This window comes from Rhinolophus hipposideros, assembly GCF_964194185.1.
Source record: "Rhinolophus hipposideros genome assembly, chromosome: 18".
NCBI lineage: Eukaryota > Metazoa > Chordata > Mammalia > Chiroptera > Rhinolophidae > Rhinolophus > Rhinolophus hipposideros.
The window spans coordinates 17,466,245-17,529,856 of record NC_138064.1 but is presented as its reverse complement, the minus strand read 5'-3'; the positions used below and the strand labels follow the sequence as shown (position 1 = coordinate 17,529,856).

The 63,612-nt window shown below is 40.8% G+C and overlaps 1 pseudogene across 1 annotated transcript; it reads right to left on the bottom strand.

Moving 5' to 3' along the window:
• Nucleotides 1-9,488: 9,488 nt before the first annotated feature.
• Nucleotides 9,489-36,218, bottom strand: LOC308510411 (ferroportin-like; annotated as a pseudogene). The gene is made up of 11 exons: nt 36,099-36,218; nt 32,836-32,943; nt 27,609-27,780; nt 26,593-26,708; nt 26,036-26,161; nt 23,506-23,760; nt 23,304-23,368; nt 20,841-21,293; nt 16,684-16,890; nt 11,828-11,906; nt 9,489-9,608 (listed from the first exon to the last, which is right to left on the bottom strand). The product of its transcript is annotated as a ferroportin-like (transcript).
• Between the last annotated feature and the right edge of the window lie 27,394 nt (nt 36,219-63,612).

Below are 63,612 nucleotides of genomic sequence, written 5' to 3'. Positions count from 1 at the left end.
TGAATTTTGAATCTGAACATCATAGTCTTAATAACACACATTTATAAGTCCTAAAAGCCATCTATGCATTTATTTCTCCCGGAATATTGAGTACTGACAATGGGCAGCTCCCTGTGCTATGGGTCAGGCGTGGAGAAACATAAGAAAATGAGGTACAGTCTTCCACTTGAAGAGGGAGTAAGACAAGTATATTAATAGGTTACTTATCCATGTGACTGATCTTTGGAAAAACAATAACATTAAGTCAACATTGAGCACAAAAAGCCAGGGGCAAAGGTTTTGCATTTGAATCCTGGCTCTATCACTTAGTTGTAGGATGTCGGTCAAGTTGTTTTAACTTCTCTGAGTCTCTTTTCTCATCTGTAAAAGGGGATAACAATCGTGCTCATCTTCAATCAGTTTTTGTAAAGACAAAGAGATAATATGCCTGAACAGTGCCTTGCTAAATAAACACTTAATCAAAGGTAAGCTAATACTATTATCATTAGTATTTTGTTGTTTGCTTCTTCATTCTTACTGATTTCGGTTTCAAAGTCAATCTTTTTCAGAAGTTTTTTCTCTAGACCCTCCTCCAGGAACTGGCTGCACTTACTATAACACAGCCATAAAATGGGCAAGGGACATACTAACGCAACATGCAATTGAGTGTAAGCTCCTGGAGGAATACATTTCACGCTTAGTCTCCATTGAATCTTAATACATTGCTGTGCAATGGAGGGAACCTAGCAACACTCTGTTGCTGTGAAGAAAAGAATGCAGGCTTAGAAGGTCCCCGGAGCTCAGTGAGATCAAACGTGCCAAAATTCGAAGTCAACTCTGCCATTTACTCAAAATGAGAACCTCAATAACCAGTTGATAACATATCAGAAAAGCTAATTAATTCACCATGGTTACGCGGAAAATAGGGACTACTTTCCAAAATGCAGCCAAATATATGAGCCAAAATGAAAAAAAGAGAAAATGTTATCATGCATCTTGTTTTCAAGAAAACGTTATGTTTAAAAATATATTGCTATTCAAGCATCATTTCCTTTCTTGAATTTTAACTCTACTTTGTGTTTTTTTTTTCTGCTAGGGTGTTTTTGGGTGGATGCGCAATTTCTTATTGTTATGATGCAGTTTGGGATTCTTAAGCACATTAGACAAGCATATGTGAGGAATAAAATTTCCATGAAAAGGAGATTAGTCAAAAAGTGTCATCAACCAAGTGTAAAACTCTGCCAGGAAAAGGGGGTTTTAGAAAATTATCCTACTTGGCCATTGCCCACAAGGATTTGGTAATTTTATTTGGGGACAGAGTACACATATCCTTGGTAAGACAAGAGGGTATGGGACAAGGACCAAAATGTGTGACAATACGCGTATACTTTTAAATAATTTGGACGAGAGAAAAGTCACAGAGGGCTGAACTCTTCAGGAAAAACTTCCCTGATGTGAGCCTGAGCTGGTTTCTGATGGCTGGAGAAGAGAAAGCGAAGAATAAAGAAATGCCACGAAGTACACAATTATGAGAGAGTGAAATGCTTTAGGTAGAACAGAATGCGCCAAGCAGAAAATAATGAGACCAAGTTATAAAAAGAATGTAAATGTCAAGTTAAAAAATTTGGATTTTAGCCAAAGAGTAGCTGGAAAGTCACTGAATATTTTAGAGGAAAAAAAATTTACAAGGTGAAAGCTATTTTTAGGGTTTAATTTTTTCCATTTTCTTTATGTTTCTTGAAAAAGAAATAAATTCACATTGTCTAAATTTAAAAGGTACAAAGGGGTATATTATAAAAGGTTGCCCTCCCACTTCAGTTCCCTGCTGCCCATTTTTATCCCTGGAGGCAAACCAATGTTTCCTGTATGTTGCCAGTTTCCTATATATCTTTCAGAGATATCTATTCATATTGAAAGAAAGACACACATTCTTCCCCTCCCACACACCTTTTTATGGTAAATGAAATGCATACACACTTATTTACCTTGTGTTTGACACTGAAAAATATAATTTAGAAATTATTTTGTATGAGTACATAAAAAGATTCCTCGTTCCCTTTTTAAAAAATAGGTGGATTGGCCCAAAAGAAAGTAACAGTTCAAATTCTCTCTGCCTTTGGCAGCTTCGTACCCAGTTTCCTACCTGGAAGCAACTCAATGTGTTTAGTTTCTTATGTACCCTTCCAGAGATACCTAGGCATATGGAAGCAAATACATACACAAATACACATACACACACACACACACACACACACACAAACCCTTCCCCTCTCTTTTAAAATAAACAAATAGAATTCATACTATACACTCTCCATCACACCTTCATTTTTTATTTTAAAATATTCCTTAGAAACCTGAATAAAGTCTTTCTTTGAATTAACAGTATTGTACCATTGTCAATTTCCTGTTTTTGACGATGTATATAACTGTTATTTATAAAGTTATTACTGGGGAAGCTCAGTGAAGGGAGAGTTCCTGTAGGCCAGAAACTCTCTGTACAATTTTTGTAACTTCTTGTAAGTCTTAAAGTATGTCAAAATAAAAACTATTAAGGATATTTCTTAGTGATTATTCCAGATCAGTACATACACAGCTTCCCCTTTCATAGATTCAATGTAGTTCTTTAAATAAATTATTTAACTTGTCCCCTAGGAAGGCAAAGTATTTCAGATTTTCTTAACATCGCTACAAGGTAATAACAGTGTCCATCTGCGTGTACTCAGTCTTTGACTCCATGGTTAAGAGTGGTCTATGCACCAAACCGTGTAACCACGATACAGATTCTAGCAGGAAATCCGCAGCTGGGGAATCAGGGTGAGTTCTCATCCTAGGCTGCTGCTTACTGGTTGTTTGACAATGAGCAGATCACTTAGCTCTTCTGTTTTGGCTGTCTCATCTGCAACATGGGGCTTACCTGCTCTGGTTACCTGCCAGTTATCTTGAGGGTTAGATGACATAGAGGGAGCACGACTTACTTAAGTAGACTCCCCTGAGCAGATAAAAGATTGGCAAGTAAGACTATCACCTAGAGCCATTATCATCATCCTCTAGCTACAATCAGAAGTAAGAGGAGTTATCTCATGGCAGATTCAATCTCAGTTTAAGGAGTGTCAAAGGGAGCTGCATCCAAATCTAATTTTTATTTAAAACAATATGACTTTCTGGGCTCTTTTGTTTTCTAATCCGGTCACTAATGACTGTCAGAAGGTGTGCCACACAATCATAATGATAAACATAGCATTTGCATTTATCAGCCATTCTGCCTCACTTAAATAAACAGCTTAATAACCCATCCAAGAGGCTGACCTCTTGGTAATAGCTCATTTTATAAGCAAATCATCCTATTGGACACATAGAGAAGCAATTTTAGTTAAAAACCAGACATTCCAAAGGGTCTTATTCACGGGTGATATTCAGAATGTTGGCTTCCACCAATCGGAACGGCACCCAAAGTCACACCTATGCTGGTTCATCTGGGCTGGAAAGCAAAGTGCAGGCTTTATTTTTTCCCAAAAGGAGCTTCACATTGAATTTCGTTTCAAGCTAAACATTTTCTCTTCAGTATTCTATGCTACAAAACTTGGAAAGAGTCAAAGTCTTTTTCCTAAGGAAATAAGAGGCATGTCCTGAGGAGTTGCTCCCTGCACACAACAGGCTCAAGTGCCAGCTCATTTAAATCTCCACAGCCCACTGTGCACAGGGTCCGCCACTGGTGGCATTATCCAGGTCAGTGGTTATGCCCGTGGACCTAGGAGTTCTCCTTCTCAGAATGTGTCCTAAGGAAATGATGGCCCCTTTGAAGGAGGTGTCAGCTCACTCTGGTCATCAGCCCTCCTCACCCACAGGGAAAAATGCCCAGCATCTCTGTCCAGTGTGACCCACCATTGGCCACTGTTGATTGGACAATGCATAAATTCCCAACTCAAGAAGAGCCAATCAGTCTTTTACACACACACACACACACACACACACACACACACACACGCACAAACAAAACATGACTACTCTAAGTATCCCACCCCAAACCCCCTCGCAGAGAATGGTGTTAGTGTCAACATCAGGAAGTATCCAAAACTCCGAGGAAACGGTAGGAACTCCCAGGTATCAGAGTGTGAGACTTTCCCCAGGAGCAGGTCACAAGTTTGGAGGCCCTGGGACAGGGTAGTTTTGGACAGAAAATTTACATTACAGACTAAAATCTAGTTCTCACATCCCTAGAGGATAGGAGGACCCTACACAGCAGTAAACAATCTTGAGAGAGGCATAAACTGTTACTAGAGGGAAGGTGAAAGGGGGTAATATTTTTTGAAATATATTATGTTTTTCTCTTTTTTTTATTTTGCCTTATATTCATTTATTCAGTCAGCCAACATATAGTAAGTGCCTGCTATGTGTCAGACATTGCTTAAGGACCAGGAGATATAACAATAAAAAATATACGCAAGGTTTATGCCTTCATGGACTTTATTGTCGAGTAGGGAAGGCAGTCAAGAATAAAACTAGCAGCAAATACTTACACGGTGCCTTCATGTGTCAGATCCTCTTCATATAGTAACCCATTTTGTCTTTGTCACAACCTATATGTCGGTGCTCTTATCCTCATTGTACAAATAAGGAAATCCCAGCATGGGATTTGGATGTGGAGCTGATGGGAGGGACTTGCTGCTGATTGATGGATGTCAGACGTAAGAGCAGCAGAGGAGTCTGGGACGCCTCCAAGGTTTTTGCCATAGGCATTTGAAGGATGAAAATTGCTATCTGCTGAAGTGGGGTTAATGGTGGGAAGATCCATTCTGAGGGGTGAAACATCAAGAGTTCAGTTTGGGGTAAGTTAATTTCAAGATGCCTTTTAGAAACCCACATGCAAATGTTGAGTAAGCAGTTGAACATAAGACCGCTAGTCAGGGAACGGTGTAGGCCTGCAGCAGAAATTTAAGAGTCAAAGAGCAAAAACGGTGCTTAAAACTACACATCCAGATGAAGTTGTTGCCTCGATAGGAGAAGATCAAAGAGAGATGAGATCTGAGCCCTGGAGAAGCCCTCAGAGTAAAGGAGGGAAAATGAAAAGGATTCAGTAATCAAGTCTGAGAAGAAGCAACTGTCAGGTTGCAGAAAAACCAAGAAGGTGTCGTGACCGGGAAGCCAAATGGAAGGAGAGGATGATCATATCTGCAAATGACAGGACGACTAAGGTAAACACTAAAATCACCACAGACCTTGAAAAGAGCTGTTGCCATGGCGTGATGGATTAGTGTATTAGTTAGACTCTTCTCCAGGCTCATGGCAGCGTTCACTTCCATACTGCTCATGTAGCTCCTGGCAGGCCTCAGATCCTTGTTGGCTTTTGGCCTAAGACATCTATTCCTTGCCAAGGGGAGTCTTTTCATAGGTCAGCTCACAACATGGCAGCCTGCTTCCCCCAGAGCAAGGAATCTGAGAAAAGGCAAGAGAAAGCAGCCCCAGATGGTAGCTACAATCTTTAGTAATATAATCTTGGAAGTGACATCCATCACTTATCTAAAAGACTTTATTTTTTTTAGATTCACAGAAAAATTGAGCAGAAAGTAGGGAGACTTCCCACGTCTTCACTATACACACAGCCTCCCCCCACTACCAACATTCCCTTCATGTCATTATCAGCCAAAATCCAAAGTTTACATTAGGATTCACCCTGTGTTGTACATTCTATGGGTTTGGACAAACCCATATATATAATGGGTATAATGACATGTATCCACCATTATAGTACCATTTCCCTGAAAATAAAACCTAGCCAGACACTCAGCTTTAATGCATCTTTTGGAGCAAAAATTAATATTAGAACCAGTATTATTATATTATATTATGTTATGTTATGTTATGTTATGTTATGTTATGTTATGTTATGTTATATTACAAAGACCCAGTCTTATCTTAAAGTAAAATAAGACCAGGTCTTATATTAATTTTTGCTGCAAAAGACACATTAGAGCTGATGGTCTGGCTAGGTCTTATTTTCGGGGAAACACGGTATCATACAGAGTAGTTTCACTGCCCTAAAAATCCCCTGTGCTCCAGCTGTTCATCTTGCCTCCCACCCCAAACTCTGGCTACCATTGATCTTTTTACTGTTTCCATACTTTTGCCTTTTCCAAAATGTCACATAGTTGGAATTGTACAGTAGGGTAAACTTTTCAGATTGGCTTCCTTCGCATAGTAATACGCATTTAAGTTGCTCCAGATCTTTTCGTGGCTATATAGCTTATTTCTTTGTAGCACAGGAGATAATAATATTCCATTATCTGGGATGGACCAGTTTATTCAGCCATTCACCTATCAAAGGACATCTCGGTTGCTTCAAAGTGTTGGCAATTATAAAGCTATGATAAACATCTGTGTGTAGGTTTTTGTGTGGACGCAACTTTTCAACTCCTTGGGGTAAATTCCAGGGAGTGCATTTGCTGGATTATATGGTAAGAGTCGGTTTAGTTTTGTAAAAGACAGTCAAACTGTCTTCAAAGGTGGCTGTACCAGTTTGCATGATCACCAGCAAGGAAAGAAAACTTCCTGTTGCTCTACATCCTCACCGGCACTCGATGTTGTCAGTGTTTTGGAATTCAGCTCTTCCCATAGATGTATAACAGTATGTCATTGGTGTTTTATTTTGCTATTCCCTAATGACATATGATGTGGGGCATATTTTCACATGCCATCCCATCACTTTTGCGGATTCTATTCATTAAAAGAAATTCACTAGGTCCAGCCCACACTCCAGGGGAGGCAATCACACGATGACCCGAATAGCAGGAAATGGGGTCACTGGGGACCATCTTAGGGGCTGCCCAACATAATGCGATTCAGAAAAGAATGGCGGAGAGGAATTGGAGACAAACATAGACAATCATTTTGAGGCGTTTTGTTACAAAAAGAAACAGAGAAATGAGGGGCTAGTGGCAGAAAGATGTGGAGTTAAAGAATGGTTTTATTTTACTTATTTTACAACCAACCAGATCATTCTTATCAATAAAGGTGATCTATTGATTGTGTAACTAAATAGAATTCTATTTTATCTCTGTATTCATTATTTCCTAGAAGTACGGTGACCACCAGTGTTCAGGTTTGTAAATAACAAACCTGAGAGGAGATTTTTTTAATAGTCTGTTTGTACCCATGCAGGGGTCCATATGCCAGAGCTTCCAGGATATTTATCTGTGTGCCCTCTAATTGCTGAAATCAGTCACCCAGGTTTATTTAGGCAGATAAAACCAACAGGCCTCAGCCGGGGTAGACAGTCTCTCTTGGCTTGAAAACAAGCCTGCAGCTGCTTGGAACAGGCAGGCTCCTGGGCCAAGACCTGCACGTGGCAAATGGTCCAATGATGCCAGTTAAAGTGTTACCCGACTGGAGTGATCATTTAAATCATAAATCATGTCTGCAGTTGCTTTGTCTTCTGACTCTACACTACAACAACACACAGAAATATGCACTAAACACAGAGACAAAAGTAAATGAATGGGCCAATTAATTTGTGAAAGCAAATGTCCTAGTAGATCTGTGTCTGATGTTCCTCCACTGAGAACACTCAGTGAGTCTGAGGATCTCCTGGGAATAAGGATCAGGCAACTGCAGGGTTTGGGGAGGGTTTAAATCATGTGCTTTCTTCCCCTTCCACATTCAGAACTAACTCAGACATAAGATACAGGATGGAGATTAAAGTGGTAGCTTTACTACTGATGAGATCGTGTTTTTAGAGCTGAGTCTGTTGTACCCCTCTTCTTAGTTCAGACCTTGGGTCACCATCTCCTTATACTGGTCCTGGGCAGTGAGGGAAGAAAAAGAATGTGAGTCCTCATAGCTGACCACCTTCTAATGGATCAGTTCTTCTTTGGGAAAGATGAGCCATCAGATTCCCCCTGCCATCACATGTGGGGGCCAAAAATTTTCAGTGAGTAAAACGCAGGATCATGTTATTGCAGGGTTCACGAGAAATACTATCTTTCACTTGGTTTGGTCTATCAAAAAAACACATAGGTAAAGGTAGTGACACTTATAATTTCCCAATTGCCTGTACTCGGAACCAAGAAACCAAGAAACCCTCAGTGGCTTCCAGGTGGTCACTTCTTACCCCCTGTCTCCCCTGCCATCAGAGAAGATAAGAATCTTAATCTGCTCCACTGGGAACAGGGGACAGGCAGAGGATGGATGCCAACAAGCCTCGCCCAGTTTGCAAGCTCTCAAAATTCATGTTAGCACAGGATTTTATTGAAATTCCTTCCTCTTCTGAAAGGGAATGAGGAAAAGGTGGGCAGAATCTAGGGGTAATATTCTGCAGTTCTTCCACAATGAAATAGGAGGGGGGCGGGTCAGGGGGGCAAGCTCCCCTCTAGTAGCAGCAAAACTAGCCAGAGAGGTGATTACAATCCCGTCTTAACACTTCACACTCCCTGCACCCATCACAATGCCTGGCACAAAGCCAGCACTCAATAAATATTTGTTGCACTGAACAGTCCTTCCAACCAAAATGAATTCAAGTGTTCCAGTTTCTAGGAAGCCCCAAATCTCAAAATTCCAAGGACAGATTAAGGATAAAACCAAAAGTAAGAGCAAGGCCGGGGAGGACAGGTCATGTGTCGCAGGGCTTCTGTGACTTGCAGACCACCCGGGGGCCGGCAAGGAATACTTGGGGTGGGGCGAAATACCTAACCTTATCTGAGTGCCAGGAGCTTGATCGAACCTGCCGCGAAGGAAATGGACACGACCCCCACGGAGGTGTTTGGGGTGGATTTCACCGAGTCCGCAGACTCCGAGGACCGGCCTGGGGGACCCGGGCCGTCGTGTGCCCCGCTCTTCCCCAGGCCGGCGGCAGGGGGCAGGCGAGGGCTCCCGCAGGCGGGGCGGGGGCGAGGCAGGGGCGGCTGCAGGGCGGGGAGCGCGCTTGGGCAACTTTGTGGTTGGCTGCCTCCGGGTGCTGACGGCCCAGGCCCCTTTTAAACTTAGTCTCCCCGGTGCCTTTCCTTTTCGGCCTCGGCGCGCGGCTTGGTAAGTGGCCTCCAACTGCCTTGACGCCGGAGCCGGCCAGGTGGCCTGGGGTCTCTCCGGTGACACTTACTAGGCGCGCCCCTCCTTGTCCCTGGAGGGGACCCTTCCCATCTGGGCCACGAAGACTGGGGTTCGGCCTCAACTCGGCGACCCCTCGGGAGAGGCTTTTCCATCCCCAGGGAAGGAGCCCCCGGAGGAATCGCTGTGAAGGGCGGGGACACCCACGTGGTGCGGGAGGCCCTTCGTCCCCGAGAAGCACCTTCATGCGGCCTAAGGTCCCCTTTCCCCAATGGCCCGGGCGCTGAAGGGATCCGGGCCACAGGGAGCTTCATGCTCCTTTTCAGTGAAAAGTTAACATTTCGAGAACCAAACCGAGACCCGGGGCGGAGGCGCACACCCCGGGATGGTGTCGGGTTCTCGGCGCACTCGGGGGCTAATAACCCGGACGCCGCCAGTTTAGGAAGTGCATGAGATCGTGGATCCGAAATGCTTTAAGTTTCCGCGCCGAGCAGTGTAACAACAGGGTTAGCGACAAACCGAGGGGATTTCAACCACACAGCCATTCCCCCGCCACAAATGCCTTTCAGCTGCCACTTCGCGTGGTGGTGAGTCTTCCCGAGAGCGGGTCACGTTGTCAGGGTTGTGAGGCCAGTCTGGGTTTTCTGTCCTGGGAGAAAATCTGATCCACTGGGGTCAAGGCTGCCCTGGAGAAAGCTGGTCTCCAGGCATCACTTTTAAGTTTCCTGGAGGCTCTCTTCAGTATCAGTGGGCATTTTAAATGTTCGTACACATTGTTATAATAGAGTTGTCTGAATTTAGTTACATCTGTAAAGATCTAAATTTAGGGGTCAGTGAGTGAATGAAAGCATCATTGTAACTGTCATAGGTACCACTTAGTCATCTTCTGCAATGTAAGGCTTTACGCATTGGACCCAGTTGTGAGAGATTCTTTTGCTGACGAGGCAAGTAGATAGGACGACGGTGTATCATACTTTTAAAGAGGATAAAAGGGGTAGTGTTGCAGGCTGTGTTCTAAGTACTCCTTTTCAGCCACATGCACAGACCCGAAGTATATGAGCAAGTTTTCCTGCCCCGAGGACCTCAGTCTCTTGTAAATAGCAGGACAACACTGGAAAAAGCAGTGGCCGGGCTTTGTTTTACAATTGTCAGTAGGTGTTGAGCCAGACTGTTTAAACAATTCCTTGTGAAAAAGTGACAGAAGCTGAGAGCCAGGCAGCGTTTCACAGCGGCTGGAGGCAGTGTCTATTTAAAGCTCCTGGAAACGGAGCAAGTGCTAAAGACTGTTCTGAACTCCTGGGTAAACATTTCCCGGCTTCCTTTGGTTTTTAAATCTGTTAAAGATTTGTTTCAGTTTATCCTAAGCAAATACTGTTGCCAGTAATGTTTATGTTTTCTAAAATTGATATTCCACACTAATGTCACAAAGATAAAAGTTGGAAAGATGGTGACTGCTGACATTGCATTAAATGGATTTCCAAAGTATAGGAATGTAGTTCGCTATTTATTTTACTCCTATCTAGAAATTACAGGAGACTCCCAAGTGTCAGGAAATTTGGGGAATGTAACTTTTTAAAATAAGACTTCTATTCAAAAGGAGCTTTTCATCAAAGGTATCTAGTAGATCACCACAATAAGAGAAAGACATTCTTTACCAAAACAAAACATGAAAAAAGTTACCGTGTGGTATTCTGAACACTGTTCTCACTTTTCTACCAGGCTCAGTCCAGTTCAAGATGCTGACAAACTTCAGGTAAACGGAGAGAATTTGGATTGAGTTATTAAATAGTTGAATAGAATAGAATTCTTGGCCAAGGATGAGAACTCTAATCTGAGTGAATATGCTTCTGCTCTGATGGGTTAAAGGATTTACCTGAGGCCAACTTGATAGGAATTTATTAAATGCAGTCACATTTCTCCCCACTTCAAAAAGTATGCTTAAGTAATTGACACGTAATCTTTCAAAATGTTTATCTTTTCCATGGGTGGCCATTTTGAGGTTAAGTCCTCCAGAAAGAAGGCGGGGGTGAATTGTTAGGATTTTGAGGGGGGAAAATAATTGTATTTATGTCAAAACATTCCTGTGTCTGAGTTGACAATGTAATATGTTGGGGAATTCTATTACCTACAGTTTTATAAACTATTTGTTTTCTTAATGATGTGTCTTACATAGCAATTGCTGATCTAATTACCTACTGTTACACTTCTTTTACAGGGCTGGTGCTTGACAGAAGCTTTTCACGTAAATAAGGTGTACTTGAACATGTGACAACTGATAATATACAAAAAAGTTTTTGCTTTCTTTGTCCCTTTCATGGTAGCAGGAGGAAATTTTGAGAAGGTGCCAAATATCTGTAAGAACATATTATCTGCCCCATATGAAATTTTCATAGAATATAATTCCATTATTTAAAGGATTTTTTTCTACCAGCCTGCAGTTTGACACAGTAACTAGACTAGCTAGTCTATAACTATCGTAGACAACTTTATCAATTGCTTTAACTTACAAAGATTTTAAAATTCCACTCTTGACTGTTCTAAAGATTATGTGTTCCAAAGTACCCTTTTAAAAACTAGGTTTTATATCCTTCAGATTTTTCGATAATAGATCACTTTAATGATTAAATTTGACCCTTTTGACAAAACCTATCAATGGATTCCGAAGGGGAGGAATTGGTTGCACAAGGGCATGAGGGAGTTTTGAGGAACTGTTTTACATCTTGATTATGGTGGTAAATTGCATTGGTCAAATCTGGAGTGAGTTTTACTGAATGTAAATTATGCTTCAATAAACATGACTTTTAAAACTTACCTTTTCTGGCAGCATTGATATTTCCGATGAATTTGATGAGAAGGCAGTGGGGTCAGCACTTGAATGATTTCCTGAGACACTAAAAGTGACAAAAACGTCAAAAATCCCTTTGGGGTATAAGTCACATAATTGACTTATGCACCTAAATACCCGAGAAACAGGACCAAAAGATACACATTGGCTCACTTACCAAGAATATAAAATTTATCCTTATGGATCAGTCAGGCAACAACATTCCTCCTTAACAGCTGCATTTTAAATCTCACTTGTGGTATGGCACTTCTCCTTCAATCTCGACAATCCCTTCTGGTGGCCACATGGTCGACAAAGGAGTGCAAACGTTCTCTTACCCTGTATACGCCCTGTAACTTTGTTAGCACTACTTTGGGTTAACCCTGCTTTCCACATTGGCAATTTTCACTTCCAAGAAAATTTTGAATGGCCTCAGCCAATACTGGCTAGCCTGGGAATTAGGCAAATGATGTGAGGTGCTAAGCAATTGGGCTTGAGTCGATCTCATTGGCTGTGAGCCCTAGTTCTATAGGTAGTAGCTCTAACCCGCAGAGCCTGACTGCTGTGCTTCCAACAGATGCATTGGGCCATCTTGCCTGTAGGAGCAAACACTGCCCTTCAGATGCCCCCTGGTGGTTCCAGGTTTGCCACATTCCCTGCTCCATCTACCCCGATGTCGTCCCCTTCCCCATACTATGGTAATCCAGTTGTCCAACACATTAAGTAAAAAAAGCATCAACAAAGAAAAATGGGGTGACATGTTAAGCCAGTCCCACCGTTTTGCAGTCAAGTTGCTCTTGTTGGCACATGCCTGCGTGTTGAGCAGAGTTAAAGTGGGAGTTGGAGAATTGCCAACATGACTACTAAATGACCAGGCTGTGCAGTTGTGCTCGAGTGCAGAGAAGTGAAGCAAATGGACTCGAATGTTTTTAAAGAGGATTTATAATTCCAAGGGAGGAGCTTGGGCATGAGAAGAATAGAAAAGAATGATTGAAATAGTTTCATGCTAATAGTTATAATAGTTATGATTATGATTGAAAATGAAGTCTTATTTTAGGTGTCCAATCACTAACCTCCACAGATATGAATTGTCCAGTATCAGTTATGCTATTGCTATGTCACTTCAGGTAGATTGAGTCAATGTGATTTCAAAAATGGGCATATCCCGTTTTTGACATACTCGACAGCTCGTGAGTACAGGTAGTTTTTGTTTCTTAAAAGCAGTTTTTGTTTCTTACATTTTTGTAGTTCAACTGAATATTCCAAACTAAGATATGTATTTTTGAGATCCCTAAAATCTTAAATATTTATATAATTTGGCAAATACTGTGTTTTCCATGTGAATTAAGTTGTGTGGTAGACAATTTCTGACTTTATGAAGGTTACACGATGTGACTTACCCACATCGCTATGAAACCAGTTAGAATGTGCCTCAATCGATGTGTTACAAGGAATAATTTCACTTCGTATCTGAGTCAGGATCTGAAAGATTCAATTGTTAGGACAAACTGTGAGGAGACTATTACATCTATTTATACTCCCCACCACCACAACCACCACATTTCCAGAACGGTTGGGTGGCTCATACACAAAGAGCAAACAATAAGAATAATGAGAAGAGGGAATAAAAGCTCAGCAAGAAGAGCAGGATTATAAAACAAGCCATCAGACTTCTGCTTCAGGCTCCTGCCACTTTAACTTTGAGCTTCCTAGGGACCAGAGAGAAGAGCAAGTTGGCAAATATGCCACGTGGCACTTGAATATAAGTTTAAAATGGAGGAGGAGAAGGGGGCAAAGTCATTTGCATTCTAGGCTTCTTGGAACCAAGTAAGAAGATGCTTCCCTCATGATCTCAAGTACCTTGAAGGATGAAGTAGAACAAAGAAGGTTGTTAGGAATCTAGAGATAGTGGAGACATGCATTTGGCTCCAGAGTAGTAAGGTCAGTCGGCCGGTGAGCCCTGTGAGGCTGGACCTACTCATCTGATTGTCAAGCCAAAGTCAGGGATAACACCTCGTGAGAGAAAAGCCTTGTTGAGATTATGTGAACAGATAAAACAGCCAGAGATGTGTTTGAAAGGCTTAATTTTTAATTTGTACTCATAAAAGTTGCCTTAAAAAAAAGTTGCCTTTCCAAATTTTACCTTGTATTCATACACTGAAAAGTCCTGATTCCACTATTTTGTTATAAAGTTGTGATATATCACAATCTGGGACTATGCAACCATGACTGGAAGGACCCCTAGTGGAGTTTATCTGTACTGCAAGGGGCCAGTGTCTTGAGGTGCCCTCCACCGTTGCCACCTTCATCGCTAAGACAGCTCCACATCTGTTTCAGAGATAAAGAGATAAAATCCAGTCAAATTAGTGTGGTCTATGTCATCATGATTTGCTCCCAGGAACAGAGCAGAATGTTGTAGTTGATGAAATGGAGCCTAATAGCACTGATTCTCCATTAGACAAATGCCCTGGCAAGTTACCCCCACTCGCTAGGGCGGAACAGCCCACTGTATCATTTATAGACGTCCTATAGTGGAAAAATATGTGGAACTTTGGGAATCATCATAGAGTCCAAACTGCACCCCAATACAGTTGCCACTACCCACACGTGGCTATTGAGTATTGAAATGTGGCTAGTCTGAATTGACATGGTGCTGAGGTGTTAAAAAAAAATCAGCTTAGGAGGAACTAACGTTAAAGAACGTTAAAATCTCAATTTTATGTTGATCATAAGTTAAATGATAATATTTTGGGTGTATTGGGTTAAATGAAATGTATTAAAACTACATAAATGTCATCTGCATTGTATTTCTATTGGACAGTTTCCAAAACATTCATGGAAACATGCAGACAGTGGTTCCACAATCCAATAGAGAGAAAGGTGTTGCTTTTCTACTATACAGGACCTGGGGGAAAAGCAAGAGTAAAATTAGCACTTGAAATGCAGAATTTACAGGTAAGCATCTGTTTTTTTTTTTTTCAAGGACAGAAGGTGCAGGTGCAGGTGCAGGGAGCCAGTGCTACTTAGAAGACCTGACATAAATTCTACACACAAGCTGCTAGCACATCTGGGGATTTTCAATAAAAGACTTCAGAATGGATTTATTAAACCATCTTTTGTTCTAAGACTACTCTGTGCATGTATTTGTGGGTTCATTAGAATAATCTAGGGCCAGAGGACTTGGTATGCTACAGCTCATCAAAACACAACTTCCTTAGTGAAGAATCCATATAATGGACAGTTCTGGTTACCCCACCGAGTTGGCTTCGTGTGTGTGTGTGTGTGTGTGTGTGTGTGTGTGTGTGTGTCTATAGTAAGGTAGTCTTTCAACATTTTTTTTTTTTATGGAAGAGGCAAGCTTGGGGGAGGTGGCACCATAAATATTACCAGAAATTGTATAAAGTACAATTTTTCAGAACTATCTTATATTAAAGCAAAATATTCCATAAAATTCTCTGTCCTTTGTTTTCTCTTAGCTCAGCTCTGAAAAGCAGGTCTGTGTAAAATCCCCTTCTGTAGTTTCCTTACTACTAGTAAAAATGATTTTTTTGTCATTTTGTCTTTTAACAATAAGTTGATTCTTCCCGTAGGTTTCACATTTCTCTTAAGCTGTGGTTCTTCAAGGGGGTGGTGATGGGACATGATTTTGCCCTCCTGGGGACCATTTGGTAATGTCTGAAGACACTTGATTCCCACAAGTGGGTGGATGGGGAACGCTACTGGCATCTAGAGGGTAGAGGCCAGAGATGCTGCAAAATACCCTACAATGCATAGGACAGTGACACACCAAAAGATTGTTGGACCCAAAATGTGCAGAGGTTGAGAAACCCTGTCTTAGAAAACCTCATTCCCAGCAATGCCAACCTGCTAAGGTGCAGCTGAGCATGCTACCGACTATTCCCAAAATGTGACTTTCCCTCACACACAACAGTTCCCTGTACTTTGAGGTCAGAGGGGGCTTAATTACTAGCCTCATTGTTCTTCTAAGTGAACTTCTATATCACAGCATTTACAAACTAGCAATTCATTATTTTAAGCAAAGAGCTATAGGGATTTTCTTCTAGGCTCCTCAAAATATAGTTTCCATATCGATAAGTGGCCAGAAACTCAAAATTAGCACATCACAAACTAGAGACTTTCTTAACCAGACTTGGTCAAACTGAACGTCTTAGCTTAGTCGCTGAGGCGAAGCTTGCCCAGATCTGTAGAGGGGCCATCAGGCCTCTGACCTGGTCTCAGACTCTAGAAACTACCCAAAGGTTGTTCACGATCTACTTCTATCAAATAGCTTCCATCCTCAGGAGGGGCACTTAGCACAACAAGGGAACATTCACAAACCAGCTGGAAGACCAAAAACCCACACTCAAGGAACCGAGACCAACCATCATTGACCATGCTCCACCTCTCTAATTTTCACATGAACCAGAAAATTCTAACTAATGTTAGAGCCCAAAGAACAACAAAACCCTGAAAACATCGAATCCCTATGCTGGCAGAATGAAACCCCTTCAGATTGTGTGGAGAGTAGTCTGAGTGCAGGTAACGAGCTTGCCAAGAGTCACAGCCCTTTCAAACTCTGGCTGGTATCCATCACCACAAAGACGCACTGAATACAGTTGATACAATTGACAAAATGGTGATGGGTGACACAATTGCTCTCAAATGTAGCAGCAGTACAATGGAGGCACCTAGCAGCAATGCAGGGAACTCACTGGAAACAAAGTGAGATGGGACCAGTGTTACCAGAGCTCTGAGCAGTCCAGAGGCGCTGCCTACCTCTCAGGTTAAAATGCCTGAGCATGGGCATTTTTAATCTTACACTTTCTTGCATTAAAAAAAAATACAGCGCATGCCCCCTGGTGACAAACAGCGGGGAGATGAAGCCCAGCATGCCAAACTGCTGTGGACGAGGGGCCAACATGACAAGGATGAAGTGGATGAGGTCCATGCGGTAGTTCAGGGAGCACTGCACGCTGTTCACAGCCCCTCGCTTCCTTTCTGGAATGTTCTCCTAAAGAAGCTGAGTCACAGTGAAGTCAAAGGACCAGAGACTTACAGGGCAGCAGTACTGGGAGAGAATAAATGTGAATTCGGTGAAGATCCTGGCTCCAGCGACCGACTGGTTCCATTTGTCATGATGCCTAAATGGACCTTTCTGTGGCTCAGTGTCCTCATCTGTAAAATGGGAACATTTAGAGCACTCTCCCTGGAGGATTGCACGATACAGTATTGTACAGTGTAGCGCATCATGCCTGGCCATCTGTGCCACTTACACTTCTTCCTAGCAGGATTACAAATGACCTTGGGGTTGCTGGTGTGCAGTGGAAACTGCACAGGTTAAAAGCACCAGTGCTCGGGATACACTGTGCACTGACTCAATGCAAACTATAGTTACTGCCATAATTTGTGGCGTTATAACCACCCTTTTGAGCCACCATTACCACCTTCACCACCCAATAGCAACAAAACTTCGTTTTGGATGTTTTGGTTTATGCTTTCCCCTTCATTCCAAAAGTGGTTAGGAAAGAGAGTGAAGTCTTGAGCCTCAAATCTAGTTCCAGTCCCAGAGCTTTCCTCTTCACCCCGGCTTCGCAGAGAAGGAATTAGCCTCCCTTCTCCCCTGCACCTGCCACTGTCAACCATATAAAGGGGCTGCATTTGATTACCCTTCAGCAGCAGCCTCAGGACCCACCACACAGGCAGCGAACAGGGCAGAAGCCCACCGTGGTGATGCCAATGTTGTCTTTGAGTGACAGCATCTGCCCTGCGGTCCCGGTGCTGCCTTCACGGGCACCCACTCCCAGCATCTGCCTGCCTGGTTGGTTTCCCAGCCAGCTCGCCTTCCAGGTTCCCTAAGGCTCCTGGTAGACCCCTGTCCCGATCCCCAGGTTGAGCTCTGTACTTGCTGTATCCTCCAGTGTCTGTCTTTGCAGGGCACTGCCCAGGCCTTTTGTCCTCATGGCCTGGCCTTGTCACCCTGCTGTGGCCCCCACCTAGGGGTCCTGACCAGGCCCCCCATCCCCCTGGGCTGTCCTGACCACCCAGCGTGACCTCTAAGTCTGGGGGCTCAGCCCCTTTGTCCGGCAGTGGACTCTGACCTGGAGTTCACCTGTCAGATCCCGACACCTGGCCCTTAAGAAGCAGGGCTTACAGAGTCAGGCAATATTTGTAACAGGCTGCAGTGGCACAATGTGAAGCGCTCCAGGGAGTGAGGGCTAATTATGCACTGACACCATTTTTTCTAAATTGAGGGAACAAAGCATTGTAGTTCTTAACTTTTAGAAAGCAAAGTGACTTATGGGCAATGTGCAAAATTGTGTTGTAGCCAAAGTTCTGTGACTTAATTTCCATCAGGATGGAAACAAGTCTTTACTGAACAAATGCCTAGAATGAGCCCCATGCCCGGGAATGCAGGTGGACACCCAGGCGGGCCACAGGCCACGCATCCTAGTGAGAAGTCCAGTCATCACGGCCACCAGGCCTGGCCAGGCTAACCAAGTGAACTAAGGCGTGATACATCCTGGGCACCGGTGCTTTTAACCTGCGCAGTTATGGGAGCATACCACCCCCCCAAGGTCATTTGTAACTCTGCTGGGAAGAAATGAAAATAGCACTTGCTGGCGCTGGGTATTGGGAGCCACACAGCACCCATTTCGTTCAGCATTGTGGCTTTCTCTGTCTCATTGCCCACCCCACACTCCACTCTGACACAACGATGCTCGTGAAAGCACCAACATTACAGGCAAAACGTAAGAATGACGATGATGACTGAGGATGAGAGTTACCGCTTAATGAGCAGCTCCCGTATATGTGCAAGTTTTGTGCTAACCCCACGATCTGCGGGAATGATTCCAATGCATCCTCCGACTTCCCTGATGGGCAGGCACTATCATTCCTTTCCCGTCTTACAGAGAAGGAAAAGGGGACACGGGAAGCTCCCGTAACTTGCCAACATCATCAGGTCACTTGGCTCCATGTCCTGAGCTGTCTCCCTCAGGAGGGTCGAGAGTGTTCTGTGTCTGCCATCTTTATCAAGAGTCAGCAGAAAGAACTGCTATTGCGATGGAGAAAAGCCTCAAGTGTCTCTCATACTGAATGCTTCTCCAGATTGCAGGCGCTGCGGATGAGATTTCATATTTTCCAAATGTGATCATTTCCTGTGTGGCAGGAAGAGTCAAGTCACGTGGGGAGAGGAGTCAGTGGGGGGACTTTTCTTTCCTTTTGAATGACATACTTGAATATCATCATATAAGGTGAACGGCATAAATCTTAAATGGCCAATCTGCTCTCAGTTGTTCATACAATTAAAGGCTGGATGTGCAAGCCAAATACCCTACCTAATAAAAGATAATCCACCCATCAGGCACGACACTTAAAATATTTTAGAAGCTAGGGGATCGCCAGATGGAAGTACCAGTTTCTAAATCAGTTATTTGGAATTAAGAACACAGCTTCTTTCTTATACATTATATCAGAGAAATAAGGTTCCCAGGCTAGCCCATGGTTTTATAACCTCTGAAATTGGACTTAACAAAACTTTCCTTTCCCTTCTCCCAATATATGCAAAGCTGTGTGGACCAAGGGTTTCTGGGTCTCCGTGGCAGAAATCAGGAACACATCACCCCGGCCCCGTGCTCCCAGCACACTATGGCTCCAGAGGTGAAAAGGTGAAGCTCTGAACCCCAGAGGGCAGGGACCTTGCTGAAGCCTGGTGCCTGGAGTAGTGGACGAGGCACACAGAAGAGGTGTGCAGGAAGTTCACCGAATGAATAAGGAAGACATACTTGGGTTTTGATCCACTCCTTCTACCACCACCACCACCACCACCACCACCACCACCACCACCACCACCACACTTTCCACTCTGCCCACGTCTGACATGGGAGTGGAAAATCAGCTGTCTCTGACGTATGGCCTCAGGAAGGGGCTTTAAGGGTGGTGCCTTTAGATTTGGAGGAGGGAAGGGGGCTTAGGGCAAAGAAATGATGCTCTCTGGGAGGAAACCTGACCACTGGGATTCCTACCTAAGAGCAAGGCCCAGACTCTTCCTAGGCTGGGATTCTGCAAGTCTAATCACTCAGGCCAATGTGCTATTACGTGATTTCTGTCATCATCACTTGTGACCCCCAACACATTACTGTTGGATTCATCAGGCATCAAATGACCAAAAACTTTTTAAAAGATTTTTTAAATACCCTAAGTAAATCAGATAGGTCCTCACTGCCAGGTGTGATGACATAAAGTTGGTGGCAGAGTTCAGAAACCAAATTCTTGGTGGGCAAGCTTGTAGACCCTCAGTTAGGCACCCTATCCCTGGGAAAGGACTTAACTCCGCCCCCCAACCACACACACACACACACACACACACACACACACACACACACACACAGGCAGCTAAGGAAAGACTTGCCCCCACCAAACTGCCCTTGTGCCCCTCTCCCTATCTTAGTTCTGCGGAGAAAGGATCCAGGTCAAAATACTTCTTTCAAGTAGATGCCATCTATAGCATTTACATGCTTGACACCCAGGAAATAAGTATTCTTACTGTCCCAAATCTCCACGTTTTCACATTTAAGCCTTTGCACAACTGTTTGCCTGGCTGAGAGTACTCTTCCTTCTCCATATCTCCTGCCCTTCAGGGATCTCTTAGTTCTGCCTCCTTCTGGGAAAGCTTCCCAAACCTCCAAGGTAAGACTGGGTGTCGCTCTGTGTTCCCAATCTTTCTGTCCTTCTTCAACAGCTCCAATCACTTTGTAGTGTTGACTGCTGTTGACTACTTAATTAATGGCCTCCCATTCCATGAGGCTAAGACCTTGTTTGATTCAACCACTCTCATATACCCAGTGTCTTGGACTTGTCACACAAGCTTTCAGTGAAAGACTCTCAACATGAAGGCTTCCATGAACAAAGGCTTACAACACCACAGACGAGACCATCAAATGCTCCTAAAATTACTTAGCAACATCACAGGATGCAGAATCCCTCACCACTCGTGACCCACTGCTCACCGATTCTCGCCAGGATCATGCCTGAGAAGAGCAAGATGACGGAGCTGTAAGACTCAGGATACTCGGGGTCCTGCTCACCTTCAGACAGAACCATACTACTGGTCCAGTGGATGGAGGAGCGGTCGGGAAGGATAGGTTGGTTCACATTCATTTCAAAGGAATAAACATGCACCTGGCCCTCGGTCAAGCACCTCATGGTCTGAAGAAGAGTTGTTGCTTAATGGGAGTAAGAAAACAGCCAGCTCAAAAGGAAGTCCAGGAGCAAAGACGGAAAACACTCAGAGCGCCAGGCAATTTATGTGGAGCCAGCTGGATCTGATTCCCATGGTTATCGAGCCAAAGCGCCCCGTGACGCTTGTGGAGAGAATCGTGCCCATCAGGCCAGACAGAGCAGAGAGGGCGGTGGGGACGCTGAGCACTGAGCCTCTGATCCCCTGGGGGTAGGCCTGGGGGGGGGGACCGTGTAGAGGAAGGCCAGCACAGGCCGGCCAGGAGCACAGTTGGCCTGCAGTGCGCTTCCCAGCCCTCACCGCACGTGCGCAGCGACGTTCATGTGTTTTGAAAGCAGAGAGAAACGAGAAAATCCTGTGGTTGTGGCCTGTTGTCCTTCAAGGTTAGATTTGTGGTCCTTTGGCTTATTCAAAGTTTGGGGCTTGTTGAAGAATCCATCAGTATTTTCCCAAGAGCCCGTTTCCCCTGAAATAAAATCCAAATATAAGCTTTAGGTCAGGACGCTGCCCAAATGCCCTCAGCCCACCCCTAAGCTCATCGGCTTCCTTTTGGGACATTCCCATGGGCACCCACGTCTTCCTATCCCAAGCACCTGTGTTGCTGCCTGCGGCTCGCTCTCCAGCCACAGAAACATAAAGGCAGGCTCTACAGTGCCCAGAAGTCAACACCCGGGCAACAACCCTGGGCTGATGAGTGACAAGACTTGGAGGAGAAACCCCTCAGTTTTCTTAGCCCTTAGTGGGATGATTCTGTGGGACAATTCTGAGGTATGCCCGACATAGTTGCTTAGAGAACCCCAAAGGGACGGAGCACCAGTCACCCTCTGTGGTCACTCATACATTAACACACCCGTCACTGGCTTTCCTCCTTCCCTGTCTCCACTCACATCCTTTCACCATGCTTCCTGGGATCACCTTCCAAAAAGATCACTTTTCACCCCACACCCTTGTCTCAAGAACTGCTCTTGAGAGAACTCAAACTGGGACCCGTGGTGAAGTGAGGAAGGTGGGCATAGAGAGCAGGATGCAGGGGAGCGTTCAGGTGGTAATAAACTCTTCCGAACACTGATGGATATTGCCTTTGGTGATTTTTCTGAAGAAACAGATACCACGAAAAGACAAGGATTAATACTTTTCAGTCGCCCAGGACGGAATAGGCAATGACTTGAAACAAATTTTTAAAAGGTATAAGTACTTGTGAGAGGTACTTAGCAAAAATTGACACAAGCTCTGAAAAGGGCTAAAGGAGCCAAATAGGGCTGTGAAGGAAGAAGAGACGGTCAAGCGGGCCAAATCCATTCTAGACCAAAAACTGTGAGAAAGGTAAAGTTCTTAGTCATAGAAAATAATTTATTGCTATAGCAGGTTTGTTTTTCTTAAAAGTGACAATAAAAATAACAATGGGGGGGGATGAAACAGCTAACGCTGATTTGACTAAATGCCAGCGAGAGAAATAGGACTTTATATAGACTATTTTATTTAATTGTCACAACACCCTTGAGGTCAGTTCTGTTATTGTTACCCTTACCTTACAGATAGTGAGACACAGACAACCTGAAATAATTAACCCTGCATGGTCACACAGCTAATAAGTGGCAGATGGCAAGAATATAGCTCTATCTATCCATCCAACCACCCATCCATCCATCCAACATCTAACTATGACTAGCTATTCATCTATCTCTGCAAGTGCACATGCTTTATTCATGCAATGAGATCTGGGGGGCTCTAATTGCAAAACAACTGGAGAGAAAAGAGAATTAATTATAAGAAGTTTAGGAAGAGAGACTCAGGTCAGAAGCAATGCTTGGGCTGTACCAGGTGGACAGGCAACATTGGCCATCAGTAGGGGTGGTTCCCATCTTCAGGAAACGAGCTCATATTTACTGGCAGGTCCTCCTCCCTCCCATCCTCACCCCAATGTTAGGGAATTTCTGATTTTAAATGGCTGATCACAGAGATGGCCAGTTCATGATTTTGTGTTGACTAAAGAGCAGCCCCATAACTCCCTAACACGGTTGTCTCTGGCTTGGTGTCTTTAGGATGTTTATGAGTGAGGTACGAAGGAGTAATCTGCCCAGAGGACCATGGAATAGCTTGTGCGGGTTGTATCCTGTACAGGCTGGTGGGAGTGCTACCCACATTGGAGTCTCTTTGAATGGAGCCTTTGTGCACAACCTGTGTAACTGTACAACCTGTGTAACTGTACATGGCAGCCCCACCTACCCCTACCAGCCATATGAACTCCATGACCAAGGCCACAGCGGAAGCCTTCTCATTTCTCACTGTTTCTAGGCAAATTTACAGACAGAATGTGGAGATTAGAGAGAATGTTGAGAATGTCAGACACAGTTCTGGAAAGAAGAAATTAAAACACTAACAGAAAGGAGAAAAAAAAGAACAAAAGCCATCTCTGAGTTTGCGTTACCTTGAATGTTCACAGCCTCCTGCTGCCTTTCTAGGAAGTGCCCCCCTGCTTGTTGCTGGGGTTTTACAGCCAATTGGGGAACTAGTTGATAAACCCTGGACAGAAATAGAAACTCTACAAGAAGTGAAACCAAGTTCCATCCAAGAATGAAACCACAACCGATCACATGAGATGCCCATGTCATCACCTGGCCCACGGACAGGGGAGCAAATATATGGATGATTTGGTCCAGCCGCCAGACCGCTGCAATCATCCCTGTAAGTGAGAGGAAGGAAATATTGCAACTCAGTGGACCAGTCCTTCCTCCTAGTAAATTTAAGGTCATGCGTTTGCTAGATTTGCTACCGATTCACTGGGTGAACAAAGGTGAAAACAGGAAAGATCCCCTTCAGTCTAATTATAGATTAATCATAGGATTTTCAACCTGGAAAAGAACTTCCAGATCACTTGTTGGAATGTAAACAATTAACAGATGAGTAAAGTCAGGAATAGAGACTAGGTTTCTTGCAGTTAATTATTCTAAATCCTGTCTCAGCACTCTTTTCGATCACACCCTACTATCTTAACAACATAATAATATTAATAGCCATTATTATGACTAGCATGTTGACAGGGGAGAGAGGTAACAAATGGAGATAAAGGGCACAATTGGTTGAATACTTACTCAATGCCAGGCACATAATTCTCAGCCTTCTACATATATTCATCTCACTTAAGTCTCACAACTCTAAGAAGTTGAAAATATCTCTCTTTTACAAATTAGGAAACTGAGGCACACAGAGGTGAAGTTATTTGCTCAAGGTCACAGAGAAGGTAAATGATGGAGCTGAGATGTAAGCCCAGACAGTCTGACTCCAAAGCTTATTCTCTTAACTATTCCAGGATCATTAAAGAATATATTTATAAGATCATTCAAAAAATTATGGGCCGGCCCAGTGGCTCAGGTGGTTAGAGGTCCATGCTCCTAACTCCGAAGGCTGCCGGTTTAATTCCCATATGGGCCAGTGGGCTCTCAACCACAAGGTTGCCGGTTCGATTCCTCGACTCCTGTAAGGGCTGGTGGGCTCCGCCCTCTGCAACTAAGATTGAACACGGCACCTTGAGCTGAGCTGCCGCTGAGCTTCCAAATGGCTCAGTTGGTTGGAGCGCTCCTCTCAACCACAAGGTTGCCAGTTTCGACTCCCGCAAGGGATGGTGGGCTGTGCCCCCTGCAACTAGCAATGGCAACTGGACCTGGAGCTGAGCTGCACCCTCCATAACTAAGACTGAAAAGACAACAACTTGAAGCTGAAGATAACAGCTTGAAGCTGAACGGCACCCTCCATAACTAAGATTGAAAGGACAACAACTTGACTTGGGGTAAAAAGAAAAAAGTCCTGGAAGTACACACTGTTCCCCAATAAAGTCCTGTTCCCCTTCCCCAATAAAATCTTAAAAAAAAAAAAAAAAAACTCAACATGTCTCCATCTAAAGAAATGTTTTTAAAAAATTATAATAAACCTCACACCAGAATCTGCATTTTATTTCAGATGTCTGTAAAATTAATTAACAGAGACTGAGAAGATTTTCTTTTACCCAAAGACAGAGAACACTTTCATGCGTGTCACCTGGCTTTTACCCACGTGGCTGTTTAATTTCGGGTGGTACTATTCAAGCCACAGAACATCCAAATAAGTGCACTTTAAAAGAAAACATGATTCTAAGGGGATTCTACTCTTTGTAAGGACTATATTTTCATAGACTTCTCCATAATAGCTTCCTTTATCTTGGCTATCAACACTCACGAACATTTTCTAGAAGAGTACCAATTGCACAAATAGAGGGGAGGACAAGATCGCTAGCTTTAAGCTGGCAATTTGAAAATATCACAATGTGAATTATCCAAGTTTTATAAATGGAAGAAAAAACAAAGAAGATGCCAGATTCTTCCATTTAGCTCCACTGTTGAAAAAAAATTCTACCTCTCACTGTCAGAAAAATGATGATCAACAGTCACATTTGAGGATGAATTTTTTTGGGGGAAATGGAAGCTTGTCACTGGATTTTTAAATCTTTTAATTGACTTGTTTTCCAGATATAAAATTGTGAAGGATCATCTAGTAATATATTTTGAAAGACTTTTTTCCCAAATGCACAGTTTATATATGCCCTTGATAATAACAATATTATCTATTTTCTATGCACTTCCTGTGTGCATAGATGGTGCTAAGTACTTTAGAAATCCTGTACATCACAGATCCTTCCCAAAACTGAGCTGGTGGAAGGGGGAGGGGAGTTGTCATTATTGCTACAATTTTATAGATGAGGCAAGTAAAGTCAAGAGAAGTGAAGTCACTTGCAACCAGTAAGAGCCTTAGCTGGTTTTAGCTGGATTCTAGTCTAGGTCTGTTTGACTCTAAATACCTTTCTCTCAAAGGCTACTTTACTTCCTCTCTCAGAGCCCTGATTGGCTCACCAGCTCTGTTCACTGAGCCAGGTCTACTTCCCAGCCTATTAGAGGACCCGTGATGACAAGGGTGGCACAGCTCACCAGCCACCTGGCCCCTGTTGTCACCTGTGAGGCTTACGATTCATTCCCTCTGAATGGTGATGGTCAGTGCAGTGCTGGCCGGTTCGCCAAGACCGCCAGGGTAACCACAGCTGTGTGGCTGGCCACCTACAGAAGAAAGGTAAAGGGAGTTTGGAACTCAAGAGTAGACTTTCTCAGCCCATCGTGACACATACAGTTATTTAGCTGACAGCAGACAGCTCAAGGAACATCTAAATGAACACAAAGAGAAAGGTTCAATGTAGGTTTGGAGTCAAACATTATTGTGTTGATTCTAAGCATTTTCTTCTTCCCACCCCCCATTAGCACCAGATCCGATGCTAATTTGTACCTTGTAGACAAAGATACTATTGTGCTATTGCCTTCATGTCTGTGGGATTTAGATTCTGATTCACAAAGTAGGGGTGAGGACAACACTGGCAAAGGATTAGCCAGATCCGAAACCAGTGAGCAGGGCGGCACAGAGATGACTCACTGAAGGGCATTCAGGTCTTGTCCTGACATTCGCTCTCCTGGCACAAGAGGGAGATAGGAGACACAATGAACCAGCAGTACCAGACTTGTTCCATGTCCCTTTTGCAGGAGAACACAAGCATCAGGACAACACAGCAGGCAGTGACAGAGGCATTCTGAGTGAAGAGCAAGGCATGAGCAACTGTGAATGAAAACAGTATTTACTCTTGGTTTTCAGAGACAGGTTGCAGCTACAGCATCGTTTGTTGCAGAGTAACTGCATTTGACCAAATTCCTGTTCCACCCAGGGTTATCGCTTCCATCAGCAATTGCAGGCTTGAGCCTCCAGGAGGCAAAGACCTGGCTCATGTGCTCACTAGAGGCAAAGCCCCCCCAAAACATAAAGCTGGGTTTTGCAAGTAAATGAAAACATACTTTGAGAGAAAGATAATATGAAAAGCAGGATATTAGATAAATCAAAGAACTTGAAATTTTCTACTGCTATATCACACTCTTCTGAATTTCATTTGTGACTGAAGTTATCAATATGGCCTAAAGACCAACATTCCAGAGTTTCAATAAGTTAGCCTTTCCAAGGGTGCTGCTTTAGAGAATGCCTTTCTAGGACTTCTAGGTGGACTGAAAACAACCATACTGACTAGTGATCAAAAAAATAGCAAAAACTTATAAAATCTTATATATTCTTACTGCGCAAAGGAGGGTTCAAGAGATATTAGAGCCAAAAGCTAAAAGAAGATCTACATTTGAACAAGTAAGTCTCCAGATATTCATTTCTAGTTTAGGCAGATTATTTGGTACAATGATATCTTTTACACCTAGAAATTGCCTGCAATAAAAATAACACAAGTATATAATATACAGGTAAAACCAGAACATTAAAAAGAAAACGTGTTTTCAGAAATGGGTAAGAATCTAAACACCACATTAAAATATTTTAAATGTAGTACAAGAGAATGACACAAAGCTGATAATTCTTTTTCTAGTTTTTAAAAGTTATGCTCTATTGTTCTGTATTTTATTTTACTAAATAAACCAAAAGGGCTAATGAGATCATCATTTACCACATAATTATATGTCATACGTAAGAGTATTACCTTATTTCTTGGTTTTCTGTCAATCCAATTGCCAATTAATACCACAAATATTAATACAGATCCAGCCACCACTAAACCAAACACTGCTGTTAGAAGAAAATTGTGTCCATATAATTCTATCAGGAACACAGATATGGCAAAGTGCCACATTCGGTCTCCCTGTGAGGTAGCAGAAGCAAAGCATATGTTAGTCATTGACCTAAAAGATAAAACAAAGTCAAAATCCAGAAAGATTCATTCTCCCCAAAGACCTGTAATATTCAGCTTTTAAAACCAGGATGTCAAAAATTATGTTTATGCAGTACAGCTATGTCGTTTTTAATGCAATATAGTTACATTTTTAAAAAATTGGACAGAATGTATTTTAAAATCTTGAAAGCTTCAAACAGCAAAGAAGCCTGTGAGAAAATACCAGATGAATACTTATGAGAACATGAGAACCCCAAGAGGTAAGCCCAAGTTACCCTGGGATATCTGCTAATTCAGATGAAACAGAACTGCAGTTTTGGTGGCTTCAGAAAATCAGACGATAGAAGTCCATGTCTATCAAAAATAGGGACAAAGATAATATACATTCCACTTTAAGCTGAGAGCCCGTATAAGTCCATCCTCAGGGTAAGTAAGGGTAAACTACAAGTAAACCCTTGCCAACACTTGCAGTCCAGCTTTGCCTCATCTAGATGGGTCAGGAAACCTTAAACCTTGAACTTGTGTATTACGCTGGTCCGAGTGGCTAGTGCCCACTACGCATCTGGTAGAAGACAATTAAAATCCTCTCTAAAGGAAGATATTATCATCTTAGGTTTCAAAATATTCCTACAATAATTTAAAACTACAATGCCCAGAACACAGTCAAAGATAACCAGTCATACAAGGAAATGAAGCACCATGAGCAAGATCTACAATAAATAACAGACAATAGAAATAGACTTATTGAAATGTGAAATATTTAAATTATCAGCCTTAGGCTGTAAAATAATAAGGCTTACTATATTTAAAGAAACAAATGCCAAGTCTCACAATCTAAGCAGGGAATTGGAAACTATAAAAAATGACATAGCCAGTTTTAAAAAGATCTAAATAGAAATTCTAGAAATGAAAAATATAGCAATCAAAATTAAAATTTTAAATTCCATTGACAGGTTCAATAGAGATTATAACTAAAGAAAAATCAGTTAACTATAGATATGTCTGAATAAAAACCTACAGTAAAACACAGGAAGACAAATTGAGGGAAAAGATGGCAAAAACAGAAGACAAAAAAAGGAAAATAAAAACATAATGGGCCAGACAAATAGAAAACACAAAATAACACGGCAGATTTAGCTTAAATATAGCATTAGTTATCCTTAAGTATAAATGAACTAAATGTTCTAGTTAAAGGATAAAAACTGACAAGTAGGATTTAAAAATGTAAGTAGATGTTGTTTGCAAGAAACACATTAAAACAAAAGAATAAGAGAGATTGAAAGTAAAAGGATGGAATTATATACTACGCAAACACTAACCAAAAAGAATCTATGTCAGTTGCCAGATGGGAGGGGAGTTGGGGAGATGAGTGAAAAAGGTGACGAGATTAAGAAATACAAATTGGCAGTTACAAAACAGTCATGGGGATATAAAGCACAACAGAGGGAATATAGTCAATAATATTGTAACAATTATGTATGCTGTCAGATGGATTCTAGATTTATTGGCGTGATCACTTTGTAAGTCATATAAATGTCTAATCACTATCTTGTATACCTGAAACTAATATGTTATATGTCAACTGTAATTGACAAATAAAAAAATTATTTAAAAAAAGAGTATCACTAAATTGGTATCAGACAAAATAGACTTTAAGACAAGAAAAAAAGCATTACTTGAAATAAAGAGGATCACTTCATAATAATAAAGATTCAATTCATCAGGAAGATGTAAAAATTCCAATTTTCTATATATCTAACAACAAGGGCTCAAAATATATGACTCAAAAATGTGTAGAATTAAAAGAAGAAATAGACAATCATTGTGGGAGATTTTAATTCACCACCTCCCTCTTGGTGATTAATATGAACAAGCGAAAAATGTAAATATATATTAAATATATATATTTATATGTATTTTATATATTATACAGAGGGTGCCAAAAAATGTATACACACTTTAAGAAAGGAAAAATCTGCATTAAAATTGTAATACTCAATATACACCGATAACAAAAGATGAATACAAGTCACATTTGACTTCTCAATTACAAGAGGTGCTCAAAGTGGTTACCATCAGCTCCCAGACACTTCTGATTATGGCGAACTACTGCTTGAGCAGTGTCCAATTGCATACATTTTTGGAGACAGAGAGGTAAGCAAACCTTTATACTGCAAGACATGCCATAAAGGAAGTAGCCCAGAATATAACGGAAGAATACAGAAATGGCAGCCCACTCAACCTGGGAAGGCAGGACTGGGACTTTGAGTGTATGTTACCATGAACAAAATCTGAGGGCCAAGCAGTGAAAAACAACGGCTTGAGCTTGGAGCTGAGCCACTGGTGGGTGGCCAGTTGGCTCAGTAGTTAGAGCTCAGTGCTCATAACACCAAGGTCATCAGTTTGATTCCCACATAGGTCAATGTGCTGCTCCACACACAGATTGTGAACTAGATTGAAAACAATGACTTGACTTGGAGCTGAGCAGCACCCCCACAACTAGGTTGAAAAACAACAACTTGACATGGAGCTGATGGGTCCTGGAAAAACATAGTTCCCCAATAAAAACTTTTTTTAAAAATCTGCCCTCTTTTATGGATTCATGCATTCAAAATTCCATAAGCATCTATCTTTCAGGTATTTTGACAGGCACTGGGGATAAAGTGCTAAAAACAAAAACAAAAAAGTTACACAGGGTTCTTACTCTTCTATTAACCAGGGACAAACAATAAACAATTAATTAACATTCAGTGTCATGAGTTTCATATTAGATGGCGCTGGAGGAACCATGGCAAGTCGCTTAAGTGGCCCCCTGGAACCCAAAGGGCACTCGAATGCACTGAGGAAGGACATGAAAGTTGGACACACCATCTCCTGACACAGGAATACTACCCAGCTACTCAGCCCAAAGCTGGAAGACTAGTGGCTTGGGTCTTTCATACCTGAAGAGACCACAACCCTGTGGCCTCTCCCCAGCTGCTCCTCCATCCTTTCACCTCAGCAATACCCAAGGTGTCAGGGTTTTGCTGTCTACGTCACACCCCACCACTCGACAAATCCTCCAGTGACAGGAACTGCACTGAAGAGGGGGATCTTCGCTGGTCCCACAGTCTGCTCCAAGACAGCCCCGGGGCACCTAGCTGGCAGCAAGAAGTTCTTGAGAGATGGCCTCTCACACCAGGAATTCCCTGGAATGTTTTCTGGTTTTCCAGCTGGCCCAACCAGAGGACAGGGTCTTGCCAGGGGCATATCACCCCTTTGTGGCTGATTTCACTTGAAATTCATTCACTAACCAGAAGTAGGTCTTTAGCCACTCCCCCACCCCATCAACCTCATTTTTCTTGTCCATTACTTTCCCGCCATTTTGACTTCTTTTCTGAAATCTTACCTACCCTCACTCTGAGCAGATTTCCTCATTTCCTATGTCACTAAAGATATAAAAGCAGTGGAAGAGGACTTCCTTGAGTTCCCATCATCGTTCCATCATCGTACCTGCCCACCTGCCCCCACATGTGCTTCACCTTCCCTCCTGTACTTATGGATGCCTATTCATACGTCCAGCAAATCCAACCCCTCATCACAACTCTCTCCCCTCCTCTGAGACATCTATCCTTTTTTTTAAAAAAAAAGTGATGTATTCTTATTATATTAAGGTTAAATCAAAAGGAAATGTTTCATATACAACACTGGGGGAAATCACTTAAAATACTTATCTTAAGGGTTAAATCTAAGTTTGAAGGTCGAACAGTGACATGACTTCTATCAGCAATAGGACAGCTCCAAGGGGTCACTGCAGAGAGACAGGTGAGCCATAGGCTACAGGTGCGGCCCCAACAAGATACTTGAGTCAGAGAGCCTGGTGGGCCTAGTTGACATAGTAGAGAATGGGGGCTCTTGGGCCTGTTCCAAATCAGCCCTGTAGCTGGTCCTCCATGTAATGGTCAGTGCCACAGTAAGTCACATTCCAGAGGTTATCCAGAAACAGGACAGCCAACCATGATATATTTGAACATGACACCAGCCATCAACATCAAATGCTAAATCATCAGACAAATGGGCCATTGTGACAATGAGGGGCTTCTGGACCCTCAAAGACCTCTGACTCCGACATGAAATTCTATGCCTTCCAAGGACACATGACTGTGGCTCCCAGTGATGTTTAGGTGGCTACTATAGGTTTGGGAATTCATTCCAATACTTCTCCAATGAGCATGTAGCATCCTTCCGAAAGAAAGCCTACCCTTGGACCAAGGGCTAGGGAAGGGGACAGGAGGGAACGTTGGTTATGACTATAAGTCGCTATGATCAATAAATGGGCTTCCATTTAAAGTGCCCAGATGTTGAGGGTATCCTATTATACTGACATCACACAGGTTGGGGAGAAAGTAGAAATTCAAACAGTCGCTGAAAGCTTTCTGTTTTCTCATTCTTCATTAAGGCTGGTGACTCAGATTGAACTGGGGTTTTTTGTAACAGCCAGGCACATTCTTCTTGCATAAATGACAGAATGTGTCACCCATTATAGTGCCTTGCATATGGAGGACACTCGATCAACTATGGCTAATAATATGATGAGTAGTAGCATATATTCTGTTCTGCTGCATAATGCCTACCACAATGCAAACCACCTTTAAAAGTAAACTGTATATTAAAATGTATTACCACACTTGAAGGTAAAACAAAAGATAGCTTTCACAGGTGGTTAAAAAGTTTCTATTTCAGTGGGTTAAAGGGACGGTGTGCAGGAAGACAAGAAACCTAGTCTCGTGTTGGGCACCATTTATCTTTTTGTTCAATATCCTCATGACATAGGGCAGGATGAGTTTTGGTTTTGGTTTCATTTATAATCATTTCTGTTACTTGGTAAGACAGAACAACTTCCCCTCTAGAGAAACAGGGCATCTGTTCAGCAAATGGAAAGTAGTTGCCATTTTCCCTTGCTTGTTAACAGCACACCAGTTATGTTCAGGAAGACGGTGCCCCCAGAGCCAAGGGGATGAATCACAATGGATATAAGTCACTTACTTGGACGCCATTTCTCAGACCTCCTTGGGCAGAACTGGCCTCTGACTGTTGTAGCCCCTGAGGCGTAAGCAGAAGTCTCCTAATGGCTTCTGGAAAAGAGTCTGCTTCCTGACAAAAAGAGGAAAGTGCATGAGGAGAGCTTCTTTTGCTGTTCTCTACCTCCACTCCCATCCCTTGGTTTTTTTTTGTTTTTTTTTTAATTGGGGAATATTGGGGAACAGTGTGTTTTTCCAGCACCCATCAGCTCTAAGTCAAGTAGTTATTTCAATCTAGTTGTAGGCCCTGCAGCTCATTGGCCCATGCGGGAATCAAACTGGTGACCTTGGTGTTATGAGCACTGCACTCCAACCAACTGAGCCAACCAGCCACCCCTCTTTTTTCTTTTTCAAATTTACTCATTACAATCATTGGGGTGATATTAGTAAAATTATATAGGTTTCAAGTATACATTTCTATAATGCATCACCATATATTTGACCCCCTTTACCCTCTTCTACCACCACCACCCTCCTTACCCTCTGGTAACCACCAAGCTGTTGTCTGTGTTTATGAGTTTTTGTTTCTTTGTTCGGCTTCTTTATTTGTTACTTTCAGCTTTATATCCCACATATGAGTGAAGTCATATGGTTCTTGATGTCTTCTGTCTGACTTACTTCTCTCAGCATGATAATCTCAAGATCCATCCCATCCCTTGTTTTGAATGTGGTTGTGATGCCCAGAGCTGCCAACACTGCCTTGTAATCATGAATTAACAATATCAGAAGCCAATGGGTTTAGGGTGCCAAGGCAGATGCTCAGAACAAGTTGGGGTCCTGATGGCATCACTGAGTTGCTGACTGGAAAATGTCTGGATTTCTTGTTTAGTAAATAATGAATCTTAAATTTTCAGCCCTTGTCAGTTGGGTTTTCTTTTACTTGCAGCCAGAAATATGTCCAACTGATAAGACAGACCTTTAATTACTGGTTCAATACTGCCCATATATCTAAATTTGACTATTGCTAATATGTATCACATTTGCTTTTTCTCCGTATGTATATGTTCAGTATATGTTGAAAATAAGTCATAGATGTCCTAACACTTTACTCCGCCAGCACATAGTCCTAAAAATAAGCACACTTTCCTTCACGACCACAATGCTGTTATCCCTCCTGAAAATATTATTAATTCACTGATGTTATCTGAGAGCAAATTCTTATTCAGTTTCCCCTATGATGCCCCAAATGTCTTTTTGTGATTAGAGAAAACTCCCATTTCAGTAGTACAAATGGGACTTGGGATTTTGTTTTACTTTTTCTTCCTCTTTTTTTTTTTTTTTTAAAGATTTTATTGGAGAAGGGGAACAGGATTTTATTGGGGAACAGTGTACTTCCAAGGACTTTTTTGTTTTCCAAGTCAAGTTGTTGTCCTTTCAGTCTTAGTTGTGGAGGGCGCAGCTCAGCTCCAGGTCCAGTTGCTGTTTCTCGTTGCAGGGGGCGCAGCCCACCATCCCTTGAGGGAGTCGAACTGACAACCTTGTGGTTGAGAGGACGCGCTCCAACCAACTGAGCCATCTGGGAGCTCAGTGGCAGCTCAGCTCAAGGTGCTGTGTTCAATCTTAGTTGCAGTGGGCAGAGCCCACCATCCCTTGCGGGACTCGAGGAATTGAACTGGCAACCTTGTGGTAGAGAGCCCACTGGCCCATGTGGGAATTGAACCGGCAGCCTTCGGAGTTAGGAACACAGAGCTCTAACCGCCTGAGCCACCGGGCCGGCCCCTTTTTCTTCCTCTTTTAATTAAAAAACAAAGAGAAAGAAAAAAAGATTCGTCACTCCCTCCTCCTGTAATAACACTTTCCACCTCTGAGGCCATTGTGGCCTCAGAACCCCTGGGAAGATTTGAATAAAGCTTTCGAATTAAGACTGTACCAAACCACCTCAGAGCCTCAGCCACATATCTTTCAAAAGTGTTGTGAGAATTCCCACTGGAAACTTATTTGGGATCGAGCTCCTGGTGCATTCGTGCTCTTCTCAATTAGACACGAAGCAAAGGACTGTAACCAGTTCATGTGGGGTAAAGTTGCTCTAGTTTGAGAACTAACTTTATCCTCCTCCCCAAAAGGCCCTACGCCTCCGTCTCCACCATGTACAAGAAGTGGCGTGTAAAAATGAATAGAAAATGGCTTTTTTTTTTACCCACAGTTGTGGTAATTATAATACAAATTGTGTATTTGAAAGAGTCCACACTCTTTATCAGCATAATTAGGAAAAACTAAGATGCACCCACTCTCTCTAAGAGAGAGATGGGAAAACAAAGCTAACTGTCTTGTGACATTTCAATTAGTGAAATCCATTAAAATTTTTACAGAACATTGTTATATAAAAGGACAAATGTTGCTTGATTATCTTTGCTTTATTTTTTTTAAACCTCCTCTTTTAATTAAAGCCACGATGCTCAGAGGAACTGTGCAATTTAGATTGATGATGTGGCTGCCACAGGACCTCGTCCCCAGAGCAACGTGCCTCCTTTGTCAAGCAGAGTTTCTTAGAGTAACGTCTAACAAGAGACTTACCTAAACGACTCTTCTCGCTCGTCATTCGCCAGGTGCTTGCGCTTTTATTCTGTTTTTCCTCAAATTTTCCAAAATGTTCAGTGTCATTTGATTCTCCCACCATTACTATATGCTAGGAGAAAAAGATTTCAAACAATAAACAATGCATTTAAACGACCGTAGTATGGTCATAAACTGGAAGAACTCGGTGTGCTTAGACTTAATTCCAATTGGAGTCCTGTAAAACCATTAATATTTCAACTGCAGAAAGTTAATTGAGTAATCTATTATAAAGGCTTTATTGCATATAAATAAAGTCATAGCAATTGCTGTTGACAGATAGAGGCCTGTTATTAATGCTCAAAACCCATTATTTTGGAGGAAACGTTCAGCCAGCTATATAATCAGAGACACGAATTTTTCACACATAAAAAATGGTTAAACATACGTTTTGACTAAATTACCTGTGTTGCCATTCAACCCAGGGACAATGGTGTAAGTAAGACAATGGTGTAAGTAATTTGTCCTTCTTTAGCGGGTTATTTTTCCAACTTTAACTTTTCAAAGGGGCCAATTTGTTATGCTTGGTATGATAGCCAATGCAAGTCATAAATAAAAGCTATGTTTTCACCAAAATATATCCCCGAGAAGCAAATGCTTGCTTCTGCTAATGACTATTTCACTTCTAAATAGAGTTAAAACAAGGAATTTCTAAAACTTGATCACTTGGCTTACCAAACATAGACAGCGGGAAGGTTTGCAGCTTTCACTGGACTCCCAGAGGCCGCCTAGAGAGATGAAGTACAAAGCAGTACAGTAAACGGCTTCTGAACCCCACACGGGCATCGCTGCCATGGACCGCTTTGTACGGAAAGTGCTGGAGGTGCAATGTTTCCTTGGGCTGGAGAGAGAGAGGCCAGCAATTTCTGCCACCCGCGACCTCCCAGCACACTATGTTCTGTAGGGGGCCGCTTCTGGACCTGCAGGTTGCTATAGTGGGAGAAACAGACCCATCACCTCTTGTCTCAGTGTGGACAAGGACGAGAGATGTCCAAAACATCCCTGTCTTATAAAAACCCAGGCCACGTGCAGGAAGACTTAGTAAGATTCTTAAAGAAGAAAGTTTTATTTTGTGACTTGAAATATGTTAGAAATCGCTTAGAGTCCAACAAGAGCTGTCGCTCGGCCGAGTTAAGTGGCAACACGTCCTCGTCCTCCGATGGCCTCTGTGCTTACAGAGGGCCCCTTAGGGCAGTGGCACCCCAGGCCTTTTTCCAAGGCAAGGCTTCCAAGCATCTTTCTCTTTCTCCCTCCAGGCTTTAAAGTACAGATGCTGTCACACAGGGGATCCTGCTCAGTGCGCCATTTGTCACGCAGGGCGTCCGGCGGGGTCTCTGGTCCCGCTCTCCACATAAGAACGCAGGACCTGGTGAGGCCAAACAGGAACACCCACGGAGCCATAGATAGGGGAGTCAAACCAATATATTCTCACCGGCGGCAACCGCCTCTCTGCAATCCGCTCTTGTTAGCCCCCATTCCTTCTGCTAGTGTAGCCACAGCCGTTATGTTAGTGGCCAATGACTTACGGGTTACAGCTGACGGCCAACTAGCCACAGCTGCTGGCCATCTGATCACAGTTGATGGCCATTTACTACCTGAGCCAGCACCTTTCTATGTGAGGCCGAGAGCCTGGAAACTGCTTTTTGGGGCTTTGTCCCCACAGATACTCATCTGTGCTGCTTCATTCCTTCTGCAAACTGGGCAGCCCAGGCCCTGAAAAGACGACACCTACTAAAGGTTAACACCAAGCGAAAGTTCTGGGCTAGTCCTCCTAGGTTGGTTGGTCTTCTTTCCAAGAGCAATGCCAGCCTACCCTAAAGGACTTCATTTTTGATGGGAATTTCAGGAATCAGCATTTTCTCTTGGGGAGAGTAGTGTGGGACTGGGGACATTTCCAGTTCTTTGGTTCATAACATTCTGGATAATGTTTAGTGGCAGCTGTGGCCCAACAAAATCTGTGTTTTGTTTTGTTTCTTTCCTGTCACAAAATCTTAGAGCATTGAGTACAAAAATCCTTGGGGCCCTGATTCACTTCAGTAATCACCTAAAATATTTCTCTCCAACAGGTTTAGAGTCTTGAGACTGCCTCTGTGATTAGTCAATCCATCTTGTTTGCAATTAATGGCAGAGTTAGTTGAGAAATCAAAGATAGCAAGGCTTCACTTTACAAATGTTCTACTAAAGAAAGCCAAAAAGATATCCTGAAAGCGTTCAGTTTGACACATTCCAGATAAATTATTTAAATTTTGCTGCAAATGCTTCAGCTTAAAATAAATGGCTTTGTTTGCAGAAATATGCATGGTATCACACAATTGTGTGCCTCACTTATCTGAAAGTTCTGTAGTCCTGGTAACAGGAAGCCCAGGAAAGAGTCCTGCAGGCTGACAGGATGTGACATATGCCCCACGAGGGCAGGGCTCATGTCTGCTATGTTCATCACCCACTCGGGTCCCAGGCACAGAATGGGCACTGAGCCCATTTGCTGCATTTACAAGTGTAAAAATATAGCAATAGCACTAGGCCGTGAAGTTGGGGGTCAAAGAACGAAGAGGACATGTCCCCGCTTTATCTTTGATGTATATACGTGTTACACCACGTGGAGGGTATTGTTCTTTTCAAAAGGCTAATATTCACAGGGTATATGGAAATATGAACACAACTCTGAAATGGCAGGTTGTTTCCCTAAGCAGAATTTGGCAGAAGTGAAAAAAAAGCCAACTTAGTGTTCTAGGCTAAAACTTGATGGTACTTAAGAATAGGAGCAGAATTTTACAGTTCTTCATCATACACACAGATATATATTATAGTGTAATAGAAATGTACATATACACAAAAATATACATACATAGTGTACGCACATATATATATATATACACGTAAGTACATGTACATATATTTAATCAAAAATTCCTATGATCTACCTCAAGCTCTCCATGATGAATCAGAGATGCTTTGGTCATGAACCGAGAAATAATGAAATAATTCCCAAAGTTTAGACAGAAGTGGAGGGCAGGGAGAAAACTGTTTCTTATTTAGCATAAGACAACCAGCTTCCTAAAAAGTACTTTCTCTACATCAGCTGTTAAAACCATTTCAAAATGTACCACTTTATTCTTTCCATACCTGTAAGGACCAGAACTAACATATCCAAAGTCAACAGTAAAAGAAGAGAAAAGGAATCATTCACAAGCCTGCCACTCCCTGGGATGCCAGCCCTCCTCCTCTCTTTGAAAAGATGTTTCTTATTGTTATTCTTTTTATTTATTGTCATTTTAAGCACCTGGAATTGGCAATTGGGAAATTGTTGCAAGGCTTACACGTGATGGTAGATGGGTTTTTACTCTCCATGGGAGAATATTTTCCCCTTCACTATACGTTGCCTGATAGAATTATACACCTGATTTAGAGTCCCAGAGGCTCAAAGGAGCACAAAGAGGAAGCAATGGGGAATGGACATTAGACAGAGGCTTTCTCCAAAGGCATGGACGTTCTGGTTTAGACCAGTTGTATTTTCCAATATATATGCCCCCCTCCTACAGACACTGATGGTCCGCGTCTCTCCAAGCCCAGGAAGTGCTGGCACCTGTCACAGACTCCAGTCAGACTGCCTGGGTTCAGATCCAGGCTCCTCCACTCACCAGTCATGTGGCTGCAGTCAGCCTTCATTGACTTCTTCAAGCCTCAGTTTCTCACCTCTAAAATGGGGATAATCATGGTACTTACCTCACAGGTTATGAAGCTCAAAACAAGAACGATAATGAATGAAGGTGCTTAGAAGAGTGTCAGGGGTAGAGTTAGTGCTCAAAAGACTGTAGCTATGGTCATTTATTATTAGCAGGATATACATATTCCACTATTATCGTTGTTATTATTATCATCATTATTATTATACTCAAGGAGTTTGGCCTTATGTGAAATGGCAATTATTGTGAGGGAGAAGGCAATGAGTAGTTTTGGGGAAGATAAAATCAAATCCATAGACTCTCTCTCCTTTCCCGTCATGCCAGACCATCCCCCCTAAAGCTTTGGTACGAATGTAGGCATTCCACTTGGATTAAAGGAACAAACTGAGTCCCCCTAAACAAAGCCATCAGAGTGACACAGAATACAAAATAAATGTCATTTTATCCCTTTAAATTGATTCTTAAATAATCAATGCATAAATAGATTCTCCTCATAAAAATTCGAACAATATGAATAAGGGCAAACTTTCCTTGGACCACTATCGCCAACTCTAGAGCCCTCCCCTGAGGTACGTACTGTTACCAGGGTGGAATGCATCCTTCAGACCTTGTCCATAGGAGATAGACACTATTCATTTCGGTTCACATAAATGGACTCCTACTCTATGTACTATTTGGCAACTGCTTTTTTCATTCAATAATGTCTGGAGATGTTTCCATGTTGGTATATATAAATACTACGTTGTTCATTCTTTTCTGTGTGTGTATCTATTCCTAGTAACCGAATGGATTGCTTTAATGGGTCTGGTGAGAATCCATCCCTTGCCCCTTCTGTCTGTTCCAGAAGCAGTTGCTTTGTGGGAGAGACATCACTAGCTTAAAAGTTTGGAGATTTGTGCTTTGGGTCTAGCATTTCTAATTAGAAGTGAGACCTTGAGATAATCATTAAGGCACACTGAACATCAGTTCTCTTATCTATTTAATGAGAGAACTGGATTACATGGTTTCCAGGTTCCGATAAAGCTACAGTAATCAGTGCTTTGGGTACTGAGACAGAAAAACCACATCTCCCAACTACTGGAACGAGGAAAATTGTGTGAGAGGGTGGAAAGCTGATTTCTCAAGAGGTTCTTCCTGCTAATACATATATGCTTGCCACAAAGTTGGGTCCATTCATAGACTAGAGTCTGCTCTTCCCTCGTTTGACATAGTAGTCAATATTTTGTGGGCTTTATTTGATATCGCAAGAGTCGAGGTATTTTTGAGAAGTCACAGATACACAATTTCATCTGGTAGAAACTGGTTGAAAATAATTGCATCTGGGCTGTTCATTGGGGATGGAATTAGGGTGTTAGAAGGCAGACTTGGAGAAGTGAGTGCTAAAAGGGAGGGATGTTAGAACCCTGAAAAAGTTTATTCTATGATTTGTTGAACATTTACTGCCCACTATGTCCGGTGGTGAGGATATAAGAAGGACCAAATAGTTAGGTTTGTGCCTCCAGAATCTTAGCCATTGCCTGTTCTCCAACCAAAGAGTATCTGCCTTCTGGAGTAGTTCTAATGATATCTCATTCATCACCAAGCTGCTTTGCTACATGAACCCTTGAAGAGCTGCTTGTCAGCATGTCTTTTTAATGAGATTCCATTCAATCCACCATTAATGTTTTATTCAGTAGAGGAGAGGGGGAGGTTGACAGTAACCACTTCATTATTCTTATCAGGGTTTCTGGAATAGATTTAAAGTTATTGTTACTGACGCCAAAAAGGAATATTCTCTCAACAGAAAACTGGGACCTATTTTGGCGTGGATGAGCAATGATAAAATTTGGAGTGTGCGGGGAGGTTGAATGTGAGGATTGCAGTGTTGGATGAGTGGGAGAGGGAGACCCAGAAAAGCTTCACCTACCTTCTCCCATTTATTCTCTGAACTGCAGTAGGTTGTAAAGACCTGGGGAGTCCATAGCATTACCAGCCCTCCACCCCCAATACTGAGCCCTCGGGGAGGCTAAGTGCCACTCCTTCGCCCCACCCCACCACGTTCTGTTGGACCGCTTCACATCCCCAACCATGTTCCTACTTCCTAGATGTCATACCAGCGCTCCAAGGTTGAGGAGCTCCCGAATTTACTTCTTACCTCACTTCCAGGATCAGCCTCCTCTATGATGTTAGAGATACAAGCACAGAACCTCCCAGCTTCATCTGGTTCTCTAGTTAACTTAGCCTCCAGTCTCGAGACTCCCTGCCTGCCTGCATCCCACAGAGTTATAGTCAAGTGAGGACTAGAATAAAATCCTAGTCTTCTTTCATAGAATGCTAAACATAAACCCACGAAGCGCCAAGCCAATCTTTCCTTCTCCCCATCTCCTAGCACCATCCTCCAGTTCCCCACACTAATCACAAGTTTAGAGCTTGTAGAGACTACAGCTGGTGGTCTTATGGAAAACCGTTAAGGCAGTCCCATTTATTTTTTTGCAGCCCCCTTTCCCTTGCAGTGACTTCACCTGTGACGTCCCACTGTCTCTGAATGCCAAGGGCTCCTCACTGCAGGAGAACCTTCCAGCCTCACCAATCATCACAGTGCCCCTTCCCAGGGTCTTTGTTAATGGTCTGGACCACAAAGAAAAGGATGGGATAAACACATGCCGCCTCATGTCCGAGCCCTGGGACTAGGTCCCTGCCCTGTACCTCCCAAAAGACAGGTGTTACGTAAGAGGCTCCGAGGGGCAACGTTGTGTGTGTTTAAAACTTTGTCTTTAATGGTGTTTTTCAGATCCTATCAGGTGAAACTCCTTCGCCCTGCGAAGGTGAAACACTTCGCAGGTGAAAGGGGGTTGGACTTTTTTAGGTGGTAAGTATTTTTCCGAAGCAGCTCAAATCCCCCCACATTGCCTTGCTAATAATGGAAATTCATTATTCTATGGGTTTTCCTAATATCTCTGTTCATCCTCAAAACTTGAGAGCTAAAATCAGGGAGTGAAATTGCCACACCCCTACAGCTCGGCAAGAAAGAACAGACTATGAGCTATAAGTTGTCTTTTATGTAAACTGAAAACAAATTTAATTAACAGTAAATTAAAACTGGACACTTTGGCAAAAACACTCTGGACTTTTAAAGGCATCATGAACTATTATGTCTGTGTTAGGCTGAAATTGTCAAATAATATTCTACATAGATTGCTCATGTATGCATACACTCTTCTCTGATAAATCATTCCATTTTTATTAAATTGATGGCAGAAAAAGCTTTGACTGGCTTAATCTTGAAATTTCCCTTTAAAATGAAAATATTTGAATGATCAAAAATTGCATTTTGGATAGAGTTAAAAATGCATGTGTATAGTTTGTGTGCATGTGTGTGTGTTTAATAATTTATTTAGAATTATAATTTGTTTCCACTGTGACTAAGAGCATTCTAGGTATGGTGGAAACAGAAATATGTAAAATTGAATAAAAGGTCTCACGTCTTTCTTCCTGGTTTTCATTCACTTACAACCCTTTCCACAGTACCAGGCTCTGTTAAAATTTAGTTCCATTTGAGGCATTTATATGCAGGTGATATCTTTCACACAATCTCCAGACATACTGGCAAAAATTACAGAAATGGAAAAACTAATAGTCAAGGGAAAAGACTCAGCCAGGGCTGAATCCTGCCAGGTACGTCATCCGTCAGGGCGTCCAGACCCCTGAATCCACAGGCATGGGGGGGCCTGCTCAGGGTAAAAGCCTTCCTCACACCTTTTTTCTTCCTGTGAACTGCTTTGCACTGATCTCCGAACTGCTATGTGCTGTTCGGACACTCTTGTCATTTTCTTTTTCCCTCGCCTAAATGCTATTTTGCTCCCGACAGAGGCAAACAACCGTGAAAAGTTTTAAAAGCATCATTTACACATTGCAAATCATCATATTTCATCTATTGAAATCCGTTCATTGCTTCTTACCTAGTCATCATAATTTAATTTTCCACCTTTTAGGTCCCGTGTGAGCAGTGCTATTTCTCTAAACAATAGCATGCAGGAAATTGTGTAGGGCAAAGATAGCACTGAACCTCAGAGAGCAGAGAGGCTGTTTTTATTGTTGTGATTTCCCTACGTTGCATACACTGTCATATCCAGTTAGATGAGCTCTGTGGTTAATATTATATTTGAAAATGAGAAAGAGTCCAAGTTCTTCACAATTTGCATTTTCAAAAGCTGTCTTCTTGAATTTCTATATGTTAAAAACAATCTTCTGACAACTAAGGTCGTATTTAAATCGGCTTTGCAAATTCCAGCAAGAGATTGAATCCAAATCACTCGAGGATCTATTCTGTCGACTTCCCTTGCTTCCCCCTAGCCAAAAAGACAAATCATTTAAAATTTTGTATAATTACTTTTTAAAAATAATTGTAAGTATTCAACATAGAGCTAGCTGAGCTCCCTGGGAGTTACGTACAGACGGAGAAAGGGACAAAAGATATAACGCCAAGAACTGGAAGAGGAAAATGCGTATATTGAACAGGATTCTAAAGCAATGGAACAAAGGAAACATTCACGGGCCGACTGCCATGCTGGCTTAATTATTTCTGAACTAACTCTGAATTAATTTGTCCAAAGTGACCCCTCCAGAGCTGCTTCAAGGGCACACAGATCACGGTGGCATGAGTTCCTTTCATATGACAAGTAAGCAGCAAAGCTAATGCATACAACTGTCAAGCAAAACACACAGCCCGGGAAGAGAAGTGGGCTTTGGGCCTAGTTTAACTGCAGACTCTTGACCTGACGAGGTCTTTAAAAGTGTCCGCACCTTAGTTTTGCCTTTTGTACAGTTCTCTTTGGTTATTGCATGGATTAAAGAAAAAAAAATGTTCCACTGAGCATTCCCTGGCAGAGGAGGAAAAAGGCCTCTTCTGCTTTCATCTCCCATCCTAAGCTTCTCTGCAATATCTTTTTTTTTTCCTTCCCAAAGGTGAGTCTTCTCTGACAGCCCGGGAATACAGAATGCAAATCCACCTTTATTATTATAGCGTTGAACATTGGGCATGTGACTTAACTTCTCTCAGCCACACGTATTCATAAACAAATACTGAGCCACTCTATGCCAAGCAGTTTTCTAAGGGCTGAAAAAGATAAAGCCCCCACTTACTAAGCGCTCATTCTTAGGAAGTGAGAAACAATGAACAGACAGACAAGGAGGCATTTAATATAATGTCAGGTGACATGAAGTGCTGTGAAGCAAAGCAAAGCAGGGAGAAGGGAAGAGAGAGAAGAGGGAGGATTTTTTTAGATAGACTCATTAGGAAAGGGCTCTCTAGGCTCTGAGGTTGGATCAGAGACTAAATGGAGTAGGGGAATGAGCAGAATCTCTGGGGATAGAACAGTGACTGCAAATAGGAACCAGCGTGGCCTGTCCCAAGAATGGCCAGGAGCCAGTGTGGCTGGAGTAAGGTCAGTGTGGGGCAGAGTAGAAGAAGATGAGATTGGGGAGGTGTGTGGAACCAAGTGCAGATGTGGGCCACTGTGGGACTTTCGATCTTATTCAGCGACAGAAGTAGTTGAAGAGTTTTAGCAGAATAGCGATATGATCTAATTTCATGTATGGAAGTGTCTCTGGTTGATTTAGTAGAGAACGGACTAGCTGGAGGTTACCATGGAAGCAGAAAGACCAGAATGGAGGTTATAGTAATGACTGTGGCAAAGGGCAGTGGGAGTTCACTAGTCTGTAACAGGAGGGTAATGATAACAGCTGCTTGGCGCTGCTGTGAGAATTAAAGGAGATAGTATGTGTAAGTGGCTCAACATGGTGCCCAATACATAGCAGCAGCTCAATGTTGGCATGATCACTGTCGTCATCACCATTATTTGGGGGCAATTCTTCTACCACAACTGGCAGCTCCTTGTCGAAGCTTTGGCCCTCCCCTTGCTCCAGGGATTCCAAATACTCCTTTCTCCCCGCTAAACATTTCCCCCTGTGTTCAAGAGCAGCCTGGCATACAAAAGGGCTTATGTATTGGGTCAAAGATGTTCAGAATGCTTTGTCAGGTCTACTTTTATTCATTGTGGTTATAAGTCCTGCCATGTATGACAGTAGAGAGGCAGCATGGTGGAGAGCACTGGTACAGTACCACTTCCCAGGGGGCATCCCGTCACGTGGGCGGGGCCATTTCTGGATGTCACAATGACCGGGGCCTAGTGCTGGCACTAAGTGGGCGAGGTCCAGGGATGCTAAATGGGACAGCTCTGCATGATAAATGATTTCCTACTCAAACTGCTCACGTTGGCCCTCCAGAAACATTTAGGTGGCAGGAGAGTCTCCAGGAGAGTTGTACAAGGCCCACCTCCAGGGTCGGGGAGACCTGGAGCTGCAGGTATAGAGGAAAGGGTTGAGGACCACATCGCAGTCTCAACTCCAACAATACAAGTCATGGGAATTTAGATATTTCATTCATTGTTGTTGAGACTCAGCTTCCTTATCCATAAAAATAGAAGAATTTTCCTTGCCTACCTCCTTGGAAGATTAAGGAAATGCAATAAGATAATGCCTGTGTATGCATTTATTAATATGAATCATCATGAGGCTAAATAACCTGTCTCTCTGTTCACACAAAGCCCTGAGATAGAAAACACAATCTCTCCTTAGAGAATTTATAATTCAATCATAATTAACAAAGAGCTGCAAGCTCCCATTAGCGAAGAAAGTAGGAAATGTGTTTTCAAAATCACAGGCCTGGTTTTCACAAGCCAAACATTTTACATTTAATTAAACTTTGCAAAAAGCTAATTCTTTTTTTCCCCTAATTAAGCATATTTTCCCAAGTATATTCATACTGTACTGAAACATATTGAATAAGAGGTACTCAAAATGTTACTTAGGCTTTTAAAAACAAAATTACAAGTAAAATTGTTTATGACACCTACCTTCTTTTTAAAATGGAAAGGAAACAATCCAATGGTAGAAATTAAGCTTTTCCTGTTTTGCTTTGCTTTTGTTTTAATTATGATGACCTCCTTTATGGCAAAATAATCTCATTGGGAGAAATTCTGATAGAATAAAATTGAGCTGATCTTTTACTGAATTTCATTTTTGTAGTCAGAAGATGCTACTTCTATGCATGTAGTCATTATTCACTCACTAATAGGTCATAATCATTTCTACCACAGGCAGTTTTATACAAACTTTCAAAATTTATTTTAAAGGGCATTCCTAGCCCAATAAACAACAAAATAGGAATAGGAAGTATTGGGGCACCAAACACTAAAAGCTAGACTTCATGTAATTCTTTGAAAGAGAGTTTTCTGTAGTTGGTAGAATAAATTTTTAGTAACAAAAAATAATCGTGTTTAAATATTACATTTTTTGTATACCTTAAATTAATAAAAAAATAAATAAAAAAGAATTGTGTTAAAATGCACTGAGGTTAAAAATTTGGCCAACGAAGCATATTAGACAGGATTAATTACTGTGACAGACACTGACTGTTTAGCCCATATTCACTCTCCCTTCTTTCCCACTAACAAACACCAATGTATTCAGGTAGTAGGCAAAGGCCCCACTATCTCAGTCTAAATGGATTTTTCCTCTATTTCCAGAATATGAGTCTCGATATGTCTACCCCAGTCACAACCTGTGGACAATGATTGCTATAAAAGTAGTGATAAGACCCAGGTGTAGCCAATGAGACATAAATAGATATTTGCTAGGTGGGCTTCTGGGATAGCTTTTGACCCACTGTATTAAAAAGACAGGATCTGCTTAAGTATGCATATTTTCATTGCTAGAGCAACCGCTAAAAGCAATAACAAAAAAATAACAATAACACAAAGAGGCAGAGATAAAATGCCAACAGATAAATTAAAATGAGATACTAAGACAAAAATTTTAAGCAAAACAGTGGGAACAGAAGAACAAAAAACAGAGGGGACAAATGATGAGATGATGAGATGGTAGACCTAAATTCAACCATATCAATAATTACATCAGATTAAACATCTAAATTCATCATCTAAAAGGCAAATGTCATCAGAGTGGATACAAAGGCAATACCAACTATATGCTCCCTACAAAAGGTATCCTTTACATAAAAAGATATAAATCAGTTTGAAAGAAATGGAATTTTTAAAATGCCATGAATTCGGACGGGCCCGGTAGCTCAGGCGGTTAGAGCTCCATGCTCCTAACTCCAAAGGCTGCCAGTTCGATTCCCACATGGGCCTGTGGGCTCTCAACCACAAGGTTGCCAGTTCAACTCCCGCAAGGGATGGTGGGCTCCGCCCCCTACAACTAAGATTGAACACGGCACCATGAACTGAGCTGCCTCCCGGATGGCTCAGTTGGTTGGAATGCGTCCTCTCAACCACAAGGTTGCTGGTTTGATTCCCGCAAGGGATGGTGGGCTGTGCCCTCTTGCAACTAGCAACGGCAACTGGACCTGGAGCTGAGCTGCGCCCTCCACAACTAAGATTGAAAGGACAACTTGACTTGAAAAAAAGGCCTGGAAGTACACACTGTTCCCCAATAAAGTCCTGTTCCCCTTCGCCAATAAAATCTTTAATAAAAAAGAAAAAAAATGCCATGAATTCTAAAACAATGTTTAAGCAACCCAGAAAAAAGAAAACAAATAAACAAAAACAGAAGTAATTAATGGAAAAAAACAGAATGGCAGACTTAATCCCCAGCATATCAATAATTTATATTAAATGTAAATGGTGCAAACTTAGCAATTAGAAGACAAAGATTGGCAGGGTGTATGAAAGAACATGACTTGACTACATGCTTGCTGTCTACAGTGGATATGGACCACTGAAAAAGACTAGAAATGTTGCTAAACATCCTACAATGCACAGTATAGTTCTCACATCTCCAACAAAGAATTATCAGAGCAAAAATTTCAATAGTGCTGAGGTTGAGCGGCCCAGAGCTATAGTAATTAAGACAGTTTGGTATTGGGGGAAAAAAATAGACATATAGTTTGATAGAACAGAATACAATCCAGAAATAGATCCATACACATATGTTTAACTGATTTGAAAAGTGCCAAGGCAATTCAATGGGAAAAGGAAAATCTTTTCAACAAATGGTGCTGGAACAATTGTATACTTATATGGGGGAAAATAAACATCAACTCTTTTTGCAAATCATACACAAAAATTAAGTCAAACTGTATCTCAGACAAACCTAAATCTACAAAGTGTAGAAGAAAACAAACAAACAAACAAACAAATCTTTGTGACCTCAGGATAAAAAAATGTTTCTTAGATAGAAACACTATAACGTAAATCATAAAAGGAAGAATGATAAATTGTACTTCAACAATTAAAGAAGATATGTAAAAGACTAGAAAACACATAAAAAGATGTTCAATATCATTGTCATTAGAGAAATGCAGATCAAAATCATAATAAGATATCTCATCACACATACTAGAATTGCTAGAATAAAAAAGATAGGTAATAGCAACTGTTGGTAAGAAAGTGAAGAAATTGCAACCCTCATAGACTACTGAAGGGTGTGTAAAATGGTGCAGCCACTGTAGAAAACAGTTTGGTGATTTCTCAAAAGGTTAAACATAGAGTTATCACACAACCCAGAAATACTACTCTGCTGTGGTGTGAATGCTTGTGTCCCCACCCACCAAATTCATATGTTAAAGTCTTAATGCTCGAGGTGATGGTATCAGAAGATAGGGCCTTTGGGAGGTGCTAGATCATGAGAGTAGAGCCCTCATGACTGGGATTAGTGTTATTACAAAACACAGAGCTCCCTAGCTCTTCCACCATGTGAGGACATATGGCCTCTCACCCAACCATGCTGGGGCCCTGATCTCAGACTTTCAGCCTCCAGAATTGTAAGAAGTAAATTTCTGTTCTTTAGAAACTACCCTGTTGGTGGCATTTTATAGCAGCCCAAAGAGACTAAGACACACTCGTAGGTATACATCCAAGAGAAATTAAAACATATGTGCACATAAAAACTTGTAATGTTTATATCAGCTTTATTTATAATATCCCCAAACTGGAAACAACCCAAATGTCCATCAACATGAATGGGTAAGCAAACTGTGGTATATCCTTACATCGGAATACTGTTTAGCTATCATAACTACAAAAAGGACAAATATTAACTCACACCATACATGGATGAATCTCTAAAAATTATGCTGAATGAAATATGCAAGACCAAAAAAAGTAAGTACTTTATGGTTCCATTTATATAACTCTAAAAATGGAAACTAATTTTTAGTGGCAAAACAGCAGATCAGCGATCGCCTAGGGATGGAATTGGAGGAAGGGATAGAATCTAAATAGGCACAAGAAAACTTGTTTAGTTTTCATTTAAGGAAAAAAAATGAAGTATGGCAACATAGCAACCATAATTAAGTTTATATAGGGATTTAAAAATGTGAAGCAGAGAAATTGATCAAAATAAGAAACGTGATTTGGCTAAATTTCCTTTTAAAAAGAATAAATATCTGAATTAAAAAGAAATCCAACAAATCTAACGCTTTCAAGGGGCATCTTAAAATATATATATAGAGAGAGGAGCTAAAAATTAGGATCATCCAAATTGTAATCAATCTGAATTGTAATCAATCTGAAGAAAAGTAGGGATTATTATCATGATAGTGAGATTTCTTAGCAAAAACATTATGAAGAAGCTCCCTATATGGTTACACAAGATATTAAAAAGAGAAAACCTCTTGAAAGTGCCAGAAAAGCATGAAAAAAATGGAACTACAAATATAACTAAAAATCTCAACAGTCCATTATCAGAATATGATAAGACATACACAGACAATCTTAAAAATTAAAAGTTGAATAAAATAATAAATAATGTAGTAATAACTCCATAAAAACTTAACTGTAAGGCAAGAAAATATACATTCTCTTCAAGTTGTGAATTTTTCACAAAAAGTAACCATATTTTGGGAAACAATGATGTAACTGGGAAATGCACAAGTGCAGAAATTCTACACACCATGTACTCAGATCACAACAAAATTATATATGACCAAAGTAGAACTTAAAGATGTCCAAATAGAAGTACATTTCTATATGCCTTCCTGATGTTTAGCTAAATTACAAAATAACACAACCTACAAGTATAGTATGTCAAAATTTATAAGGTATTACAAAAGCACAACATTAAGGAAAACTGTATTGTTTTCAAGGTTTCTAGTTTGAAGGGGAAAAAAGAAAACATCAGCTGAGTTCCTACTTTAGTTTGAGACAAAGCAAACTAAATAGCAAGCCAAGAGAAGTAGGAAAGAGGAAATAATAGAATTAAGAATAAACACATACTAAGGAATAGGAAAAATAAAATTAATAACACCAATGGTTGATTCTGTAAAAAATATATAATAATAAAATATATAATAAAAATATATAATAATAAAAAATATATAACTAAAATATATAATATTAGTTCAAATAATGAACAGGGGAAAAAGAAGATACCAATTAGTAGAATTAATTGCTGCATAATAAACATTTGTTGAAGGACAAATTAATGAAAGAAGACTACAAATATAAGAGAGAGTTAAAAATAAAAGAAATATAATTTATATATGTGATGTGTATAAAGTGAACATGGCAAAACATTAATAATTGATTCTAGGAGTCAACATTTCTGTACTATGTATTTTAAAATTTTTGTTATAATACATTGGAAGAAAAATAAGGAGAATTTTCTTATATTCTAATAAACGTTATTACTACCTAGAAGTAGACAGCTATAAAAATACTATAATGAGGTGTGATTAAACAATACAGTGAATGTTTAAATTTTAAAAAATTATTACAGTAAAAGACACATTGCCATTAATCCCCCTCAAAATACTCCCTTTCACTTTGAACACACTTATCCCATCGTTCTTGCCACTTTCTGAAGCAGTTCTGGAAGTCCTCTTTCAAGAGTATCTTCATTAGCATTGTTGTGGCTACCTCAATGTCCTGAATCAATTCAAAATGTTTACCTTTCATGGTCATTTTGACTTTGGGGAAGAGCCAGAAGTCGCACGGTACCAGATCCAGTGATACACCCGTAATGTTTTTATTTGACAGAAGTTGCTGTACCAAAAGCGATGTGTGACACAGAGTGTTGTCATGATGGAGGATGAAGTAAAGACCCTCACGAAAGAGGACTTCCAGAACTGCTTCAGAAAGTGGCAAGTATGATGGGATAGGTGTGTTCAAAGTGAGGGGGGGTATTTTGAGGGGAATTAATGGCAATGTGTCTTTTACTGTAATAATTTTTTTTACTTGAACATTCATCGTATTGTTTGATCACACCAATGTTAAAGCTGATAAAACAAAAGCAAGAAAATAAAGTAACATGGTAAGATCTATAAGATAGAAAATGTAAAAATTATCAAAACCTAAAAAGAACTTAGTATGTAATTGAAAAAGAATTTGTCTTGGGATCCCATACAGCTTATTTCTGGAATGCAAAGTAAAATAGAGCATGATTTCTAGAGGAAAAGGATATAAGTCACATCTTAAATATCATTAAAGAAAATTTGCCAAAAAATAAAAAAGTACTATAATCTCATAAGCGTTTATTTTATATAATTCTTTGTAGTCTTTTATCAAATGCAGATATATTTTTTACATTGCATTATTTATTCCAGTTTTTCACATAAGACATCAAATATGTGTCATTTGTACATGTTATTTAATAGAAGTGCATTACATTAGTTGTAGAGGATTTCTTTTAACATGATTAATAATTTTACCATCTAATGGAAGGGATTTATTTACAAGAAAATACAAAACTTTAATAGAGGGAAAAATGAATTCATGAAGACATATGCCTTGTTCCTATCTGAAAAGACTAAGTAAAATATTGACGTGTTTATTAAGTTAGATTAAATTAAGTACCAATTTGTTTCCAGTCCACTCTCTTGACAAATTAATAGTGAGACTTATCTGGAAAAATTATTTTTAAGACTATCTTGTAGTTACATTATTTGGTGACGATGATGATGAATAGTAGTAGTAATAATAGTAATATCATCATCTTAATGCTGGCATCCTTTTTCCCAGAATGACACTGATAATAACTGATTGATCAATTAATGTTTCCATCTCCACTGACTCCTTAATTAAGAAGAGAAAATCCACATATCAGTGTAAACAAAGAAGCAGTGTGGGGCAGAAATAACTCAAGAAAAAGGACAGGAATTTTTTTTTTTTTTTTTTACTATATCAAAAGTTGATGTATTAACTCTGAAAGTAATTCCAAATAGGTTACTATAAAACATTAAAACCTATTCTAAAAGCTAGGGAAAAAATGCAGTGGTATATTTCTCTCAATTATGGAAGAATGATGTATGACAAAACGGAGGCCACTTTCTTATGTACATAAAATATAAAACTTTCATAAGAGTACACACTATCAGAGATCAAAGAGAGAAATATGTAATAAACTATTGATAAAAGTTTACCATCCAAATTATCGAACAATTTCAAATATATAAGGTTAGCACTTCATTCTATTTGATTTATCATCAACATGGACAAACCATTTACACCTGCAGACTTGCAGACATCATATTACTAAAATGAAAAACACACAGCCTTCCTGGCTTTCTTTAACATAGAAATGGACATTCTATGGCACAATTATATATTTATTAAAAATTAAAAAGGAATAAAACTCAAGATTGAAAGCACTGGTTGGTGGAAGTTGAGGTTGGACGGCAGGGGGAGTAACTCATAGATACTCATAAATAATGCATAGATGTCACACACAAAAATTAATGCATAATATGCAACAATGCAAATTGTTCAGAAAAATCTACATACCAATGAGCCATAAAAGAACTAATGTCTTTAAGTTGGTAATTCTACTTAGGGGAAGTAGAAATAGTGAAATACTTATAATATAAATACTCATAGTGAAAATACTTATAGTGAAATACTTATAGTGAAATAGTAATAATTTGAACCACGATGTTCAAAGGATTGACATAATCCTGGACAAGTCATTTAATTGTTCTTGGTTTTGTTGCGTTGCTCTTTATATGTGATGGGCTGGACTAAAGCAATGGTTCTCACATTTGGGGTGCAAGCCCATCACCTTGCCAGTGCGGGTCCAAGCTCTCACCAAAGAACAAGGGTGTCTAAGAGAGGTGGGGAAACTTCATTTTGCCTGGATTTTTACACATAAACTTTAGTTATGAAACAAAGGTAGAAATAACAAAAACGTATCAGCACCTGGAGACATCTAGCCAGACTGGCGGAGGCTGGCACATAAAATCCCTCCGCGCCTCCAGCTAGACTTTTGAATCTAGGAGATGTGTTAGGACAGGAGAGTCGACTATTCAGAAACACTTACAGAGGGCTAACAAGGTGTTAGATACTTCACTGAAACAAATACTCTCTAGAGCTTATCTAAACAAGTCATCATCAGGAAACAATTGTGAGTGTGCAAAACATTTTGAAGGACACTTGGTGGATCCAGACTGATAAAATGCACATTCCTGCACCCCCCCCCCACCACCACCACTCCCACATCCCTCACCTGCTGAACCAGAATTTCTGTTGATGAGGCTGAAAATCTGCCCAGAAGATTCTCATGCAAGCAGTTTGAGTGCCACCCTCAAAATAAAAAGTGGACTTTAAAATATTTCTGAAAAAAAAAATAATAAAAAATAAAATAAAATCTTTCTGGCCTCCGAATTTCCTGAGTCTATAATTTTGTTTTTAATAATTTTGAACTTAGAAATAGCTTAAGAGGTGAAAAATGGGGAAATGAGTAAGGCATAGTATTGTACAAGAGAGTAGCAGAGAGGTCCATTTGACCAATTTCTTTTGGAGACTTTGGAGCTCTTCATTTTATTTAATAACAGGAGCCCTGATTCCCCATAGTTTCCTTTCTTCTGGGACTTCCACTGTATGCTCAATTTAAGCAGATTTCCTAGTTAGATATTCTGGCATAGCACTGATATGAAACATACCCCAAGGCTCCAGCACCCAGACACAACTTGGTTCTTCTTTTGCTTATGATTTTGGTTTTATTAAATGCCTACTGTAGTTTTCTCAGAGTTATGTAGAGAGAAGCAATGATAAAAACAACATTCCCCAAATATGCTGGTTCATTCCATGCATCTCTTTAATCTATGTCTTCTGTTAATGGCATTGATTGACCCCTTCTCCTTTGTCACCCCACCAGTGATCCTCTATTCTGCCACTTGCCAGCTTCCCAGTCTTCCAGATACTCTGCATCCCAGCCAGAATGAAATCTTCATGCCTTTTGTAGTAAAGAATTGACCTTACCCAAAGAGAGGTCGGGCCTTTGCCCTAGAGCTCCTGGGAGGTGATCTCAAAGCCCTTGGAATGCTCTGCCTATTAAGAGAGTCATTGTTTACCTGGGGACTTTGGACCACACTGGAGAGTCTAACACTGCGATTTATGGTGGGGTCTTCAGGTCATGCAGAATCACCTTGACTTCCAGAGGGACTAGAGACTAAAAGTTAGCAGGTGGTCAAACATATGTACATGCCTGAGCCCCGGTAAAAACTCTGTACATCAAGGCTCAGGTGAACTTCCCTGGCTGCCAACACTCCATTATATTGTCACATATCACTGCTGGCAGAGGTTAGTGCTGTCTAGGACTCCACTAGAAGAGGACAACTGGAAATTCCACATGTGGAATTCTTCTGGACTCTGCTACAAACTGATTTTAATCTGTACCTTTTTGCTGTAATAAACTGCAACTAAAGATTGAAAACAGCGACTGGACTTAGAGCTGAGCTGCGCCCTCCACAACTAGATTGAGGAACAATGACTTGTGGGTGTTGGGCCCTGGAGAAACATACTTCTCCCCAATATTCCACCAATAAAAATTTTTTTAAAAGGCTATAGTGAAAAAAAATTAGTTAAAACAAAACTTAATGAGAACAAAATGAGTTATGAGTATGGGGTTGAATAATAACCTTTCCACTCGCCAATTCATGTCCACCTGGAATCTCAGAATGTAATCTTATTTGGAAATAGGGTCATTAGTGATGTAGCTAAATTGAAGTCATACTGGATTAGGATGGACCTTAAATCCAAGAAATGGTGTTCTTATAAGAAGACCATGTGACAACACCAATAGACTTTGAAGTAATGCAGCTACAAGCCTAAACCTCAGGGAGCCATCAGAATTTAGGAAGCAGCATGCAAGGATTCTTCTCTAGAGCCTTCAGAGGGGGCATGGTCCTGCTGACACCTTGGTTTCAGACTTTTAACCTTCGGAACTGTGAGAGAATACATTTATGTTATTTTAAGTCACAGAATTTGTGGTGATTTGTTATAGCATCTCTATGGAGGCTAGTATACCAATCTTGAATTACTAGATCTTGCTGCTCTTCTGCCTCATTGTTATATCTGTTATTGAAAGTGGGATATTGAAGAAGGGCTCCATCTATTATTGAATTGTCTGTTTCTCCCTTCAATTCTGTCAATTTTTGCTTCGTGTATTTTGGGGCTCTGTTGTTAGTGCATGTATATTTTTAATTGTTATGTCTTCGTGATGGATTGACCCTTTTATCATTATAAAATGCTTCTCTTTTTCTCTAGTAACATTTTGGTGGTGGTGTTTTAAAGTCTAACGGTTTGATATTATTATAACCATTTTGGCTCTCTTATGGCTGCTGTTTGTATGGTGTATCTTTTTGGATCCTTTTATATTAACCTATTTGTGTCTAAATCTAAAGCATATCTCCTATAGTCAACATATATTTTGATTTTTTATCCAGTCTAACAATTTCTCTCTTGTTTAACCCATTCTCTACTCTGCTTAAACACATATATAGAGTTATTAATTTTAAGTTTTGCATTTTTCAATTCTAGAATTTTGAATTCATTTTAAAAACATATTCTAGTTCTCACGAAATTCTCCACCTTGACTTATTAATCAAAGCTAATTTTTTTTAAAGATTTTATTGGGGGAGGAGAACAGGACTTTTTTGGGGAAGAGTGTGTACTTCCAGGACTGTTTTCCAAGTCAAGCTGTTGTCCTTTCAATCTTGTTGTGGAGGGCGCAGCTCAGCTCCAGGTCCAGTTGCCATTGCTAGTTGCAGGGGGGGCTGCCCACCATCCCTTGTGGGAGTCGAACCGGCAACCTTGTGGTTGAGAGGACGCACTCCAACCAACTGAGCCATCAGGGAGTTTAGGGGCAGCTCAGCTCAAGTTGCCATGTTCAATCTTAGTTGCAGGGGGCACTGCTCACCATCCCTTGCGGGACTCGAGGAATTGAACTGGCAACCTTATGGTTGAGAGCCCACAGACCCATGTGGGAATCGAACCGGCAGCCTTCGGAGTTAGGAGCACGGAGCTCTAACCACCTGAGCCACCAGGCCAACCCTCAAAGCTATTTTTAAGTCCAACTCTGGTAACACTAATAACTGGGTCATCTGTGGATTGGGTTTTATTGCCTTTTTGCTCATGGTTCTGTTCTTTGGCATTCTTCATAATTTTTGACTTAATGCTAGGTATTGTATATGATACATTGCACAGTCTCTTATTTTTACACAGAGAGGAATCACTCTATTCCCTGGTAGGAAGATAGAGTTGTGACAGGCAGATCACATTAATCCAATACATAATCCATTGAATGTGAAACTACTCATAGGTTGCAACTTTTGTAAGGACAGATTTACTTTGATTCTGTCCTGTTCCTAGGGTGTAGCTGCCAGAGTTCTTAAATGAGATTCCGGGGTATGTATTACAGCTTCTCCCTCTTGATGTGTCCTGAAATCCAATTTTTGCCTCTTCAGTACCATGATGCAATATGTATTTTTAAAAATACGTTTGCTTTGGTTTTCAGCACATTTCTGCCCCATTGCCCCCTTTTAAAAACCTTTCTGCTCGGAGCACTCCAAGCGTTCAGCAAATATTCAAGGAGGATAACTCGCAGAGTGTCAGGCTCACTCCTCTGAACCTTCTTGCTTTAGTGGGATCTTAAGATCTTCCAAGTGCTGGCTGTTTTGGTGACTCTAAACTTTTTGTCTCTCCAGTCCTGTGTGGTTGCCACTATTCGTTTGCTTTGGAACCTTAGCAATGACTCTGCCTGGGCCTTCTACCCAGACTTGTGTCAAAAACTGGCAAATTCCATAAAGGAAGAAGTAGCTGCAGAACGTTTGCTTACTTCTGTGGTTACCTTCTGGCTTGAGAGTCCCAACACAATCCTCAAATTCAATGATTCAGTAGGACTCATGGGACTCAGAATACAGTCATACTCGTGGCTACGATTTATTACAGCAAAACAAAACCAAACCAGCAAAGGGGGAAAAATGCATGAAGTGAAAGCCAGAGGAAACCAGGCACAAGCTTCCAAAAATCCTTTCCCTGTGGAATCACACAGGATGTGCTTCATTTCTCCGTTATTGAATTGTGACACCGTATGTGAAATGTGGTCTGCCAGGGACACTCATGAGAGACTGAATGCTCAGGGTTTGTATTGGGAGCTGGTCATATAGGCACCTTCTGCCTAGCACTATTATGAGACTCCAGAAGGAAAGTAGGTGTTCAGTATAAACCATGCTGTTTGTATAAACAGTTTATACATAGTAAACTACTTTAACAGTTAAGGAATTGTGGGAACATTCCTGTAATCCAAGTTCCCATTTGTCTGCCAAAGGTCAACCTTGCAAGCAGGGCTTTCTAAAGATAGTGTCTCAGGCCGGCTATTTATTAACTCTTTTCTGCACACCTTCTCTCTGGAATTTTGGCTCTTAAAGTCCTGTTTGCCTAAAAATTCTTCGATGGCTTCAGTTTCAAATTTTTTTATTTTTTATTCAGTGTTATTAGTTGTTCTCAGTGAGTGGTGCTCTGCTATAGAAGTGTCTGGTTATTTTTCTTTTCTGTTGGACATTTAATTTGAAAAATGGTAGAATTTGAGGCTTAAGATGTTTTTGTTTTGTTTTGTTTTGTTTTCCTTTGTGGAGTATTTGTTTATTGCCAAGCACATAGGTGATTACTTTTATCCAGTTAGAAATTGAAATTATTTCAGGCTGCACTGAATTCCTTGTGTGTGTGGAGTCTGTAGGTAGCTTCAATTCACACAAAGCATGGTATTTCCCCAAGACCTTCACCATGACTTGGCAGGCACTGGTTAGTATCTAATTTTTGTCCTCCTAGCCTCACAGGGGTAGTAAAAAGCACTGTTTATCTCCTTATGTGGTTTTTCTAGAATCAGCCAATACCTCCAGTAAGAAGTAGCCCCACTGTTGGGCTTGCCTCTCTAGGTTTTCATATTCAAAAAAAAAAAATTGTGTTCAGATTATCTATTAGGTTGGTGCAAAAGTAACTGCGATTTAAAAGGTTAAAAATAATTGCAAAAACTGCAGTTACTTTTGCACCCACCTAATAGTTATCCATAGAAATTCTGATGGTAATTACCTAGTCTGCCATTACTGGAAATGGAATCCCCCCTCTGCCTTACATCTTATACTATAAGTTTTTTAGATGCAATATTTTGAAGAAAGTCATGATGGTGAATAGGGTACTTATTTAGCATTGCACACAGAAGCCTGGCATAGAGGGAAGGCAAATCTAAATCCAGATTCACAGAACTGTCTATTTTATGAGGACAAATAGCTGTCTCTCTGTGAGAAAGGCCATTTGCTATAATAAACCTGCCACTAAGCAACTATTTATTCACCCTATGGCATGACATCAGGGTTGGTCACTCCTGCTGGCCTTGATGAAAGGAGGGCCATCCTGCTGAAGTCCACATGTAGCCCAGATCCTTCCAGTACAGCCACTTTGTTCATAAGCTGACTGAACAAGGACTGGGACATCAGAGATCTCCTGCCATCCTTAGAATCATCTAGCCTCTCCTTCACAATGGGACCTTTGTGTAGTATTTATGTGGGAAACAATTATTGTTCCAACCTGAGCCCATGTTGAGAAATCCAACCACACATTTCGCTCCCAATTTTTTTCATTCATTCTTCAAGCTTATTAGGTCCGTGTCTTCCACCACCTGGCCAACCACATGCCATCTGATCTGTACCTTGGGATATGTTACCTTCTGTGCAGACAAGAAACACTGCTCTGATTTATTCTCACTGTAATAGAATCTCACTTCCTTTCCTTACTGTTCTCCACAACCATTGTTGAGTGGGGTTGTAGTGCCATAGCGGGCTTCTAGCTAGTACTAGCGTGCTGTGTAGTTCTGCTTGTATAACCAGACTCATTTTTTCCCTCTTAAGTGAACTGAAAAATAAAACAGTCTCTCCTATTATAGGTATAGGTCATGGGTTTGCTTGCTTGCTTGTTTTCTATTTTTCAAATATATCCTGCCTCATTAAATTCATCTTAGTGGATACAAATGCATATTGAAACAAGATTCTACACTAGAGTGGAATTAGAACAGAAGAGGAAGTGGTGACATGTTATTCCAGAGGCTTACATTTCAAGAGATTTGTAGAAGAAAATGTTACCAAGTTTCCCTGAAAATAAGACCGGGTCTTATATTAATTTTTGTTCCAAAAGACGCATTAGGGCATATGTTCAGGGAATGTCATCCTGAAAAATCATGCTAGGGTGTATTTTCTCGTTAGGTCTTATTTTCGGGAAATCACAGTTGTAAAAAAAAGAATAAAGTCCAGGGAACAAGACAGTAGTATAAACATCTTGGCTAAATGAACAGAGTAAAAGCTTTTTTGTTTTGTTTTTTTAGTTTTTGTGGTTTTTTTTAAATTTATTGGGGTGATAATTGTTAGTGAAATTACATAGATTTCAGGTGTACAATTCTGTATTACATCATCCATAAATCCCATTGTGTGTTCACCACCCAGAGTCAGTTCTCCTTCCATCACCACATATTTGATCCCCCTTACCCTCATCTCCCACCCCCCCCCACTCCCTTTACCCTCTGGTAACCACTAAACTATTGTCTGTGTCTATGAGTTTTTGTTTCTCATTTGTTTGTCTTGTTCTTTTGTTGTTTTTGGTTTATATACCACATATCAGTGAAATCATAGGGTTCTCTGCTTTTTCTGACTTATTTCTCTTAGCATCATATTCTCAAGATCCACCCATGTTGTCAAATGGATGGAAACAAATGTTCCTATATCATCGTTTCTTACCGCCGAATAGTATTCCATTGTGTATATATACCACAACTTCTTTATCCAGTCATCTATCGAAGGACATTTTGGTTGTTTCCATGTCTTGGCCACTGTAAACAAAGCTGCAATGAACATTGGAGCACACGTGTCTTTATGGATAAATGTTTTCAGATTTTTTGGGTAGATACCCAGGAGAGAGATTGCTGGGTCATATGGTAATTCTATTCGTAATTTTTTGAGGAATCTCCACACTGCCTTCCATAGCGGCTGCACCAGTCTGCATTCCCACCAACAGTGGATGAGGGTTCCTTTTTCTCCACAGCCTCTCCAACACTTGTTACTATTTGTCTTGTTGATGAAAGAGAGTAAAAGTTTTAAGATAAATGCACTACAGGCCTTCGTTAGGTAGCAGTGAATCTGTGATACAAAAGTTAAATATACTTGTAGCTTCTACAAAAGGAAGCAAGTGAAGCAAGAAGTGAAAACGTGTAGTGTTGAAGTTAGGTCTCTTCTACTTTATGTTCTGACGAGTCTAAAAACCACTACTCTGCACCACACATACACAGAAGAAAATGTGAAAGAAAACAAGAACAGAATAAATGTCAAACACTGGCTCAGAAAATGTTTCATGCTATTCATTACTTTAAGTTAAAAAATGATATACCATAATTTACTTTTCAAAAAACGTTTATGCACATATAGTTTAAAGAACCAAATTAGTCATGTTTACTTCATCTTTCTCTTTGTGCAGATGTATATTAGAGAATCAGGGAGTTTCACAGACATCTCTTGAATGGAAGAGGAGCAACAGAGTATCTCCTATGCTGCCACACGTCTTGAATTGGATTCATATTCTATCTAGTAAAACAAATCTTTATTCCCTATCATGGATTACGTATTACACTAACCTTCCACGGTGGAATGGTCCAGTGGGGAGACAGATAAGTGAAAGGATAATCACAGTACAATGTGATGAGGATTATATTAGAGCACTTAATAAGTGTGAACCAGGTGTGATAGGCATCAAGACACTTCAGAGAAAAATTTTGAGATCATCAATACAAACTTAAGAAAACACAAAAGACATCAAGATCTGTATCTGTAATACTGATTTCCAATCTTTGAATAGGGAGAAATGGAGCTGAAACCATCAGTGTCAGTATGGCTTGGGTAAGACTGTAGCCCACCTATGTCAACAGGATTTAGCTATTTATTCTAGGAAAACTTTGCCCAGGAAAGATAAGATTGTAAACAAATGAGAACAACACACAAAACAAAAGAAGCAATCTCTAATTTTTTTGTTTGCATAAGGAAATTCCTATAGGATGGAGACAAAGTAATCTGCTTACCTGGGCAAATAGCCAGCTAATCAAACAACAGTCTACTTATCAAGCCTTTCAGGCCTTGCTCGCTGTCTCCACCAGCCCTAAACCATTTCATTAACTTCACCAACTCCAGTCAGTTCCCTGTCTTCACAAACATGCTTTAAACCATTTGAGCACAGACCCCAAAGCTCTACAAATATCCAGTTTTCTGCTTCTGAGACACAGCAAAGCGTATCAAAGTGGTGCACTTGCTTATTGCAGTTTAAGGACTTAGTTTTGCTTTCTAACAGTTTGTCTGATGATGTTTGGGAGAGTTCAGAAATAAGTTTTTTTTGTTGTTTAAGGATTTAATTGGCGTGTACTAGTTAGTACACAGACACACACACACACACACACACAGACACACACACACACAACTGGAAATTATCCAGCTATTACCAAAAAAAAAAAAGAAATCTTGACATTTGTGGCAACATGGATAGATCTGAGGGCATTATGCTAAGTGAAGTGGTGGGGGAGGGGGCAAAATGGATGAACAGTCAAAAAGTACAAACTTCTAGTTATAAATACGTCACATGAGGATGTAATTTTTAAAGTTCTCATCACAAGACCAAAACAAAAAAAACCTTTGTAACTATGTATGGTAATGGATGCTAACTAGACTTACTGTGGTGATCATTTCACAATATATGCAAATATCAAATCAGTATGTTGTACACCTGAAACTAATATAACATTGTATGTCAATTATGCCTCCTTAATTAATTTATAAAAGAAGTTTATCCTTTCTAACTATAAACCACTACCAGAGATACAAAGATAACCTATTAATTGTTGTCAGCGACAAAGCCAAATGTTAAGTCTGTGTAAGAATCAACTGAAGAACTTGTTAGAAATACAGGTTACGATGCTTCACTCAGTGATTCTGATTCAGGGGAATTAACACAAGTCACAGGAATCTCTTTTGAAAAGCACCAGATTTTTCCTAATTCAAGCTGTCTTTAGCTCTCTCTCTCTCTCTCTCTCTCTCTCTCTCTCTCTCTCTCTCGCGCGCGCACTCACACATTAAATGTTCCACATACTTATGAAAATTAGGATCATACTCTTTCTATATGTTGTTCTATGTTATGCTGTTTTCACAGAACATTATGTCATCTTTTTGAATAATCACATACAGATGTGTTGTTTTTAACGGCTACATTATATTCCACTACATGCATGTACCATACTTTATCTAGTCCTCTATTAATGGTCATTTAGACTCTATACTTTTTTTTTGCTATCACAAGCAATGCTGCAATGAATACCTTTACACATTTGCACTAACATTTCTGTAGAACATAGAGAGTGGAATAAGCATAGAAGGGTATAATTGCTAGGTCAGAGGGTCTGTGCACTTTCAAGTTTGATAGATCCTGCTGAATTTCTCATCAACTTAGTTGTACCAATTTACAGTCCTGGCAATGGTCTCAGAGATTAATGATTTTCCCTCTTTTTAATCTTTATCTATCTGACAAGGTAAAGAATTGCATTTTACCATGTTTTTAATATTAGAATAACCAGCATTTAGTTTACCACTGAAACACAATTATCTAAATTTCTATAAAACATAATTTATTTTTGGAAAAGATTTATTTTACCTTAAAATAACTTATATGATAAATGAGATGAATACATTTCAAATATATGTCCATTATGTACTATTTACTTAGTATCCTCTTTTACTGAGCAATAGAAGTCACAGACCAGTGTTCACAGCCCGGGCTTTGCCACCCCACCTGGCAGTTGGGTGAGCTTCGGCGTCTCCTGCCCACCTGAGAGCTTCAGTTTCCTCTTTTGTAAAATGGGGATTATTCTCATTTTATAGGATTGTTTTGAAGATTAAATGAGATTATAATTTTGATTACAAATATTAGCTATTACTGCTACCACAATAACAATGCAAGGAAAATTACCAAATGACTAGAATTGTTTGTAAAAGTCTTTAATAATTATGTTGGTATTACCAAAGTCAGATTCTATTAGGGGAGTCAACTGTTCATTGGGGTGACTAAGGTCACCAGAAGAGTGCATATTCTAGGCCTAACATACGGCTTACATAATCACTGCTCTGGTTCTCTATGGATACTCCTTTAATAGTAGTT